Source organism: Melanerpes formicivorus, unplaced genomic scaffold (genome assembly GCF_026170545.1).
Source record: "Melanerpes formicivorus ecotype bairdi unplaced genomic scaffold, bMelFor1.0.p_v2 SCAF_183, whole genome shotgun sequence".
Classification (NCBI taxonomy): Eukaryota; Metazoa; Chordata; class Aves; order Piciformes; family Picidae; genus Melanerpes; species Melanerpes formicivorus.
The window spans coordinates 437,198-506,784 of NW_027142535.1; the positions used below are offsets into that span (position 1 = coordinate 437,198).

Consider the following 69,587-nt stretch of genomic DNA (forward strand, 5'->3'; position numbering starts at 1 on the left):
TACCTGCCTGCTCTCCCCTGAGGCCCTGCACTCAGGGTTTTGGGGGCCTGCAGTCTGCCACCCACCCCCAGAGGTCCCCATGGGGGGGCACTGGGGCAGCTGCTCCTCCATAGATGTCTCTGCCAGTGCTGCACAAGCAGGGAGGAGCAGCTCCAGCAGCTCTGCAGAGCCAGGGCAGGAGAGTGGCCCCCCAGAGCCAAGTCAAGTGTCCCTGGAGCCCTGTGCTCTCCTGAGCAGGTCACAGCAGCTGCCTGGGGAAGGGTGGAGCAGCTCTGCATCCAACCATTGCTGCCTGGAGAGCTGGTGGCCAGGGCCCCTCTGCAGCCAGCAGCCTTAGCCCCAGAGCTTTGGCACTGGTTGTGCCAGAGGTGAGGCCAGGGTGTGAGGGCTGGGTTTGCTTTGCACAGCCAAGACCTGCAAGAGGAAAGCCGCAGCAGGAGAGGCCTGGAGCTGGCTTCTGCCGAGCGAGCTCTGCACAGCATGGGGGCCCAGGTACGTGAGCACTGCTGGGCTGCCAGCTGGGAGCCTGAGCTGCTCTGGCACCCAGCCTCCAGGTGGCTTCTCTTCCCAGAGAGTGAGCTTCTCCCTCTGCTCTGCCTTCCCCAGGAGCTCTCTCCCTTCAGGGAGCTGGAGAGAGCAAGAAGGTCTCCCCTGAGCCTCCTCTTCTGCAGGCTAAGCAACCCCAGCTCCCTCAGCCTCTCCTCACAGGGCTGTGCTCCAGACCCCTCCCCAGCTTTGTTGCCCTTCTCTGGACACCTTCCAGCAGCTCAACCTCTTTCCTAACCTGAGGAGCCCAGAACTGGACACAGGACTCAAGGTGTGGCCTGAGCAGTGCTGAGCACAGGGCAGAATGACCTCCCTGCTCCTGCTGGCCACACTGCTCCTGATGCAGGCCAGGATGCCATTGGCCTTCTTGGCCCTCTGGGCACACTGCAGGCTCATGTTCAGCCTACCATCGACCACTGCCCCCAGGTCCCTCTCTGCCTGGCTGCTCTCAGCCACTCTGCCCCCAGCCTGTAGCTCTGCCTGGGGTTGCTGTGGCCAAAGTGCAGCCCCTGGCACTTGGATGTGTTCAGTCTCCTGCCCTTGTTGCGTCTCAAACAGGCTCACAAAGAAATGGCTCTGCTTCAGAATTTGATTAGCTGGTTAGTTCTTTTATTAGCAAAGTTTGCTGCATTCAAAGCTTTCCATCCTCCCAAGGCTTCAGCCCAGGTAAGGAAATGAAAACTGATGGTGGGAGATTAGCAACCCACCGAGGGCAGGGATTGCTGGGCACAGCTCTGTCTGCAGCCCTCCAGCACGCTCCTGCCTGCAATCTGGTCATCTAGCCTCCTGCACACACCCAAGTGACACCCAGAGAGAGCCTCCTGGCTGCCTTGGGCTGAGCACTTGTGTTGCATGGAAATAAAATGGGACCTCCAAAGATGCCTGCTTGAGGTTTCATGTCTCAGCCTTTTTTTGCTTGGTTGGTTGGTTTTGGGGTTTTTGTTTCTGTTTGGTTCCAGTGGAGCCAGAGACTTGCATTTCCCTTTGGTCTTCTGGCTGTGTTTGCTGTGGTTTTCAGTCCCTTCTGTACCTTTACCCAGCCACCACTTATGCTTTTTCCTATCTAAATTAAACATTCCTCTGCTTTTCCAGCCCCCTTCCAGTGGAGGCTGGCAGCAGTGAGAGCATGCTAGCAATTTTTCTGCCCTCCTTAGAACAATGAAGTAGTTAGAAGTGTTTGATTGCTACCTTGAGCAAAGTGGCCTCAGACCCCAAATGTGCCACGCACCGAATGGACTCCTCAGCAAGTTCAGGGCCCCAGCAAGGACCATTGGTGAGTTAGGCTCCTCTGATACTTCTTCACCTGCTCTTCTGTCAGGTAGTCTCAGCTATGAGACATGGTGGTGTTGGGTTGACAGCTGGGCTTCATGATCCAAGGTTCTCCAACCTTAATGATGATCTGCACAGGTGACAACATCGATAGCTGAGGGGCCAGCAACTGATGTTGCTTCCCTGGCCCTGAGCACAGCCTTCCACACTGTCCTGCACCACATCCTGGGCTCCAGGCTGGTGACACATGGGTGTGATGGGTGACCACCAGATGGATAAGGAACTGGCTTGATGGCTGCACCCAGAGAGTGGCTGTCAATGGCTCCATGTCCCAGGGGAGGCCAGGGACAAGCAGAGTCCCTCAGGGATCAGTCCTGGGACCTGTCTTGTTCAACATCTTTGTGGGTGCCATGGACAGTGGCATTGAGTGCACCCTCAGCAAGTTTGCTGATGACACCAAGCTGTGTGGTGCAGCAGACAGCTGGAGGGAAGGGAGGCCATCCAGAGGGACCTGGACAGGCTGGAGAGGTGGGCACAAGCCAACCTCATGAAGTTCAATAAGAGCAAGTGCAGGGTCCTGCATCTGGGTCGAGGCAATCCCAGGCACAAATCCAGGCTGGGCAGTGACTGGCTGGAAAGCAGCCCTGAGGAGAGAGACTTGGGGGTGCTGGTGGACAAAAAGCTCAACAGGAGCTCTCAATGTGCACTTGCAGCCTGCAAAGCCAATCAGATCCTGGGATGCATCAGGAGAAGTGTGGCTAGCAGGTCGAGGGAGGTGATCCTCCCCCTCTGCTCAGCCCTGGTGAGACCCCACCTGGAGTACTGTGTCCAGTTCTGGAGCCCCTATTACAAGAGGGATGTGGAGGGGCTGGAAGGTGTCCAGAGCAGGGCCAGGAGGATGATCAGAGGGCTGGAGCACCTCTCCTGTGAGGACAGACTGAAGGAGTCGGGGCTGTTCAGTCTGCAGAAGAGAAGGCTCCGAGGAGACCTAATTGTGGCCTTCCAGTATCTGAAGGGGGCTACAGGAAGGCTGGGGAGGGACTGCTCAGGATCTCAGGTAGTGATAGGACTAGGGGGAATGGAATGAAGCTGGAGGTGGGGAGATTCAGGCTGGAGGGGAGGAGGAAGTTATCCCCATGAGAGTGGTGAAGCCCTGGGATGGGTTGTGCAGGGAGGTGGTTGAGGCCCCAGCCCTGGAGGTGTTTAAGCCCAGGCTGGATGAGGCTCTGGCCAGGCTGATCTAGTGTGGGGTGTCCCTGCCCATGGCAGGGGGGTTGGAACTGGCTGATCCTTGTGGTCCCTTCCAACCCTGACTGATACTGTGATACTATGATTCTATGATATAACTCCATGGTTCTTATACTCGATGACTCCATGATAATTATGTCTTGGAAAGGGGAGGTGGGGGGGGGGAAGTCTTGTCTTTTATTTCTTTCCTCTAATCCACACATAGTGGAGAAATGGAGGCTGAGGGAAGATCACAGGCTCTTCAGCTCCCTGAAATGAGGTTGGAGTAAGGTGGAGGTTGGTGTCTTTGCCCTAGTAACAAGAGATAGGATGAGAGGAAATGGCCTCAAGCTGCACCAAGGGTGGTTTAGGCTGGACATGAGGAAAAATGTCTTAGAATCATGGAACTGTCAGGGTGGGAAGGGACCTCAAGGCTCAGCCAGCTCCAACCCCCTGCCATGGGCAGGGACACCTCACACCACAGCAGGTTGCTCACAGCCACCTCCAGCCTGGCTGCAAACACCTCCAGAGATGGGCAACCTGTGCCAGGCTCTCACCACCCTCCTGGTAAAGAACTTCTTCCTCACATCCAATCTCAATCTCCCCACTTCCAGTTCTGCTCCATCCCCCCCAGTCCTATCCCTCCCTGACACCCTCAGAAGTCCCTCCCCAGCTTTCCTGCAGGCCCTCTTCATATCCTGCAAGGCCACCAGAAGGTCTCCTCTGAGCTGTCTTGACTAAAAGGCTTCTCAAACGCTGGAACAGGCTGCCCAGGGAGGTGGCTGAGTCATCATCCCTGAAGGTGTTTTTCAGCTGTGCAGGTGGGGTGGTGAGGGACATGGTTGGGTGTTGCACTTGGCAATGTTAGACCAAATGTTGAACTTGATGATCCTAAAGGTCTTTTTGCAGCTTTGGTGATCCTCTGACACTTGCCCATACTGCTCCCAAGAAGCCCCAGACCCCAGACTGGGGTGAGTTCAGCTGAGCTTTAGAAGCATTGGCTGCTGCTCTTCATGACAAGGAGAGAGTAAATCAAGATGACAGTTTTGGGCTTTGTGACCTGTTTTAATTCATGTAAAAAAGGAAAAACCACAAACAAACCAAAAACACCAACAAAGAAATGGCCAAGAAAACAAACAAATACATGCAGGGTGCAGCAAGAAACAGGCAGAGAATCTGAGGCGCTCCTGGGAGGTGGAGATAAAAGCACTGGGGTGGATTTTTGGTGGGGTTAATCTGGGACAGGCTTTGCCTCTGCAAAAGGAAGCTGTTCTCCTTTTCTCCTTTAGAACCAGACCCTTCCAACAAGTGCTTAGCCAGCCCAAAAGGCAGAGTCAGCACTGACATCCAGCAGAAGCAGTGGTTCATCCCAGCTGGCTGCAGGGCCATCTCCAGCTCAAGAAGGGACCAAGAACTTCTGTTGGATGGAAGCTCTTCTCCCCTCAGCACAGTGATCAATTCCTCCTCCTGACACTGTGCCCTGCCAGGTGCTCCCTCACCTTCTTGCTTGACCTTGCTCTGCTGAGCATCTGCAGAGTCACAGAATCAGCCAGGTTGGAAGAGACCTCCAAGATCACCAAGTCCAACTGATCCCCCAACCCTATCCAATCAACCTGGATGAGTGCCTCATCCAGGCCCTTCTTAAACACCTCCAGGGACACTGACCCCACCACCTCCCTGGGCAGCACATCCCAATGGCCAATCTCTCTTGCTGTGAAAAACTTCCCCACCTCCAGCCTAAACCTTCCCTGGCACAGCTTGAGGCTGTGTCCTCTTGTTCTGGTGCTGGGTGCCTGGGAGAAGAGACCAACCCCCTCCTGGCTACAACCTCCCTGCAGGGAGTTGGAGAGAGCAAGAAGGTCTCCCCTGAGCCTCCTCTTCTGCAGGCTAAGCAACCCCAGCTCCCTCAGCCTCTCCTCACAGGGCTGTGCTCCAGACCCCTCCCCAGCTTTGTTGCCCTTCTCTGGACACCTTCCAGCAGCTCAACCTCTTTCCTAACCTGAGGAGCCCAGAACTGGACACAGGACTCAAGGTGTGGCCTGAGCAGTGCTGAGCACAGAGCAGAATCTCCATGTCTTAGGCTGGTGTTTCCCAGCATCATTTGGCATCTGCTGCAACATGACAGTCCAGCTAGAGCACAAGCCCACTCATCAGAGGCACCAAGCACCAGAGCTTCTGGAGTGAGTCCAGAGGAGGCACAAAGATCATCCCAGGGCTGGAGCACCTCTGCTATGAGGACAGGCCGAAGGAGCTGGGAGTGTTCAGCCTGGAGAGGACAAGACTCCAGTGGGACCAAGCTGCAGAGGGACTTTTCAGAAGGGTGTCCAGAGACAGGACAAGGAATGGTTTGAAGCTGAGGCAGAGCAGGGTTAGAGTGGAGCTGAGGAAGAAGTTGTTCCGTAAGAGGTTGGTGAGACTCTGGCACAGGCTGCCCAGGGAGGCTGTGGCTGCCTCCTGCCTGGAGGTGTCCAAGGCCAGCCTGGATGAGGCCTTGAGCAGCTGAGTCTAGCTGAGAGGTGTCCTTGTCTATGGTGGGGAGGTTGGAGCAGCTGATCTCTGAGGTCCCTTCCAGCCTGAGCCTTTGTGTGATTCTATGGTCTATGATTCTGTGGCCTGCCTGAGATGCCACATGGTTTAGCAACAGGCTTGGTAGAGCTAGACAATGATTAGACCTGATCATTTGGAAGGTCTTTTCCAGCCAAAATTATTCTCTTCTGTGAGTCTCCTGGCCCTCTGCTGGAGATGTGCCTCCATGTGCTGGTGGAGAGGCAGTGGTCATGAAGAGGAGGTAGCTCTGCAGAGCTGGTGAGTATGGTCTGTGCTCACTGGGAGCACTGCTGTTCAGTGAGGCAGCCTGCCCCACCTGTTTATACAAGCCCCTGCACTTCTGGCTTGACTTACCAGAGGTCCAGCTCGGGGGAAATGTTTAGCTCTACCTCTGATCCTTGCTGAGCATGAAGCCACTCAAGAGGATTATCAGCATTTCACCAAAACAACTCCTGCAGAGAACTGGAAATCTCTATGAGAGGGACTGAAACCTGTTGCAGTTTTCTGTCCAAAGTGGCTCCTTTGGAGCTTTGGGATGAGTTTTTCTCACTAATTTATCCCCCAGTACCTTTTGCTCAGAGGCACTTTGCAGAGCTGAGCTAGGATGTGCTCTGGAGCCAGGTCAGATGACCTGCTAACAACACCTAGCTCTCCACTCCCATGCAAGCTCTGCTGTCTCCTCCTCTGACCCCTTCATAGAATGGCTTGGCTTGGAAGGAACCTCCAAAGGTCATCTAGTCAGCCCCCCCCTTGCAGTCAGCAGGGGCATCCTTAACTAGATCAGGTCACCCAGAGCCCTGCCCAGCCTCACCTTGGATATCTCCAGGGATGGAGCCTCAACCACCTCCCTGGGCAGCCTGTGCCAATGTTCCACCTCCCTCCTGGTGCAGAATTTGTTCCTACAATAAACTTCCTCTCTTCTGGACTGTCTGGAGGAGGCACTGTCCCACTAAGGAGCTAATCTTCACCTCTCTAGGGGGAAGAATTACCACAAGCATGTCCTGGTGTCAGTATGGAGCTACACATCTAAGACTCCCTGGGATTTCCTGCTCCAAATGTTGACTCTAATTAATTCTAAATGAGAAATTGTTCTGGCTTCATTAGAGATGACATCTGTGGGAGCACCAGTGGCACACAGAGGTTTGCAGCTATTACAGCAGAAGGATCTGGCACAGGAATAACAATGGATTATGGATATTCCCTGGGGAGATCAGGAGGAATAAATACACTTTGGGTTACAGCAAATGGCAGAGGGAGAGAAATCAGATTAAATATATCACAGCAGATCAAAACTGTGGGACAGCCAGCAAAGAGCAAAGGGGGCCCTGAGCAGAAGCAGTCACCAGGGAGGAAAATGCCATGGCTGTGGGGTCTGCATGCTTTGGCCTCAGCCAAAAGGACACAACTGGGTTCAATTAATATATACAGCAGAAGGAGAGAGGAGAGTGATGGATTCCAATGTTTGCTTTTCGACCTGCTCCACACCAAACCTTGGGTGTTAAAATCAATCCACTGGGTTTTGAATGGTGGACAGGGGACCCTGAAGTCACAGGGCAGTGTTCACTTGGTTTCCACCGAAACATTGGGGTTTTAATGGTGGACAGGGGACCCTGAAGTCACAGGGCAGTGCTCACCTCTCCAGACTCTGAGAAAATAGGAGGTGACATTGCTGGCCTGGAATGGCAGGAGGCAATGGGGTAGCTTTTCCATCTAGGCTATTATGGGAGGGGAATTTTAACCTATTAGAAGAGTTAGAAGGGAAAATAAAAGGCACAGGGGAGAATCCTGGTCCTGGATGTAAAATAGGAGCCAAGTGTTGTGCTCTGAGAGCCTAAAGAGGAACGGTGGGCACACTGAAACCGATGCTCTAACCAGGTGGGGTACAGCCCCAGAGCAGGGGAACCAGGACAGAAAGCACAGCCCTGTCTCCAGGCTGCTTTGCTGGCAGATCCTTGGGGGTTGCTTTTGCTTCTGAAGTTGAAGGTGTTTAATAAAAGCTGATGCAAGGCAAGCCCAGAGAGCCTGCTAGACATAGTCGTACTTGGAGGGGTAGGAGCGTCTGCCGTCCTCACTGCGAGGAGCCTCCTCGTAGCCTGCGCCCTTCCTGCTCTTGGCCTCAGCTTCATACCCAGAGCCTCCCTTGTAGGGCCCTGTCCTGTAGGAGATGTTCCGTCCCGACGCGTGGTAGGACACCGCTTTGTACCTGCAAGACACAGCAAGGGTGGCCTCAGCCACTGCAGGGGCACTGCCACACCTGAGGGCAGCTCGGAACATGAGGAGGAACATCTGTGAGGAGGAACTCTAGGCATGAGGGGGAGCTCTAGACCTGAGGGGGAGCTCGAAACATGAGGAGGAACATCCATGAGGAGGAACATCTATGAGGAGGAACATCTATGAGGAGGAACATCTATGAGGAGGAACATCTATGAGGAAGAACTCTAAACATGAGGAAGAACTTCTTCAATTAAAGCCCAGGAGCAGGCTGCCCAGGAGCAGGCTGCCCAGGAAGGCTGTGGAGTCTCCTTCTCTGGAGACATTCCAAACCCAGCTGGGTGATCCTGCCTTGGCAAGGGGGTTGGACTTGGTGATGTTCAGAGGTGCCCTCCAACACCTACCCTTCTGCAGTGCTGTGACCACCCAGGGTTGCTCCTGTCTTATTTGCTGTAGGATTTTAGGCAGCTTCATACTGTGTCATCACTTGAAACCAGGCAGTGAGCTCAGAGCCAAGCACCCATGCACAAGGCTGCAAGCTCATGGACAAGGCTGCAAGCTCATGGACAGGCTGCAAGCTCATGCACAAGGCTGCAAGCTCATGCACAAGGCTGCAAGCTCATGCACAAGGCTGCAAGCTCATGGACTGGCTGCAAGCTCATGCACAAGGCTGCAAGCTCATGCACAAGGCTGCAAGCTCATGGACAAGGCTGCAAGCTCATGGACAAGGCTGCAAGCTCATGGACAGGCTGCAAGCTCATGGACAAGGCTGCAAGCTCATGCACAAGGCTGCAAGCTCATCCACAAGGCTGCAAGCTCATGGACAAGGCTGCAAGCTCATCCACAAGGCTGCAAGCTCATCCACAAGGCTGCAAGCTCATCCACAAGGCTGCAAGCTCATGGACAGGCTGCAAGCTCATGCACAAGGCTGCAAGCTCATGGACAAGGCTGCAAGCTCATGGACAAGGCTGCAAGCTCATGGACAAGGCTGCAAGCTCATGCACAAGGCTGCAAGCTCATGCACAAGGCTGCAAGCTCATGGACAGGCTGCAAGCTCATGCACAAGGCTGCAAGCTCATGCACAAGGCTGCAAGCTCATGCACAAGGCTGCAAGCTCATGGACAGGCTGCAAGCTCATGCACAAGGCTGCAAGCTCATGGACAGGCTGCAAGCTCATGCACAAGGCTGCAAGCTCATGGACAGGCTGCAAGCTCATGGACAAAGCTCATGGGGCCCAAAAGGAGCAGCAAGTTGTGGAGTCAGGGAAGGAAATGGTCACGTCTGACAGGTATCTCGTCATGATTCCTCCTGCACTGGGGGTGTCACAGCATCACAGAATTGTCAGGGTTGGAAGGATCCTCAAGGATCATCCAGTTGCATTGCTCCTGCTATGGGCAGGGACACCTCACTCCAGGTTGCTCACAGCCACATCCAGCCTGGCCTTCAAAACCTCCAGGGATGAGGCTTCCACCACCTCCCTGGGCAACCTGTGCCAGGCTCTCACCACCCTCATGGGGAACAACTTCTTCCTCACATCCAATCTCAATCTCCCCTCCTCTATCGTGGATCCATTCCCCCCAGTCCTATCACTCCCTGACACCCTCAAAAGTCCCTCCCCAGCTTTCTTGGAGCCCCCTTCAGATACTGGAAGGACACAAGAAGGTCTCCTGGGAGCCTTCTCTTCTCCAGACTGCACACAGAGTATGCTGTCCTGTGGTGTGCTGGCTGTGTGCTCCCCCAACACCCGAGGTTTCCTGCCAATACCTTCCCCTGTCCCCCACCGGCAGACTCACCGAGACTCTTCTGGCAGCAGCCCTCTGCAAGCCAGGCACATCATGATGCCTCCTACGAGAGCCAGGCCTCCTGCCACCCAGCCAACGAAAAGAGCTGAGCCAAAGGTGTACCTGCAAAGCACAGGGAGGTGCCTGGTTACTGCTCTGCCACTGCTCCACTGCTTCTGACATGCACTGAACGTTGCCAGTCCCCCTCTGGCCCTGCAGAAGTCCCTTTGAGCACCTTCACACATGCAGGCTCATGCTCAATGGGCTCTCTACCTCCTTGAGCTGTGTGAGCAGAGGTTTCCAGCCCTTTTGCTCAAACAAATTCTTGCCAGGGCAGAGAAGGAAGAGACTCAAGAAACCTTGAAACTCTTGAGAGTTTGCCTTTCCTTCACCTGCAGCAGGCTGAGGGCCTGAGGGAGAGCTGCACCATGGAAAACCCTGAGCCAGATAGTGTCATAGTATCATAGAATCAGTCAGGGTTGGAAGGGGCCACAAGGATCATCTAGTTCCAGCCCCCCTGCCATGGGCAGGGACACCCCACACTAGATCAGGCTGGCCAGATGACCACCTACCTGTTCTGGACATTCTGCATTCCTTGGTACATGTTGGCTGTGGACATCCAGAAGTTTGTGACCAGCATGTTGGCAAACACAGACACTCCAGTGATGGCACACAGGCCTGAGAGCAGACAGAAGAGCAGACTGAGACCCACACGGCACAGGCAGCCACCTTTGGCAAGCACCTCACAGCTCTGTGGAGGTGAGTGAGGCTGCCTTGTGTCCTGCTTGCATGCCCTCAGCAGAAGTGGTGACCCACAGTGTGTCACACATTGCTGCCAGGGTTTCTACACGTTGACAATCCAGCAACAGGGACACAAAGTCACACCACAGAATCCCAGCTCACACCAGCAGGAGCCACAGGTGACCACTGCCCAACCTAACCCTCCCCTGGCACAGTTTCAGGCCATTTCCTCTTGTCCTACCACCAGAGACAAGGGAGAAGAGTCCACCCCCACCTCACTGCAGCCTCCTCTCAGGGAGCTGCAGAGAGCAATGAGGTCTCCCTCAGCCTCCTCCAGACTAAACCCCCCCAGCTCCCTCAGCTGCTCCTCCCCAGCCCTGCTCTCCAGACCCATCCCTAGATTTGTTGCCCTTCTCTGGACCTGCTCCAGCCCTTCAAAGTCTTTGTGTTCTGTCCCACACAAACTTCTGGGTTTCTTCTACTAAGCAGAGGTAGCAATCAGCGTGCCCCAGGAGGCCAGGCTGGAGGACCAGTGCCAATAACTCGATGCCAGCACTAATGCTTGGGGCTGCAGAAGTGCACTGAGACCTGCCCAGTCCTCGGTCCCAGGTAACTGCCATCCCTTGCATTGTGAAAGGCCCAAGTTCAGCCTCTTACCAGCAACAATGAACATGATGCCAGAGGTCAGAGTCATGTTGGCCTTTGCTGAGTTCTCCATGCTGCCAATGTGGATACACTTCAGAGCAAAAATGCACACCAGGAGGCCAAGGATGCCCAGGACGATCCCCACGATCATGAGGGCCCTCACAGCCTGGAACATGGCTGCAAAGCAAAGCGAGAGGAGCCAAGCTGAGTGACTGCAATGAGGTTTGTAAGAGCCTGCCAGGTCTGTAAAGGTGGTCTCTGCCTGGAAATCGAAATACTAAGGAAGAAAACCTTGGGAAATGGGCACCAGGTCTACTCTCAGCATTGTCTGGGGCACCTCTGGAGTCATGTTTGCTTGTCTCAACTTGCCAAGGAGTTTGGTGGCTTGGACACCATTTCCTGCAAAGGTTCACTGGTACCACTCATGAGTTCCTGTTGGTCCACAGCTGGGAGGAGCACTCATGGTTTCATAGCTAAGCTGGTTGAGAAAGGGTTTGGGTTTTTCCCCTCCCCAAGCAGCAGTGAACGCAGATGGCTCCTCCCAGCTACCTCTGACATTGCCAAATCCTTCATAACTCAAAATGAAGTTCTTGATATTCCTGCCTTACAGTCAGATGTCTGGCACAGGAGGAGCAGGAACAGGCTGCCCAGGGAGGCAGTGGATGCCTCCCCCCTGGAGGGGTTCAAGGCCAGGCTGAACAACCTGGGCCGGTGGGAGTTGCTCCTGCCCCTGGCAGGGGGCTTGGAACTGGATGATCTTCAAGGGCCCTTCCAAGCCAACCCAGTCTGTGACCCTGAGTCTCTGAGTGCTCCTTTGGAAGCAAGCTGTGGTATTGGTCATGCCCATGGGAACTGAGCACTGCTGTTAATCAGCAGAAGGCACCAAAGCCTTTCAGATTTCTCTTGGCTGGAGGAGAGGAGTAGAGGGAAAAGCAAAGGGAAGCTTTCACCTCTTAAAATGGAGGAGGGAAGGGAAATCCCCTTTGAATACCAAGGTGATTTCCTAACGAGGTGGCACCTATCCCATCTTGCCTGCAGCTTGGTGCTGGCCCCCGACTCTGCATGGGGCCCTGGTGGAGACAGGAAGGCGACAGTGCTGGCAGGTTACTCTGAGGGGTGGCTGAGAGCATTTCAAGGGCTGTTGCAAGTTCTCTGGGATGCCTTGCAGCCTCTTCTTGCCCTCCCCTGCGCTCCTGCTGCCCTGGTTTTGGCTTTGATTCTCTCTACAAAGGACTCTCCCTCTTCAGGGAAGATACTGTGGGTTCATGGCCGGCTGAGAAGGGCCTACAGCCCTTAACTTAACACTTAACTGTCTGTCACCCCTTCTGCTGGGCTGCTCCAGATGACCATGGTGCCCAAGGGTCCTATATGGTCTGACTGGAATAGGAGGCACTGGCACAGAAGAGCAAGGAGCAGACAGGTTGCTCAGGGAGGCTGCAGATTCCCCTTCCCTAGAGGTGTTCAAGTCCAGGGTGGATGAGGCCTTGAGCAACCTGGGCTGGGGGGAGGTGTCCCTGCCCATGGCAGGGGGTTAGAACTTGATGATCTTTAAGGTCCCTTCCAACCCAAACCATTCTGTGAGTCTGTGGATCCATGACCCTGCTGGCCTTGCATAGGTTGGGAGAAAGGTTTATGAATGCTCCCCCAGGAGGATAAAGGTGGGTGCTGGGGTGCCTGTGTGGGGCCCCTTGCTTGTGGGGTCCCACAAACCCAAGCAGAACCACACTGGCACCACAGCTCACAAGGAAACCAGAGGTTCCACAGGCTGGGAATACCCCACCTTCTTCCATCTGCCAGTCCCACCGGGGCTGCTGCTCTTATGACTCAATTTGCCCTTATCAGCTGATAGCAAGTGCTAACGAGCCTGGGCTTTTCAATCTGCCATTCATCAGCCCCCAGGTGTCAGCTCATTAGCAGTTATCCATCAGAGAACAGGCCGCTGGCTGGTGCCTTATCAGCCCTCAGGGGCTGTTCGTGCAGCACCTGATGCAGAGCTGAGAGCTACAGCAGCAGAAAATCACAATAGCTCACTTGTCTGCACAGCCACCTCAGGTGCTTTGCAACTGCTTTTGTTCCAGGGCAGGCAGGAGAGGCTGATCCTCCAGGGGAGCTTAGGATGCTGTGGATCCACATGGAAGGTCCTCAGCCCCAGAACACTGTTTTTTGGGATCATGCAATGGCTCAGGTTGGAAGGGACCTCAGAGATCCTCTACTCCAACCTCCTCAGCATGGACAGGGATGCCTCTCAGCTAGACTTAGCTGCTCAAGGTCTCATCCAGCCTGCCCTTCAACACACAGGATGGCATTCAACAAGTCCAAGTGCTGGGTGCTGCACTTTGGCCACAGCAACCCCAGGCAGAGCTGCAGGCTGGGGTCAGAGTGGCTGAGAGCAGCCAGGCAGAAAAGGACCTGGGGGTACTGGTTGACAGCAGCTGAACATGAGCCAGCAGTGTGCCCAGAGGGCCAAGAAGGCCAATGGCATCCTGGCCTGCATCAGGAGCAGTGTGGCCAGCAGGAGCAGGGAGGTCATTCTGCCCTGTGCTCAGCACTGCTCAGGCCACACCTTGAGTCCTGTGTCCAGTTCTGGGCCCCTCAGGCTAGGAAAGAGGTTGAGCTGCTGGGAGGTGTCCAGAGAAGGGCAACAAAGCTGGGGAGGGGTCTGGGGCACAGCCCTGTGAGGAGAGGCTGAGGGAGCTGGGGTTGCTTAGCCTGCAGAAGAGGAGGCTCAGGGGAGACCTCATTGCTCTCTACAACTCCCTGAAGGGAGGTTGTAGCCAGGAGGGGCTTGGTCTCTTCTCCCAGGCAAGCAGCACCAGAACAAGAGGACACAGTCTCAAGCTGTGCCAGGGGAGGTTCAGGCTGGAGGTGAGGAGCAAGTTCTTCCCAGAGAGAGTTGTTAGCCATTGGGATGTGCTGCCCAGGGAGGTGGTGGAGTCCCCATCCCTGGAGGTGTTCAAGAGGGGATTGGATGTGGCACTTGGTGCCATGGTTTAGTAGCCATGAGCTGTTGGGTGCCAGGTTGGACTTGATGATCTTTGAGGTCTTTTCCAACCTTATTGATTCTATGATTCTACCCCCAGGGAGGAGGCCCCCAGCCTCCCTGGGCAGCCTGTTCCAGAGGCTCACCACCCCCAAGCTGAAGAACTTCTTCCTAAGGATGACCTTATGGTTTCTAGGTGCTGTCACCATGGTGGCCTCAGCTCTTCAAGAAGTGACCTTAAACTAAGACCTCACAGAGGTGAGCTCCCAGCAGAGACATTCCCAGTGCCTTGGGTGTACAACAGGCAGGCCAAGCCAAGCCAAGCCCAGCAGCTCCTGGAATGTTACAGTTCTGCTGGAGAATCAGAGTGTAAGTGTGGTGGATCTCTGCTGGGAAAGGGAGAGAGGAGCACTGCTGGATGCAAGGGAAAAGGTTGATAGGACAAGGAGCAATGCACACAAAGTACAGCACAGGAGGTTCCAGCTCAACATGAGGAGGGACTTCTGCACTGTGGGGGTCACAGAGCCCTGGAGCAGGCTGCCCAGAGAGGTTGTGGAGTCTCCTTCTCTGGAGCCTTTCCAGCCCCATCTGGATGTGTTCTGTGTGACCTGTGCTGGGTTCTCTGCTCCTGCTCTGGCAGGGGGCTTGGACTGATGATCTTCGAGGGTCCCTTCCAACCCCTGACCTCCTGTGAGCCTGTGACAAAAATGCCAAACTGCCCTCAGCAGCAATTCCTCTCTCCATGAGGCTGACTTAGGCACCATCTCCACAGAACAACAGCAAGGAAAAGAAAGAGCTTGTGGGACTGCTGTGTCATGAAGGCCTCTTCACTTGGCTCATGGGAGTGGAAAAGAGCACTGCAGGCTCAAGTGAATTCTGGCATCCATCAGAAGCCCTCTGAACAGAGCTGCTTGCCAAAGGTGAATGGCCTCCCTTGGGAGGAAGGAGTGGAAGGGCTTGGACAAACAAAACAAGAGCCTAAGGAAAACACAAATTCCCTCAGTAGCAGCAGGCAGCAAGCAGCCCTGTCCCTAGGATCAGGGAATCCTGGAATCAGCCAGGGTGGAAGAGACCTCAGAGATCAGCAAGTCCAACCTATCACCCAGCCCTATCCAACCAACCAGACCCTGGCACCAAGTGCCTCATCCAGGCTTTTCCTGCAGATCTCCAAGGAGAGCAACTCCACCACCTCCCTGGGCAGCACATCCCAATGGCCAATCTCTCTCTGGGAAGAACTTCTTCCTAACATCAGCCTGAACCTCCCCTGGCACAGCTTGAGACTGTGTCCTCTTGTTCTGGTGCTGGGTGCCTGGGAGAAGAGACCAACCCCCTCCTGGCTACAACCTCCCTTCAGGTAGTTGTAGAGAGCAAGAAGGTCTCCCCTGAGCCTCCTCTTCTCCAGGCTAAGCAACCCCAGCTCCCTCAGCCTCTCCTCACAGGGCTGTGCTCCAGACCCCTCCCCAGCTTTGTTGCCCTTCTCTGGACACCTTCCAGCAGCTCAACCTCTTTCCTAGCCTGAGGAGCCCAGAACTGGACACAGGACTCAAGGTGTGGCCTAACCAGTGCAGCTCACAGGGGCAGGATGACCTCCCTGCTCCTGCTGGCCACCCTGTTCCTGATGCAGGCCAGGATGCCATTGGCCTTCCTGGCCCTCTGGGCACACTGCTGGCTCATGTTCAGCCTACTTTCAACTACTACCCCCAGGTCCCTCTCTGCCTGGCTGCTCTCAGCCACTCTGCCCCCAGCCTGTAGCTCTGCCTGGGGTTGCTGTGGCCAAAGTGCAGAACCCTGTGCTTAGCCTTATTAAATCTCATCCCATTGGCCTCTGCCCACCCATCCAACCTGTCAAGGTCCCTCTGCAGAGTTCTCCAACCCTCCAGCAGATCAACTCTTGCCCCCAGCTCGGTGTCGTCTGCAAACTCACTGATGATGGACTCAATGCCCTCATCCAGATCATCAATAAAGATATTGAACTGAATGGGGCCCAGCACTGATCCCTGGGGCACACCACTGGTGCCTGGCTGCCAGCTGGCTGTGGCACCATTCACCACCACTCTCTGGGCTCAGCCTCCAGCCAGTTCCTAACCCAGCTCAGAGTGCTGCTGTCCAAGCCAGGAGCTGACAGCTTGGCCAGGAGTTTGCTGTGGGGGATGGTGTCAAAGGCCTTGCTGAAGTCCAGGCAGACCACATCCACAGCCTGCCCCACATCCACCAGGCAGTCACCTGGGCATGGAAGGAGGTCAGGTTGGTCAGGCAGGACCTGCCCTTCCTGAATCCATGCTGGCTGGGCCTGATCCCTTGGCCATCCTGTAGGTGCTGTGTGATTGCACTCAGGATGACTGTTCTGTCACCTTGCCTGGCACTGAGGTCAGGCTGACAGGCCTGGAATTCCCTGGCTCATCCAACCGGCCCTGCTTGTGGATGGGCACCACACTGGCAGCTTCCAGACCTCTGGGACCTCTCCAGTGAGCCAGGACTGGTGATAAATGATGGAGAGCGGCTTGGTAGCATATCTGCCAGCTCTCAGCGCCCTAGGGTGGATCCCACATGGTCCCTAGCCACAGAACATGCTGCTGTTTTGCATACACACTTTGCATGAGCTAGAAGAACTTTCTGTCCTGGCTGCACACCTCTGGCTGCCCACTGGGCACACCTGATGTCCATGCAAAGGCATGGGCTTATGGTGGTCACCAATATAAACAGCAGTCACCTGAAACCACAGTTTGCATCTCTGTCTTTTTCAGGTGGAAGTGAAACTGGGGAGTTGTCTTTTTGCTCAGTGTTGCTGTGAGTAGAAGCATGGAATGGTTTGGGTTGGAAAAGACCTTTTAGATCATTGAGTCATAGAAACATGGAAGGGTTTAGGTTAGGAAAGACCTTTTAGATTGAGTTATAGAATCATGGAGTGGTTTGGTTCGGAAAGGACCTTTTAGATCCCTGAGTCGTAGAAACGTGGAATGGTTTGAGTTGGAAAGGACCCTGAAGATCATGGAGCTATAGAATAGTTTTGGTTGGCAACACCCTTTAAGATCAAGTCCAACCATTCTCTGCCAAGGCTGCTGCTAAACCATGTCCCTCAGCACCACATCTCTGCCTCTTTCAAACACCTCCAGGGGTGGAGTGAAGTAAAATGACTTCAAGTCACCTAAACTACCCTCACTTGCATTTCTGTTTGTAATACTTTATGGTGTTGTGAGGAATGGAGTACAGAAAGCTGGGGGGGAATGAGCTTTTCAGTTATTCCAGTAAATGCAGAGGGATTCCTTCTTTATGTTTGAAGGGACACATGAAGGGAACAAAACCCATGGAACATCTCAAAAGTACACATGTCCTTATTGCTCTTTTACCCCAAAAAATGATGTCAAAAGTAAAAGCTTACTTATGACAAAAGGGCATCAGAATGATGGTTGCCATCACCTGCTTGCTCTCTTAAACCACAGCCACCTGCACGCAGCACGAGAAGGATCTGTGTACAGTGATCAACATCTGTAAACACACTTTAATACAGAACCAGAGATCACAGAGTTGTTTGGGTTGGAAAAGATCTCTAAGATCATCTCTAAGATCACCCAGTCCAACCATCAACCCAACACCTCCATGGCCACTAAACCCTGCCCCCAAGTGCCATGGCCACACCTTGCCTGAACACCTCCAGGGATGGGGACTTCCCTGGGCAGCCTCTGCCAATCCCTGACCATTCCTGAAGCAAAGAAATTGTTCCTCATCTCCAACCTAACCCTCTGCTGGCACAATTTCAGGCCATTGCCTCTCCTCCTGTCACATGAGACTAGGGAGAAGAGACCAACCCTCACCCCAGTCCAACCTCCTCTCAGGCAGTTGTAGGAAGCAATGAGGCCTCTCTTCAGCCTCCTCTTCTCCAGACTGAACACCCCCAGTTCCCTCAGCTGCTCCTCACCAGCTCCTCACCAGCCCTGTCATCCAGACCCTTCCACCAGCTTTGTTGCCCTTCTCTGGACACCCCCCAGCACTTCAATGCCCTTCTTGGAGTGATGGCCCCAAACTGCAGCCAGTATTAGAGGTGCAGCCTCAGCAGCTCTGAGCACAGAGGACCAAGCTTTTTGGTTCTTTACAAACAAGAATCCGAGAGGAGTGGCACCTCCAAACACCAGCTTTGCTCTTCCAAACGACAGTCAGCTGAAGCTGGGTGTGCAGCAAGTCCTTTGTTCCATCACAGCCCTCAGGATGGTCACAAAAGCCAAGAGTGCAGCTAACTGCAGCTTTGCTCTGCAGCACAGCACTCCCTCCTGTCTCACAGCAGGGGAGCATCCCTGAGGATGCAGGGAGGAGTGCCCACGCAAGGCTCTCAGGGTCATTTGTCATGCTAGCTGGCAGGGCACAGGCACAACAGGGCACAGGCAGGCACGGTGGGCCAGGCTGGGGAACACTGGCACACCCTGGCATGCAGTGGGGAGAGAGAAGCAGCTCTTCTGTACAAGCAAACAACAAAGGAGACTCCCTCTGCAACCTACTTCTGCTGAATCTCTGCAGGGAACACCAAGTGACTTCCTACTCACGCTGCGCACAGGCAGATTTCTTCCATTCCACTTTCCTCTTTGAAGAAAACACCAACAACCACCAAACCAAACCAAACCAAACCAAACCAAACCAAACCAAACACAACCAACCAACCCCCCCACCCCCCCAAACCCAGTTAATTTCCTTTTTTGTTTCCTGTGGAACCCATCATTCTGACCATGCCAGGTGCCATGCAGCTCTTTTCCTTGTGCTTCCATTCAGCCTATCTGTGGCTTCAGCCACCCTCCCTCTCCTCCCATCCCTGGAGCTGTGCTGATTGATGGCAGCAGCGGTGCTGAACCTGTGGTGCTTGCCCAGAGATCAGCTGCACACGCTCCACCTTGTCACCTCCGCTCAGCAAAGACATCTTCCTGGCAACAAACAACGTCTTTGACCACTCAGCCCCCGAGGAGCCCCCTGGGGAGCCCAAGTGCTTGCAGCTATCTGCTCCTGCTTGGGGACGAGAACTGAGCAGAGCTGCAGGAGAGCTCCTGGCTTGGTTTTGCCCCTACCTGGCAGCCCGAGAATGGTGAAATAGGGCCGGCACTCGGTGAAGCCGGAGCTCTGCCGCACGCAGCTCCTCCACAGCCCCTGGTACTGGAAGACAGCCGTGACCGGGTTGTCGTACAGGTCCTGCGTGCTCCACATATCCATGGCAGTGGCCACCACGCAGCCCGCGACGCCCAGCGACGACACCAGGAACCCCATCACCTGGCAGATGGTTGTGGACATGGTGTCTACCCCGGAGAGCGGAGGGGAGGCAGCCCTGAGGAAGCCAGAGGCTCAATGGGAGCGCCGGAGTCGTCCCGCGCCTGGGCCGCCAGCAGCGCGGCAGCTCTTATCAGATGCCTGCCGCCGAGCGCTGTGTTTGCTCTAAGTGTTTTTGCAAGATAGTCCAGTTTCACTCTCTCCAGTTTCACTGGGGTAGGCTTTGTGCTGGCAGGGCTGGAGGTACGAGCTTTTGTCCTTTGGAAGTGCTTGTCCTTCCCCAGCCAAGCAGCTCCGCTCCTGCCGGCGCTGGGCAAACCGCTTGGAGGAGGTTCCAAGCCCCCGCCAAAAGCTTTGCCTGTCCCTGGGGCTTCTCACAGATAGCATCAGGTTGGAAGGGTTCCTCAAAAGTCATCTTGTCCAACCCCCCTGCAGGCAACAGGGACACCTCCAACTAGAGCAGGCTGCCCAGGGCCACATCAAGTCTGATCTAGAATGTTCTCCTGTGTGCTTGGCACAGGGCACAAGTGCTGAGAGGGGCAGAGGAAAGGACCGTGTTCCCAGGAGAGCTCAGCACCCACCGCTGGTGGACTCAGCACCCACCTCTGGTGGACTCAGCACCCACCTCTGATGGACCCAGCACCCACCTCTGGTGGACTCACCGCCTCTCTGGCCCTTTGCTTGTGCAGTAGATCTGCCACCAGGCATCTCTACTTGTGGCCATCCATGCAGGTATCTGCACAGAAGGCATGGTGTCAGAGAGGGAGGCCAGTGGTGAGCTTGGTGCCAAGATGTGGGCTCACAGACTCAACCCAGGGAACAAATAGGGACATGAGAGTGGTGGAACACTGGAAAAGGTTGCCCAGGGAGGTAGTTGAGGCCCCTTCCCTGGAGATAAGCAAGGTTAGGCTCAACAAGGCTCTGAGCAACTTGATCTTGTGGAGGATGCCCCTGCTGAGTGCAGGGCTCGGACTGGATGACCTTTGGAGGTCCCTTCCAACCCAAACCATTCCATCATTCTATGGCCAAGTCTTGCAGCCACTTGGAGCACCACCAAGATTGCCTCAGATGCTGACCATGGCAGAATCCAGGGCACCAGGCAAAGAGCCTCAGACTGATCCAGCAAAACTCCTGCAACCCTTTTCTCCTCCCACCTGAATCCTATTGCCCATCATGTGGCCCCATTGAAACCCATGGAGGGAGGAGGAGAGGGATGGAACAAAGACTGCTTGGCAAGTGCCTTGTTGCAGGTGTTTGTCTGTATTGGCTGGGGGGATGGCTCTGGAGAAAGGAGCAGGGGATGTCCAGGTGAGGAACTGAATCCTCCCTTTGCACAGTGGAGCAGTGCTGGGCTCGAGGAGGCCATGAAAATTTGCCATGCCACTGGGGAGGGCACACAGTGAGTGGCAAGGACCTTCCAGACTCCACACTCCTCTGTTCTCTGCTAATGCCCTGCTCCAACTGATTTACTCCAGCTCCAACCTAGAAACAAACTCCAGCTGCAACCAGTCCTGACACCTCTCTGTGCCACAGGCACTCTCAATATAACCACCTGGCTGTGAAGCCATGTGAAAGCCACCAGGAACAGAGAGAAGCTGATTTCCATGGATGGGTTTATGACCCACTGGCTTCTGCCTGCTTTGACTTTCCAAACCCACCTGGATGCTTATGGGATCATGGGACTGAGATCATTGAGTCCAACCATCAACCCAACACCTCCATGGCCACTCAACCCTGTCCCCAAGGGCCATGGCCACATCTTTCTTGATCACCTGCAGGGATGGGGACTCCACCACCTCCCTAGGCAGCCTGTGCCAATCCCTGACCACCCTTGCAGCAAAGAACTTTTTCCTCATCTCCAACCTAACCCTATGCTGGCACAATTTCAGGCCAATTCCTCTCCTTCTGTCACCTGATATTAGGGAGAAGAAACCAACCCCACCTCACTCCAGCCTCCTTTCAGGAAGCTGCAGAGAGCAATGAGGTCTCCCATCAAACCAACTCCTCTCCAGGCTAACCAACTGCAGGTCCCCCAGCTGCTGCTCTCCAAAACATAGCCGAGACAGCAGCTTTGGTAACCAGGAGCATGCTGCAGTCCTTAGCTTGAAGCCATGCCCAGCACTCCAGATGCTGTCACCTTTGAAGGGTTATTTTGGTTTGGGGGTGTTTCTATTTACACATCCCTAAAAAGAATGCTGCTGGTGCCCAGCCATCCATGAGCTGTTTGTCTCGTTTGTAGACATGGGAACTTCAAAGCTCCCCCAGAGAGCTTCCTCAGTGGTTGGTTGAAGCAAAGTTCTGGAGAAACAGACACCCACTTGTTTCCATCCCCACCCCTCCCCTAGCCCATTTGCTCTGCCTTTCTGCAACCTTCTTACCACCAGCTTAGTTTTAGTGGCTGTTCCCAAGCTACTCAGCACAGTACCACAGTACAGTAGAAGCTGAAAGGGACCTCCAGAGATCATTTAGTCCAACCCCCCTGCCAGAGCAGGGTCACCCAGGGAAGTCTGCACAGGATTGCATCCAGGTGGGTTGTGAATATCTCCAGAGAAGGAGACTCCTCAACCTCCCTGGGCAGCCTGCCCCAGGGCTCTGGCACCCTCACTGGAAAGAAGTTTCTCCTCATGTTGAGCTGAAACCTTTTGTGTTCAAGCTTGAACCTGCTGTTTGTTGTCTTACCACTGTGCACCACCCAAAAGAGCTTGGCCCCCTCCCCTTGACACCCACCCCTCAGCTATTGATAGACATTGATCAGATCCCTCTCAGCCTTCTCTTCTCCAGACTCAACAGCCCCAGGGCTCTCAGTCTCTCCTCATAGGGGAGATGCTCAAGTCCCCTCATCAGCCTTGTGGCTCTCTCTTGAACTCCCCAGCAGGTCTCTGTCTCTCTTGAACTGAGGAGCCCAAAACTGAATGCAGGATTGCAGCTGTGGTCTCACCAGGGCCTGCTGGCCACAGCTTTTGCTGCACCCCAGGATCCCATTGGCTCTCTTGGCCACAAGAGCATGTGGCTGTCCCATGCAGAACTTGCTGCCCACCAGCAAGTTCTTTCTCCATGGAGCTGCTTTCCAGCAGGGCAGCCCATAACCTGTCCTGGAGCCTGCTGTTATTCCTCCCCAGATGCAGTTCCCCTCTGCAAGCACTTCATCACCTCATTTTCCCATCACCCAGCCCCATCACAGAAGATCCCCTGGGAGTTTTATCTGGACTGCAGAGCACAACCCAAAAAGTGGCTGGGTGTAGAGCATGTCTAAGCAGCTTTCCCACAATCTGATGCTCATCTCCAGCCATCCCTGGGAGATACCAACAGCCAGAAGTGGCTGAAGGATGGGGATCCCTCTGAAAGCAGATGTCTGTGGCTCAGTCTCCAGCAAAGTGGTTGAATGCTGGGGCTGCAGGGCTTGCCATGCCACATGGTAATGCTGGGCAGAGTCTAAGGAAGACATCTGGTGGGGATGTGGCTCTCCAACAGTCAAGCTTCCTCAGCAAAGAGTAGAGAACAAAGCTTCCACTGTGAGTATTGGGACAGTTGCATCCAAAGCAGTGTGTGCAACAGGACAGGGAGGGGATTTTTCCCCTCTGCTCTGCTGAGACCCCACCTGCAGCATTGTGCCCAGTTCTGGTGCTTCCAACACATGGAACTGCTGGAGAGGGTCCAGAGGAGGCCACAAAGGTGGTCAGACTCCTGTATGGGGACAGGCTGAGAGGTTTGGGGCTGTGCAGCCTGGAGCCTTCTCCAAGGCTCCAGGGAGACCTTAGAGCAGACTTTCAGTGCCTGAAGGGGCTACAGGAGATGTGGGAAGGGACTTTTGATAAGGACTGGGAGTGACAAGATGAGGGGCAATGGCTTTGGGCTGGAAGAGGGGAGATTGAGACTGGAGATGAGGAAGAAATTCTTTCCAGCGAGGGTGGTGAGACCCTGGCACAGGCTGCCCAGGGAGGCTGGGGATGTTTCCCTCCCTGGAGGTGTTCAAGGCCAGGTTGGATGAGGCCCTGAGCAGCCTGGGCTGGTGGGAGGTGTCCCTGCCCATGGCAGGAGGTTGGAGCTGGATGGTCTTCAAACCCAACCCATTCTATGGCTCCATGAATCTCTGGATCTCCAGCTGCTTACCCAAGCTAGCACAGAGAAGGCTGCTTCGTGACCGCTCCCTTTGGAGCCTTCCCTCCAGCTCATGCTTCCTTTATCTCTCCAGAGGCTGACTCAAACCCACTCACTGGGCCCAGTGCAACTCCTGAATGTTATCACTGCCTCTCCCCTCAAAATCACCTACAGCTCATATTTGCTTTCAAATTTGCAAATATAGCTCACACCCTGCCAGCCAAATCCAGCTTGTTCAGGCTGAAACAAAGCAAACCCACCTCTCTCTTTCTGGCACTCCACTACCCTGATGGCCACAGCCCCCAGGAGTGCCTGGTCCACCAGTTTACAGCATGAGAAGGGCTGGCTTGGCCTTTCTGAAACTCTCTGGGGAGAGGTGACCATGGGAGAGCCCTGGCCCAGCTCAGACTCGCTCTGCTCCACTGGTCTTCAGGTGGTCCAGAGGGGCCTTTGAGGTTCCTCAGCAGAGCTGGGGTGCATGAATGTGTGTCCTTCACAGAATCACAGAAACATTCAGGTTGGAAAAGACCCTCAGCATCACCAAGTCCAACCCAGAACCCTGCTCTACAAGGCTCACCCCTAAACCAGTTCCCCAAGTACCTCATCCAAACCACCTTTAAACACATCCAGGGTTGGTGACTGAATCACCTCCCTGGGCAGCACATTCCCTACATGCCTGTGAGGTGTAGCCCAAACCCACATCTCCATATTGCCATTTTCCTTGCCCTGCTCCTCTCCTGACTGTCAGCTCAGATCCTTTAGGGTTATTTTTCATGTCTCTCATCCTTTCATGGTGTAAAGGCACAAGGCAGAGGCAAGGATGTGATACAAGCATTTAGCTTCCTGACATCCCCTGCTAAGCTCCCTGCCACTTGAGTGTCACAGGGAGCTGGGGTGTCCAAGGCCTACCCAAGGGTCTGACATTAGCTCTTTCCCCATTCTCACACCTCCTGCAGCTCCTGCTGTGAGTGCAAACCCACAGCAGCATGCACTTGGTAGGTGATACCCAGCCTACAGCCCACCTGGGCCACCTGAATTCTTCTATGTACAAAACTTGGTCTCAGAAGACTTCAAGCAGGTTACAGCAATTACCTGCAGACATTTCAGAGCTTGGAGCTGAACTGGCCAGGTTAAAAGCTTTTAAGGCCAAAGCAAAGCTTGGGGGAGACTTTGCCATGGCCATCATCAGTGATAGACCATGATAAAGCAATTAGAAGTCCCCATCCTTCAACATTTCAGGCATGAAACAATTCCAGGGAGAAGAAATGCTGTTTCCTTGGCCAGTGGGCAGCCCTCTCTCCAAAACCCCCAGAGCAAGGGTTTTCCCAGAGCTCTTGCCAAAATGTCTGTTGGATGCATGAAGCAGAAGAAAACTTTGGCAGAATGTGGATAGAGAAGAAAAAATTCCAGAGGCATCAACATTAACACTTCCCAGATGTGAATCCTCCTCAGGGGATATAGAACTCATCCCTGCTAAAAGAAGGCTCCAGGGAGACCTTAGAGCAGCCCTCCAGCACCTGAAGGGGCTACAGGAGAGCTGGGCAGGTTTTGACAAGGGCTGGGAGTGACAGAGAGAGGGATTAGTGGCTTTGAGCTGGAAGAAAGGAGATTGAGACTGGAGATGAGGAAGAAATTCTTTCCAGTGAGGGTGGTGGGACTCTGGCACAGGTTGCTCCAGGGAGGCTGTGGATGATCCCTCCCTGGAGGTGTTCAAGGCCAGGTTGGATGAGGCCCTGAGCAAGCTGGGCTGGTGGGAGGTGTCCCTGCCCATGGCAGGGGGTTGGAGGGGGCTGCAGAAGGCTGGGGAAGGGGGCTCCAGGAAGGCTGGGGAGGGACTGCTCAGGATCTCAGGTAGTGATAGGACTGGGGGGAATGGAATGAAGCTGGAGGAGGGGAGGATGGCTGGCTGAGGCTCTGGCCAGCCTGACCTAGTGTGAGGTGTCCCTGCCCATGGCAGGGGGGTTGGAACTAGATGATCCTTGTGGTCCCTTCCAACCCTGACTGATACTATGGGGCCTCAACCACCTCCCTGGCAGTCCTCATTCTCCAGTGACACATTCCACCAGAGGCTGCCTGTTCCTAGCTGAGTAGCCAGGGTGAGAGCCACCAACTCCCTCTGCTATTTCTCCTTTTCCTCTTATTATCTTGACTTTTTTTTTCTTCTCCTTTTTCCTCCTTCCATTTGAAATTAAAATTCCCAGCTAAGCTGAAGACAGATGATAGGCAGGACCAGTTTCATCTTTGCTGTGGGAGTGAGAGCTTGAGGGAAAGAGCACACAAATCCGGGGAACCCAATGCTTCAGTGAAGCTCTCAGGTCACCTCACTGCTTTGCCAGAGCCCTATTAGTTTTTATGCACTCCAGCACTATTGTTCCTAAAATGAATTGTCATTGTCAGGATAATAACTAGAGCTTTATAATGGGAATGCTGACAAACCTTAACCATGGTGTAGAAAGCCAGGGTGGTGGTGGGTGGTTCATGAAGAGCAAGGTGCAGCATGGATAAAATAGACCCTGGGCTGATCTGCTTAAATCATAGAATCAATAAGGTTGGAAAAGACCTCAAAGATCATCAAGTCCAACCTGGCACCCAACACCTCCTGACTACAAAACCATGGCACCAAGTGCCACATCCAATCCCCTCTTGAACACCTCCAGGGATGGGGACTCCACCACCTCCCTGGGCAGCACATTCCAATGGCTAACAACTCTCTCTGGGGAGAACTTTCTCCTCACCTCCAGCCTGAACCTCCCCTGGCACAGCTTGAGACTGTGTCCTCTTGTTCTGGTGCTGGGTGCCTGGCAGAAGAGACCAACCCCCTCCTGGCTACAACCTCCCTTCAGGGAGTTGTAGAGAGCAAGAAGGTCTCCCCTGAGCCTCCTCTTCTCCAGGCTAAGCAACCCCAGCTCCCTCAGCCTCTCCTCCCAGGGCTGTGCTCCAGACCCCTCCCCAGCTTTGTTGCCCTTCTCTGGACACCTTCAAGTCTCTCAATGTCCTTCTTGAATTGAGGAGCCCAGAACTGGACACAGGACTCGAGGTGTGGCCTGAGCAGTGCTGAGCACAGGGGCAGAATGACAAATCGGGGATTTGGTTTTGAGCATCTTTTCCCCACCCCCAGCCCCACAACCTCTCTTTGGGATGGAGCTGCCCTTTGCTAGTGGCTGGTGAGAAGAAGAAAAAAACTGCCTAGGAGCAGCTGAATTCAGGAGATGAATTCAGGAGATGAATCCAGTCTCTAAAGCACAGCAGCGGGGCAGCTCCTCTAGAGACTGGAAGTGTCAGACAATGTGGAACAGGAGGAGGAAAGCTGGGAGTTGGGGAAGCCAGGCAGTGACTTCAGAAGAGCAAGCCTTGGTCAGTAAGGACAAAATAAAGGGGAGGAAAAAAAGAAGAGAAGGAGGGGAAAAATCACCCCATTTTGTAAGGCAGGGTTGATAGCACCCAGCACAAAAAGAATCTGGTCAGGACAGAAGCACAGAAGATCCACTGGGGAAGGCAGCAACACTGCTGGGGAGGAGCAGAGCAGTAAATGTGGGGCCTTCAGGGTCCCACTCAGCTTTATTTTGAAAGGTTCTGCTTCACTCTTTTGGCTTTTTGGTTTTAATTTGGTTTTGTAGGTGACTGCAATAAGCCAAGCAAACAGTCACGGTGACTCCATCCGAGGCGACCGGTTCAGAGATCCTCACCTTGTGGGGTAGGATGCTCATTCCTCTCCACAGCTGGTGGGGACACACAGAGCTGGCTTGGTGTAGCTGAAGAGTCAGAGAACCCTAGAATGGCTTAGGTTGGAATGGAATGGAATGGAATAGGATAGGATAGGATAGGATAGGATAGGATAGGATAGGATAGGATAGGACAGGACAGGACAGGATGGAATGGAATGAACTAGCTTGGAAGAGACCTTCGAGATCATCGAGTCCAACCTATCATCCAACACCACCTAATCAACTAACCTATGGCACCAAGCACCCCATCCAGTCTCCTCCTAAACACCTCCAGGGATGGTGACTCCACCACCTCCCTGGGCAGCACATCCCAAAGGCCAATCTCTCTTTCTGTGAAGAACTTCTTCCCAACATCAGCCTAAGTGACCTCAGAGATTGTCTACTCCAACCCTCCGGCCGTGGGCAGGGACATCTCCCACTAGACTCCACTGCTCAAGGCCTCATCCAACATAGCCTTGAACACATCCAGGTAGGAAGCATCCACAACCTCCTTGGGAAACCTGTTCCAGTGCCCCACCACCCTTGCACTGAGGAACTGTGTCCCAAGGTCTACGTGAACCATCAAGGCCTGCTTTAATGGGACAAGGTTTAATGCCCATGGTGGTGCTGGGTTGATGGTTGAACTCCATGATCTGAGAGTTCTTTTCCAACCAAAATGATTCTATGAAAGCCATGGCCCCAAGAAGAGGAAGATGCTCACCAGCAACCCCCAGCACAGGGATGCTGCAGGACACCAGCTGGGAATGAGGATCTGGAGAAGAGCGACGTGGCAACACACCTTGGGGCACAAAGCACCTCTCCTGCTGGTGTCTGGGGCCTCAGCTGTGTTGGGTTGGACTGGCTTGGTTTGCACAGAGATAGGAAGAAGCCATTTTTGTGCACAGTGTTGGTTTGTGTGGTCTGGAAGGGCCATTCTGCAGAAGTTCTGCAGTGATTTGCCGGTGTCATTGGCTTCTCCCTGCCACTCTTGCTGTGTCAAAGCAGAGACTGGGAGGATGTAGCAGTCTAAGTGCCTTTTTTTCTCACTGTGTTAAGGCAAGAAGGGAACTCAGATAATCCTGTTGTAACCTAATTGTTTGCACCCCTAGATACTCTGGGCAGGACAGGAATGATACTTGTGGTGGAAGAGAAAAAAACCCAACTGGAACCAAAGGAGAATTAGGGAGAAATCCAGCCTGGTGGTGTTAGCCTGCCCACAAATAGAGTGAGCTGAACTGTGACATATCCTCTTAGAAAAGGATCTTCTCCAACGCCAAGACTCTTAGTGGTTTCTGGTAGGAGGCCACACACAGGCCTGCAGCTGCCTAGGAGCATACACCTGAGCTACCTGTGGCATGGGGGACAGCCACTGCCCTGGGGGAATTGCCTGGACAACCCCTCAGGAACCTGATGCCATAATCAGCTGTCATGAGCTGCCCTGAACCTCAGCTTGGCCACGGGAGGAGGTTCAGCTTGAGATACTTCCCCAGGGGAGGTGTCCTCCAAAGGGGCTGAGCATCTGTATTCCCTGCTCTACACCAAGGTCACCCATCGCTGCCACCACTGCTGCCCGTGGCTCTGCCCTCCCACCTGGCTGCCCCCTCAGCCGCCAGCCCTACCTGGCAGCCCCAGGATGGTGAAGTAGCCGCGGCACTCGGTGAAGCCGGAGCTCTCCCGCACGCAGGTGCGCCACAGGCCCTGGTAGTTGAAGACGGCGGTCACAGGGTTGTTGTACAGGTCTTGGGTGCTCCACTGGTCCATGCAGGTCGAGGCAATGATGCCTCCTATCCCCAGGGCAGACACCACGAAGCCCATGGACTGGCAAATGGTCACAGACATGGCGCCAAGCGCTCGCGGGCAGCTCCTCGGCACCTGTGAGGCACTCGGCGAGTCCGGTCTGGGGCAGGCAGCCAGGGCAGAAGGGACTTTTAGCTGGAGCCAGAGCCTACGTCAGAGGTGGGAGTCAGGAGAGGCCTGGTGTGCAGCACACAAAGCTCCCCTTTCCCTTTATCTGTTGGGCTGAGATAATTTGCCCTGCTCAGTACCAAGAGCCGTTGGTGACGTGGTGTGAATGCCTCGCGCTCTGTTTACCTTCTCCCTCCAGGCAGAGGTGCAGCCGTGCTGGGGCGGCTGGGGACGGGTGGCTCCCTCTGAGACAGCCAAGGGAGAGCTTCTGCAGGAGCAACCAAGCACAGAGAAGCTTCAATAACACAACACTAAGGTTGGAGAAGCCCTCTAAGGTCATCGAGACCAGCCGTCAACCCAACACCGCCACGGCCACCGAACCGCAGGAGCATGGGTTCCTAGAATCACAGGATGGGTTGGGCTGGAAGGGACCTTGAAGATCATCCAGCCCAGGCTGCTCAAGGCTTCATCCAGCCTGGTCTTGAGCACCCCCAGGGAGGGAACATCCACAACCTCCCTGGGCAGCCTGTGCCAGTGTCTCCCCACCCTCACTGTAGAGAATTTCTGCCTCATCTCCAGCCTCAATCTCCTCTCTCCCAGCTCAAAGCCATTATCCCTCATCCTGTCACTGCAAGCCCTTGTCAGAAGTCCCTCCCCAGCTCTCCTGTAGCCCCTTCAGGTACTGGAGGGACTCTGAAAGGTCTCTCAATCTGTGTCCTGAATGAAACAGATAAAAATTATAGAGAGCCTAATCCTTTCCTGGCAAAGATGGTGCTCTGGGGCCAAGAGGAGAGGCAGTTGCTGGCATGCCTCTCTCTGGGGATGTTTGCTCAAGCAAAACATTTAAGCAAAGGATAATGCATTACACATGCCAGCATGTAGCAAAGGACAGTGCAGCCATGTTCAGATGGACCTTGCTGCTTGCTGAGGCCAGGCTGGGAGCCCAGGGGAAACAGCAGTTGCTGAAGAGTGAATGAGGTGAAGCTGCAGCTTGCTGTGGTTTGCTGTGGGAGGACTAATTCTGGCAGGCAGATTAAGGGGGAAAATAGCCAGAAGTGAAGGCACATCCCCAAAGGTACAGCTGCTGGAGGACAGGAGGGCTCTGCAGAGAGACTTGGACAAGCTGGGCCAAGGCCAGTGGGATGAAGTTTAACAAGGCCAAGTGCCAGGTCCTGAATTTGGGCCACAACGACCCCATGAATGCTCCAGGCTTGGGGCAGAGTGGCAGGAAACTGCCCAGCAGATAAAGACCTGGGGGTGCTGGTTGACAGCAGCTGAAGATGAGCCAGCAGTGCCCAGGTGGCCAAGAAGGCCACCAGCATCCTGGCCTGGATCAGCAATGGTGTGGCAGCAGGAGCAGGGCAGGGATTGTCCCCCTGGACTCGGCAGTAGTGAGGCCACACCTTGAGTGCTGGGTTCAGTCTTGGGCCCCTCACCCCAAGGACATTGAGGGGCTGGAATGGGTCCAGAGAAAGGCAACAAATCTGGGGAAGAGGTCTGGTGAGGAGCAGCTGAGGGAATTCAGATTGTTTAGTCTGGAGAAGAGGAGGCTGAGGGGAGACCTCATTGCTTTCTACAGCTCCCTGAAAGGAGGTTGGAGTCTCTTTGCCACAGCCACAAGGGACAGGATGAGAAGAAATGGCCTCAGGTTGCACCAGACCAGATTTAGGTTGGATGCCTCAGAGCAGACATCCAACAGGAAAGGCTCATTCCATGTGTCCCCAGTACTCCTCTGCTTTAAACACGAGCACAAGGCTCCTCCATTTTCCTTGCTCACCCCAAAAGAGCAGCATAGGTGCTCCATGCAGGCTTTCCCACCCCACTCTCCCTCCCTTCCAGCCTCTCTTTTGGACATGGTGGCCGCCAGTGCTGGTGGCACACCTCACCTGCTGCCTGTCCTGGCTGTGACTGCTTTGAGTTTCGGTCAACAAGGCTTAATCACGGAAAGCTCTCCCAGTATCACCCAGCTAAATATAGAGCCCAAGACCAGAGTGCAAACACACTGCCTGTGTTTGCCATAGCCAGCAACACCTGCAGACATGAGGGACTCATGGCAGCCAGGGATTGTTTCCACTCAGTTAACTAAGTGGATAAATGTGCCTTGTGTTTGATGGCCTAGCTTGGAAGGGGCTCCAGAGATCATCTACTCCAACCTCCCTGCCATGGGCAGGGACACCTCTCAACTAGCCCAGGTTGCTCAAAGCCTTGTCCAACCTGGCCTTGAACACCCTCAGGGAGGAGTCAGCCACAGCCTCCCTGGGCAGCCTATTCCAGGGCCTCACCACCCTCTAACTGAAGAACTTCTTCCCAAGCTCCAGTCTAGTCCTGCTCTGCCTCAGCTTCCAACCACTGCTACCTGTCCTATTGATCCACCAGCAGGTCCTGAGTCCTCCTCCACGTGGTGTGCCCTGAAGCCTGGGTGGGAAGTGCTATACCTAGACAAAGGGACAGATCTTGGCCAAATCACCCCGCTGTTTATCTCAGCGACTGTGCAAATTGGCAGCACCCAGAACCATAGGATCACAGGAGTGAGGGGTTGGAAGGCACCTCAAAAGATCATCTAGTCCCAGAGTAGGGTAGAAGTATGTGTGCAGTACCTAGCATTCACTGACAGAAATCTCAGAACTGTCCCCAGAAGGACAGTTTCATCTCCTGACAGCATCTCACAGGGAAAATAATCAAGGACTGAACTCCTTCAACCACCTAAACTCACCAACTTGACGTGAGAGTGCCACTTAATTCCCATCTTCACAGCTCCCCAGCACCTTTAACAGCTGGTTCTCATGTTGAAGTGCAATCCACTACTCTCACCCAGGTCATCTGGAAGGGTCAACCACCATCCTGGGCTCTTGCCTTTGCTGTTTCTCCTCCTCTGCCCACCTTTCACAGTGCCTCTCATCTGAGCAATTCCTCCTCCATTTCCCAGCACTGAAATCCACCTCAGCCTGCCCTGCTTAGCTTGTCTGCAGCAGCTTATTCCTAACCTCTGGCTTTCCCCATAGGAAGGGCTGCTCCACCCTCCAGTGTAGAGAACAAAATCTGGGGTGAAATGCAGGTCCTTTGGATCAGCAGGATTTGACCAGATTGAAAGAACCAGAAAGAAAACAAAAACCTCAGCACAAGGAGGAGGTGGAACTGTTGGTGCAGGTCCAGAGGAGGCCACAAAGATGATCAGAGGGCTGGAGAAGCTCTGCTATGGGGACAGGCTGGGAGAGTTGGGGCTGTTCAGCCTGGAGAAGAGAATTACAATTATTAGAATTAGAACTAGAATTAAAAAGGTTGGAAGAGATCTTTGAGATCATCGAGTCCAACCTATCACCCAACACCATCTAAGCAACTCAACCATGGCACCAAGTGCCTCATCCAGGCTCTTCCTAAACACCTCCAGGGATGGTGACTCCACCACCCCCCTGGGCAGCACATTCCAAAGGCCAATCTCTCTTGCTGGGAAGAACTTCTTCCTAATATCCAGCCAAAACCACCCCTGGCACAGCTTGAGACTGTGTCCTCTTGTTCTGGTGCTGGCTGCCTGGCAGAAGAGACCAACCCCCTCCTGGCTACAACCTCCCTTCAAGTAGTTGTAGAGAGCAAGAAGGTCTCCCCTGAGCCTCCTCTTCTCCAGGCTAAGCAACCCCAGCTCCCTCAGCCTCTCCTCACAGGGCTGTGCTCCAGACCCCTCCCCAGCTTTGTTGCCCTTCTCTGGACACCTTCCTGACATCTTTCCTGACCTGGCTCCAGGGAGACCTTAGAGCATCCTTCCAGTACCCAAAGGGGCTCCAGGAGAACTGGGGAGGGACTTGTGACAAGGGCTGGGAGTGACAGGATGAGGAAGGATGGCTTTGAGCTGGAAGAGGGCAGATTGAGGCTGGAGATGAGGAAGAAGTGCTTGACAGTGAGGGTGGTGAGACACTGGCACAGGTTGCCCAGGGAGGTGGTTGAATCCCCATCCCGGCAGGTGCTTGAAAGAGGCAGAGATAGAGTGCTGAGGGACCTGGTTTAGCCCCAGCCTTGGCAGAGTTAATGAATGGTTGGGCTCAATGCTCTGAAAGGTCTTTTCCAAGTCCAAGCATTCTGTGGCTCCATGAACCGAGGATTTCTCCCTGCCGAGGAGGACGCCTTCGCCGCCTCATTATTTTATTCATAAGGCAGCCCTCATCTGAAAGGCATCTGGGTGACCTATCTAAAGCTAAGTGAATCCCTCACCCCGGAGGAGCCCCACTCCTCCTGATCCCCCCGGGGAGCCCGGGGCTGGGTGGCAGAGGAGCTGGCGGGGGAGCCGCAGCGCGGCCGGACAATGCCTTGCCGGAGCGCTCCGGCTCTCGGCTGATGGCTCTGCATCAGTCACTCATTCACCAGCGCGAGGTCTAAATTGCAGAACCAATTAACGGCACTAATAGCCCTCGCCTGAATTAATCTTTGAGACAAAAGAGGGGAGAAGTGGAAGAGCTATTAGCAAATCAAACTCTACCATCCCTGCTTTATTGCGGGAATCTAAGTGTCTGTATTGGGCTATTATGAGCTGACTGCAATTACAGCCCTCATTTAAAATGATTAAGTGGTTATAATTATTTTTCAATTAAAACTTAGATCTTCCATTTATACAACATTGCAGGCTTCAATTAAAGTCCCTTCTCCTCTCCTTTTTTTGCTCTTTCTTTCTTTCTTTTTTTTTTTCTTATTTTTTAAGGGAAAACAAAAAGCAGCACGGTGCCGAAAGCACCTTGCAAGCCTTCTGCCCAGGGAGAGCCACGGGGCGGGCAACAAAGAGAAGGGGTCTGGAGCACAGCCCTGGGAGGAGAGGCTGAGGGAGCTGGGGCTGCTTAGCCTGGAGAAGAGGAGGCTCAGGGGAGACCTTCTTGCTCTCTGCAACTCCCTGCAGGGAGGCTGTAGCCAGGTGGGGGTTGGTCTCTTCTGCCAGGCACCCAGCACCAGAACAAGAGGACACAGTCTCAAGGGGCTGGAGAGTGTCCAGAGAAGGGCAACAAATCTGGGGAAGGGTCTGGAGGACAGGGCTGGGGAGGAGCACCTGAGGGAGCCTGTGAGGACAGGCTGAGGGAGCTGGGGTTGTTTAGTCTGGAGGAGGCTGAGGGCAGACCTCATTGCTCTCTACAGCTCCCTGAAAGGAAGCTGAAGAAGCCAGGTGTGGGTTGGTCTCTTCTCTCTAGAGTTAGGTGATAGGACAAGAGGAAATGGCCTGAAATTGTGCCAGGGGAGGGTTAGGTTGGAGATTAGGAAAGAATTCCTTTCTGCAAGGGTGGTCAGGGACTGGCACAGGCTGCCCAGGGAGGTGGTGGAGTCCCCATCCCTGGAGGTGCTCTGGAAAGGTGTGGCCATGGCACCTGGGGACATGGTCTCCTGGGGCTGCTGGCACTGGGTTGATGTTGGACTTGCTCTTAGGGCTTTTTCAACCTGAATGATCCTGTGATTCATTTAAAGCAAGTTTGGAAAGTGGGGATGTGGGGAGAGAGAAGTCAACACCTTCAGAGGCAAAATTCATGAAGTCACAGGGCCACAGAATCATTTGGGTGGGAAAAGACCTTTGAGATCATCCAGTCCAACCCCTCCCTAACTCTGCCAAGGCTGGTGCTAAACCATGGGCCTCAGCACCACAGCTCTACTTCTTTGCAACACCCGCAGGGATGGGGATTCAGACACCTCCCTGGGCAGCCTCTGCCAGGCTTTGAGAACCCTTCCAGTGAAGAAGTTTCTTCTAACATCTTTTTCCCATTTTCATTTCAAATTGACATTTCTATTTCTAGCTTTGCTTCCAAGAACATAAACAGATTTAGAAGGGAGAAAGAAAATGCAAGTGAGGAAACAAAAGGGAGGTTCAGGTGGAGTGGATTGGTCCAGACAAAATCTGTTTGCCTGTGGTGGTTTTTGTTTTAGCCATATAGCCAAAAATGCCATTTGTGCCCCCAAATTGTGTTTGTGCTTTTCCTTACCTGGGTGAGGTTAGAGACCTCTAATGCTGTTATTTCCTGGTGGCTTTTGCTGCCAAGCTTGGTTTCAGGAGCACTAGTCATCAGGTGAGAGAGACAGCTACCACCAGAGGAGCCAGGTCATACCAAGAAGTCACTCCTCCCATCACTGGGTGGCCTTCCACACCTGGAATGGCATCATAAGCTTTGTCCCAGAAATGCTGGGCACACCAGAGAACATTTTGCAATGAGGCAGGGAGGGCTGGGTGGAGGGGGTGACTCAGAGGAGGAGGATAGGGAAATGTTTGGAGCCCAGGAGGGCACAGGCAGCAGAGCTGCACTGTGTGGCTCCACCTTCCTAACAAGTCAGAGCAGCAGCCACAGCTTCACACAGTCAGGGTCTTCAAAGAGCAACAAGGAGCACGTTCCTGCCACAGGCTCCTCGGCTCCTTGTACATACCCAAGCCTGTTTGTGTTGGAAGGGACCTGAAATATCATCTTAAATATCATCCAACCCTCCTGCCATGGGACACCTTCTGCTAGACCAGGTTGCTCAAGGCACCTCCAGCCAGGCTATGAACACTTCCAGGGCTGGAGCCATGCCCTGCTGGAGCCTGCTGCCTTCCTTTAGTTGTGTACTGGAAGCAACCCATGAAAAACTTTCTGCTTGTGAGAGGTACATGGAAAGAACTGAATTAAGTCACTGGAACAGCTCTGTGAGGAGGCAAGGCTGAGAGAATTGGGGCTGTTTGGCCTGAAGAGCAGCCTCAGCGGGGAGCTCATCAATGCTGATCAGTATTTCAAGGGTGGGCGTCAGGAGGATGGGGCCAGGCTTTGTGCAGTGGTGCCCAGGGACAGGGCAAGGGGTAATGGGCACAAACTTGAACATGAGAGCTTCCATCTAAACATGAGGAGGAACTTCTTGAGTTTAAGGCTGGCAGAGTCCTGAGGCAGACTGACTCCATCTCTGGAGACATTCCAAACCCACCTGGAAGCGTTCCTGTGTGACCTTCTCTATGTGACCCTGCCTTGGCAGGGGGGTTAGGCTGGATGGTGTTCAGAGGTGCCTTCCAGCCCCTACCATGCTGTGATACTGTATGAAATGTAATGTGCAGTGGTAAACTCCATTCACCTGACCAGCCCTGGTCTTGGTCACAGGGCAAGCTCTTAGGTATTTGAGAGCTCATTTGTGGCTTCTCAGCAACTGCCTCAGGAAGCTGATGTTTCACTTCAACTGAAAGAGCACCAGACTGCAGAGAGGCTGCTGGCAGACCAGGGCAGGCATGTTCTAGCTGCCATCTCCAAGGCATGAACAGAGCAAACACTGAACCTTACCACGAGGATGATGCTCTCCTTCACTTTGCACCTGCATGCCGCAGCCACAGCCAATCATACAATCATAGAACTGTCAGGCTTGGAAGGGACCTCAAGGCTCAGCCAGCTCCAACCCCCTGCCATGGACAGGGACACCTCACACTACAGCAGGTTGCTCACAGCCACATCCAGCCTGGCTGCAAACACCTCCAGGGATGAGGCTTCCACCACCTCCCTGGGCAGCCTGTGCCAGGCTCTCACCACCCTCCTGGGGAACAACTTCTTCCTCACATCCAATCTGAATCTCCCCATTTCTAGTTGTTTTCCATTCCCCCCCCCAGTCCTATCACTCCCTGACATCCTCAAAACTCCCTCCCCAGCTTTCTTGGAGCCCCTTTCAGATCCTGGAAAGCCACCAGAAGGTTTCCTGGGAGCCTTCTCTTCTCCAGACTGAACAGCCCCAGCTCCCTCAGTCTGTCCTCACAGCAGAGCAGCTCCAGCCCTCTGCTCCTCCTTGTGGCCCTTCTCTGGACACCTTCCAGCACCTCCAGAGCCTTCCTGGAACAGAGGCTCCAGAACTGGACCCAGAGCTCCAGCTGTGGTCTCCCTAGAGTGGAGCAGAGGGGGAGAATCACCTCCCTCGACCTGCTGGCTCTGCTTCTCTTGCTGCAGCCCAGGATGTGATTGGCTTTCTGGGCTGCAAGTGCAATAGGTCACCTGGGCACAAGTGGGTGGCTTACTGAGGTGCCAGCAGTGCATGTGCCAACCACATCATTCTTCTCCACAGCAAAGCCATCTTAAACCTTTTCCACCAGGAACAAGGAGGGGGATTTGTCACATCCAAAGCCCAAGCAGATGGTAAATTCCCCTTGCAGGTTTTCTGGCCGGGATCTAAAGGCTCAGATGCCTCTGTCACAAAGACCATTTCAAGTCTTTCCTCTTCAAGCCTTTGTTTTCTTCTCATTGCTCTGACACCACCACGCTCCCTCTGGAAATTCTGGAGCTGTGCTTGCAAATAACACAGCCCCAGCATTCTCTGGACCTAAAGCCTTGCACTAAAGAATCAAAGAGCGGCAGGGTTTGGAAGGGCTCTTTCTTCAAGGCAAATCCATGCTCCTTAAACTTTGTCATTGCTTTGGAGGTCATCAATCTTTAACAGTTTCACTGCTTGCCACGACAGGAGGAAGCTTGAGAAAGTCCTGCAGATGAAAAAGAGGACAAGGGAAAAGAAAGCAAACAAACTACACCTAAGAATAGCAAAAGCCAGGGGGGACTCTGCTGGAGAGGGTCCAGAGGAAGGCTATGAGATTGGTTGGGGGACTGGAGCACTGCCTGGTGAGGAGAGGTTGAGAGACCTGGGGCTCTTAGTCTGGATAAGAGAAGACTTAGAGGGGATCTGATCAATGTCTATCAATAGCTGCGGGCTGGGTGTCAGGAGGGAGGGCACAGGCTCTGCTCAGTTGCTCCCTGTGATAGGACAAGTGGCCATGGATGGAAGCTGCAGCACAGGAGGTTCCACCTCAACACGAGGAGGAACTTCTTCCCTGTGAGGCTCCCGGAGCCCTGGAGCAGGCTGCCCAGAGAGGTTGTGGAGTCTCCTTCTCTGGAGCCTTCCCAGCCCTGTCTGTATGTGTTCTGTGTGACCTGTGCTGGGTTCTATGCTCCTGCTCTGGCAGGGGGCTTGGACTTGATGATCTCCTGAGGTCCCTTCCAACCCCTGACCTCCTGTGAGCCTGTGACTCTGGAAACCTGTGACTCTGGAGTGTTAGCCTGCTTTGCTCAAAAGAAAGGAAGAGAGGGGAGAAAGGAAACTTGTAGGAGAGCAGACTGGTGCTGTTCACACTTGTGATTCCACCTGCAGAAGGGAGGTTTAACCAGCACAAATGCAGTAATTTGGCACTTTGCTCTGTTTGGTGGCTGTTTGGTTTGGTGTTTTGGTTTCCTTGGGTTTTGTTTTTTAAACTCCCATCCCCCCCAGAGTCATAGAATGATTTGGATTGGAAGGGCCATTAAAGATCATCCAGTGCCAACCCCTGTGCCATGGGCAGGGACACCTCCTACCAGCCCAGGCAGCTCAAGGTCTCATCCAGCCTGGCCTTGAACACTTGCAGGGAGGAAGCAGTCACAGCCTCCCTGGGCAGCCTGTGCCAGAGTCTCACCACTCTTATTGTCAAGAATTTCTTCCTGATCTCCAGTCTCAATCTGCCCTCTTCCAGCTCAAGGCCATTCCCTCTCATCCTGTCACTCCCAGCCCTTGTCAAAAGTCTCTGCCCAGCTCTCCTGCAGCCCCTTCAGCTACTGGAAGGCTGCTCTAAGGTCTCCTTGGAGCCTTCTCTTCTCCAGGCTGAACAGCCCCAGCTCTCTCAGCCTGTCCCCTTAGGAGAGGCTCTCCAGCCCTCTGGTCATGTCCATGGCCTCCATCCTAGGCTATGCATTAGCCTCCTTCTGACTCTGAAATGTGATTCCTGCAGCCTTGCACTTCCAAGCCTGCACACCAACACCTGCACAGCCACGCTCTGCACACTGGAATTCTGGTTACCTTTCCAACAAAACTTACCCAAAAAAAACTGAGCTGAAGAGGATTTTAAATATAAACCCGAGCCTTTCATTGTGCTCAGCTCTGGGGAGGCCACACCTGGAGTGTTGTGTCCAGTTTGGGGCACCTCAATACCAGAGAGATGTGGAGGGGCTGGAGCCAGGGCAGAGGAGGGCAAGGAAGCTGGGGAGGCCTGGAGAATAAATCTGATGAAGAGTGACTGAAGGAGCTGGGGATGGTTAGTTTGATGAGGAAGAGGCTGAGGGGAGACCTCATTGCTGTCTGCAACTCCCTGGAAGGACCTTGTGCAGAGGTTGGTGCTGGTCTCTTCTCAGATAATTAGTGACAGAACAAGAGGGAATGGCCTCAAGATGTGGCTGGGGAGGTTTAGGCTGGACAGTAGGAAGCAATTTTTCCCATCAAGAGTGGCCAGGGTTGGAAAGTGCTGCCCAGGGAGGTGGTGGAGTCCCCAGGCCTGGCTGTGTTTCAGGGTGGTTTGGATGTGGTGTTTGGGGCTGTGGTTTAGGGGTGAGCCTTGCAGAGTGGGTTCTGGGTTGGTCTGGGTGACCTGAGGGTCCTTTCCGACCTGAGTGTTTCTGTGAAAAGCTGTGCAGGGGGTGCTGGAAGGGTTTATGCCTCACTCCTTGTCCTCAGTGGACTTGGCTGGAGCCTTGCAGGGAGTCACTCTCTTCTCCAGAGGTCCTTTCCAACCCCTGACATTCTGTCTTTCTGTGGCTAATTAATTTCTGCATGAGACACAAGCTGCAGGCTGCCCAGAGAGGTTGTGGAGTGTCCTTCTCTGGAGGCTTTCACACCACACCTGGACACATTCCTGTGCTGCCTGCTCTCGGTGATCCTGCCCTGGCAGGAGGGTTGGACTGGATGGTCTCTGGAGGTCCCTTCCCCCCCCCTGCCATTCTGTGCTTCTCTAATCACAGAAGCACAGAATCACCAAGGCTGGAAGAGACCTCAGAGATCAGCAAGTCCAACCTGGCACCCAACACCTCCTGACTAGACCATGGCACCAAGTGCCACATCCAATCCCCTCTTGAGCACCTCCAGGGATGGGGACTCCACCACCTCCCTGGGCAGCACATCCCAGTGCCCAATCTCTCTATAAGGAATTTCTTCCTCACCTCCAGCCTAAACCTCCCCTGGCACAGCTTGAGACTGTGCCCTCTTGTTCTGGTGCTGGTTGCTTGAGAGAAGAGACCAACCCCCTCCTGGCTACAACCTCCCTTCAGGTGGTTGTAGACCCTGCAGAGGCTGAGCATGTGGCACATCCTCGAGCCTCTCACTTTGTCCTCACCTTGCTCCTGAGAGCATCCTGCCCCTAAGCAGGCTGCCTGGCTCATAGCTGGCTGCTGTGTGCTGGTAATCCCATTGAGCTGAATAAAAGCAAGCTCTTGGATGTGACCTGATCTACAAAGCTTGGCAATTGTTTGGTCTTGTTGGGAGCTGTGCAGTCTCTGGAGTGGCTCTGCTCCTGCAAGAGTGATGGAGACACAGCTCTCCAGCTTGGACCAAATGGGCTGGTTGTGGTGGAGAGCAACACACAGAGGCACCCTGCACAGCCAAACCCAAGGGAAAGTCTCCCAACCAAGGATTTGGATTCAGGCCTCAGGCTGGCCGAGGAAATGCAGCAAATCCTTGTGTGCCCGAGGCAGGGAGAGGCCAGCAGCAGTGGGGAGGGAAGCTGCCCCAGCGTACTGGGGGCAGGCAGCTGGCTGGATCGGGAGGGACATCTGCCTCCTCCGTCGGACCAGCAATCTCTCCGAACAGCAGGCTGAGGCTCAGGCAGAGCAGCAGGGGCCGTGGCCACAGGATGGCAGCAGAAACTCATCGATCCAGAGCTGGCCTCAGTTCTGCTGCCCTGCTGCGGCGGACTACTCTCACCGGCAGTACATCGAATCCTCCCCTGGGCTGGAGGAATTTGCTGCGACTGCTCTGTCCAGAGACCTGACTTGGGCGTTTCAAGGAGAAGGGAGGAAGATGAAGGATGACAGAACCCACACACATGTCCTGTGCCCCACAGCACACGGGCTTCCCCAAGTGGGGGCACAGTCACCACTCAAGGGCACAGTGCAGGGAGCTGGTGGCAGAGCTCTTCTAATTCACCTGAGATAGCTAAACACAGAAGAAGAAGGGAAACAAAACCAAACCCCAAGCACTTAAATACATTCCAAACCTGGAATATTGTGTCCAGTTCTGGGCTCCCCAGCTCAGGAGGGACAGGGATCTGCTGGAGAGAGTCCAAGGGAGGGCTGCAAGGATGCTGAAGGGACTGCAGCACTGCCTGGGGAGGAGAGGCTGAGGGCCCTGGGGGTGTGCAGTCTGGAGAGGAGAAGGCTGAGAGGGATCTGATCAATGTCTATCAATAGCTGAAGGCTGGGGGTCAGGAGGGACAGGGACAGAGACAGGCTCTGCTCAGTTGCACCCTGTGACAGGACAAGGGGCAATGGATGGAAACTGCAGCACAGGAGGCTCCACCTCAACAGGAGGAGGAACTTCTTCCCTGTGAGGCTCCCAGAGCCCTGGTGCAGGCTGCCCAGAGAGGTTGTGGAGTCTCCTGCTCTGGAGCCTTCCCAGCCCCATCTGGATGTGTTCTGTGTGCCCTGTGCTGGATTCTATGCTCCTGCTCTGGCAGGGGGCTTGGACTTGATGATCTCCTGAGGTCCCTTCCAACCCCTGACATCCTCTGGTCCTATGAATAGGTAAATCCATAATAAAGGAAAGAGTGAGCCATAATTAATTAATTAATTTAAAGGCTGTTTGTCAACCCCCTTGCTCCTCACTGCTCCCTCCCCCCAGGGCAGTGCTCAGCCAGCCTTTCCATGCTTACTCTTTCCATGCCTTTCCATGCTTTTCAGTCTTTCCAGCCCATTTCAGCTGTATTGTTGCTCTTCTTCACCTTCCCTCCTCTTTATTGACTTGTTGGGCTGTGCTGTCAATAGTGGCTGGTTGGTCTGAATGCACAGATGGGCACCTCCAAACCTGCTCAGGGCACTGGAGAAGGAAAACAACCTCCCACTCCCCTCTCCTCTCCTCTCCCCATCTGTCTGTCATACTCCAGCTCTTCTCTGGAAGGCAGGGACCTGCTTTTGTCCACAGCACTGTCAGCACCTGGACTGTGTTTCCTCCTTCCCATGTGCTTCACTGTGCAGGAACTGTGCAGGAAGTCATTCTGCCCCGTGCTCAGCACTGCTGAGGCCACAGCTTGAGTCCTGTGTCCAGTTGTGGGCCCCTCAGGTTAGGAAAGATGTAGAGCTGCTGGAAGGTGTCCAGAGAAGGGCAACAAAGCTGGGGAGGGGTCTGGAGCACAGCCCTGTGAGGAGAGGCTGAGGGAGCTGGGGTTGCTTAGCCTGGAGAAGAGGCTCAAGGGAGACCTTCTTGCTCTCTACAACTCCCTGAAGGGAGGCTGTAGCCAGGTGGGGGTTGGTCTCTTCTGCCAGGCACCCAGCACCAGAACAAGAGGACACAGTCTCAAGCTGTGCCAAGGGAGGTTTAGTCTGGATGTCAGGAAGAAGTTCTTCCCAGAAAGAGAGATTGGCCATTGGGATGTGCTGCCCAGGGGGGTGGTGGAGTCACCATCCCTGGAGGTGTTTAGGAAGAGCCTGGATGAGGCACTTGGTGCCATGGTTGAGTTGCTTAGATGGTGTTGGGTGATAGGTTGGACTTGATGATATCAAAGGTCTCTTCCAACCTGGTTAATTCTATTCTATTCTATTCTATTCTATTCTATTCTATTCTATTCTATTCTATTCTATTCTATTCTATTCTATTCTATTCTATTCTATTCTATTCTATTCTATTCTATCCTATCCTATCCTATCCTATCCTATCCTGTCCCATTCCATTCCATTCCATTCCAAACTGCCAGGGCTGAGCAAGGAGTGGAAGGATTTGGCAAACTTCACAGAATCTTAGGGGTGGGAAAGGATCTCTGGAGGTCGAGTCCAAGCCCCCTTGCTAATGCAGGTTTGCCTGCACAGGAACATGTCCAGGTGGGGTTTGGAAGACTTCAGAGAAGGAGACTTCACAGCCTGCTCCTCCAGGGCTCCAGCACCCTCAAAGAAGTGTTTTTCCTCATGTTCAGGAGGAACATCCTGTGCTCTAGTTTGCACCCTTTGCCACTTGTCCCATCACTGGGTGCCACTGAGAAGAGCCCAGGCCCAGCCTCTCGACTGCCAGCCTTTAGCTATGGATCAGCACTGAGCAGATCCCCTCTCAGCCTGCTCTTCTCCAGGCCGATCAGCTCCATGCTTCTCAGCCTCTCCTCATTAGAATTGCCCTCAGCATCCTCCTGGCCCTCCTTTGGACTCTGTAGTTCCCTGTCTGCACACACAACCCTCCCACGATCAGCCCTTACAGCAACATCCAACCCTTTGTCCAATGCCCAGCCCTCAGAGCAGTGCCCAGCCCTCAGAGCAATGCCCTCAGAGCAATGCCCAGCCCTCAGAGCAGTGCCCAGCCCTCAGAGCAATGCCCTCAGAGCAATGCCCAGCCCTCAGAGCAGCACCCAGCTCTCAGAGCAGCACCCAGCTCTCAGAGCAGTGCCCAGTCCTCAGAGCAGCACCCAGCTCTCAGAGCAGCACCCAGCTCTCAGAGCAGTGCCCAGTCCTCAGAGCAGCACCCAGCTCTCAGAGCAGCACCCAGCTCTCAGAGCAGTGCCCAGTCCTCAGAGCAATGCCCTCAGAGCAATGCCCTCAGAGCAGCACCCAGCCCTCAGAGCAGCACCCAGCTCTCAGAGCAGCACCCAGCTCTCAGAGCAGTGCCCAGTCCTCAGAGCAGCACCCAGCTCTCAGAGCAGCACCCAGCTCTCAGAGCAGTGCCCAGTCCTCAGAGCAATGCCCTCAGAGCAATGCCCTCAGAGCAGCACCCAGCTCTCAGAGCAGCACCCAGCTCTCAGAGCAGTGCCCATCCCTCAGAGCAGTGCCCTCAGAGCAGTACCCAGCCCTCAGAGCAGCACCCAGCCCTCAGAGCAGCACCCAGCTCTCAGAGCAGTGCCCAGCCCTCAGAGCAATGCCCTCAGAGCAGCACCCAGCCCTCAGAGCAGCACCCAGCCCTCAGAGCAGTGCCCAGCCCTCAGAGCAGTGCCCAGCCCTCAGAGCAGTGCCCAGCCCTCAGAGCAGTGCCCAGCCCTCAGAGCAGCACCCAGCCCTCAGAGCAGTGCCCAGCCCTCAGAGCAGTGCCCAGCCCTCAGAGCAATGCCCTCAGAGCAGTGCCCAGCCCTCAGAGCAATGCCCAGCCCTCAGAGCAGCACCCAGCTCTCAGAGCAGTGCCCAGCCCTCGGAGCAGTGCCCAGCCCTCAGAGCAATGCCCTCAGAGCAGTACCCAGCCCTCAGAGCAGTGCCCAGCCCTCAGAGCAGTGCCCAGCCCTCAGAGCAATGCCCTCAGAGCAATGCCCTCAGAGCAGCACCCAGCCCTCAGAGCAGTGCCCAGCCCTCAGAGCAGTGCCCAGCCCTCAGAACAATGCCCTCAGAGCAGTACCCAGCCCTCAGAGCAGCACCCAGCCCTCAGAGCAGTGCCCAGCCCTCAGAGCAGTGCCCAGCCCTCAGAGCAATGCCCTCAGAGCAGCACCCAGCCCTCAGAGCAGTGCCCAGCCCTCAGAGCAGTGCCCAGCCCTCAGAACAATGCCCTCAGAGCAGTACCCAGCCCTCAGAGCAGCACCCAGCCCTCAGAGCAATGCCCTCAGAGCAGTGCCCAGCCCTCAAAGCAGCACCCAGCCCTCAGAGCAATGCCCTCAGAGCAGTACCCAGCCCTCAGAGCAGTGCCCAGCCCTCAGAACAATGCCCTCAGAGCAGTACCCAGCCCTCAGAGCAGTGCCCAGCCCTCAGAGCAATGCCCAGCCCTCAGAGCAGTGCCCAGCCCTCAGAGCAGTGCCCTCAGAGCAGTGCCCATCCCTCAGAGCAGTGCCCTCAGAGCAATGCCCATCCCTCAGAGCAGTGCCCAGCCCTCAGAGCAGTACCCAGCCCTCAGAGCAATGCCCAGCCCTCAGAGCAGTGCCCAGCCCTCAGAGCAATGCCCAGCCCTCAGAGCAGTACCCAGCCCTCAGAGCAGTGCCCAGCCCTCAGAGCAATGCCCTCAGAGCAGTGCCCAGCCCTCAGAGCAATGCCCTCAGAGCAGTGCCCATCCCTCAGAGCAATGCCCAGCCCTCAGAGCAATGCCCTCAGAGCAATGCCCATCCCTCAGAGCAATGCCCAGCCCTCAGAGCAATGCCCTCAGAGCAGTGCCCAGCCCTCAGAGCAATGCCCAGCCCTCAGAGCAGTGCCCAGCCCTCAGAGCAGTGCCCATCCCAGGAGCTGGTTGGTTTGGTTGCTGTTCTGTTCTCCCTGCCTTGCAGCAGTGGCCAAGGCAAGCCACATGCTGCTTCTGCAGCCAGATTTGGGCTTCTTGATTACAGCCTTTCACCTGGGACCTCTGGCACTTTGCCTGGGTGCACAAGGAGTCAGTGCTCTGTACCCAGCCTTGCTCCCCTCTAAAACATCATCCTTTCAACCCAACCACCTCCTCTCCCTCTCTGGGCAGCCAAGGCTCCAAGTCACACCCCCAGGGCTTTGCAGCAGTGTCCAGACCACAGGATGGGAGAGGAGGGCAGTGCAGGGCTGTGATTCCCATTGCCCCCATTCCTGCTCAGGCTTTTGTGCCCTGAACTGATGCTGCTCCCAACAGAACTTTGCTGCTGCTGCTGCAGTGCCTGCAGGTACAGAAGCTGTATTAAATACTTGGAGCATCCTTCCTCCCTTGCTGAAGGGGTGCCCCTTTGAGCTGCCTTCCCCACCTCCTTCTCCTCTCCAAGTCCTCAGCTTGTGCAAAGCTTTTCATTCATAATTTGCTGCAGCTTTTTTGCATAGAGTCATGGAGCCATTATGGTTGGAAAAGGCCTTCAGGATCAAGTCCAACAGTCAACCCAACACCAGCAGGCCCACCAAACCATGTCCCACAGTGCCATGGCCACACATGTCTTGAACACCTCCAGGGGTGGGGACTCCACCACCTCCCTCTGCCAATCCCTGACCACTCTGGCAGCAGATGGTTTTTGTAATCTCCAGCCTAAACCTCCCCTGGTGCAACTTGAAGCCATTTCCTCTTGTCCTAGCACCTGATACGGGGAAGATGAGACCAGCTCCTCCAGCCTCCTGTCAGGGAGTGGTAGAAGGCAATGAGGTCTCCCCTCAGCCTCCTCTTCTCCAGGCTAAACAAGCCCTCAGCTGCTTCTCCCCAGCCCTGTTCTCCAGACCCTTCCCCAGCTTTGTTGCCCCTCTCTGCACCTGCTCCAGTCCCTCAACATCCTTCCTGGAGTAAGGAGTCCAAAACTGAGCACAGTAAAGCACGGTACTGAACACAGTAAAGAGACCAAGGAAGCTCTCAGAGCAGACCACCAGGGAAGTCTGAAGCAGAGCAGAGTTTTCTCCAGAGCAGCTGGACAGCACCATGCCCCAGAGACTCTGTGCCTGTATGACACAGCTACCCCAGAGCCCAGGCTCTGCCACCACAAATGCGGCTGGAAGGTGCAAGAGCTGCTGGTTGGTCAGGTAGAGTGGGCAAACAAATGTCCACTCCTCCCTGTTGCCCACCCTAAGCTATCTTAGCCAGTGGCACTGAGTAGCCATAGAGCTGGGGGAGTGATGTGCAAAGCAACTGGGATGAAACAGAGGCCCTGATGGTCAAGAGAGGGGATTCTGCCCCTTGGCTCTGCTCTGCTCAGACCTCACCTCCAATCCTGCCTCCAGCTCTGGTCTCCCCAGCAGGAGGAGGACACAGAGCTGCTGGAGAGAGCCCAGAGGAGGCCATGAAGACCACCCAAAGGCTGGAATACCCCTGCTATGAGGAGAGGCTGAGCCAGCTGGGGGCATTCAGCCTGGAAAAGAGAAGGCTCTGGGGGACCTCAGAGCTGCCTTCCAATAGCTGAAGGGATCCTGCAGGAAGGCTGCAGAGGGACTCTTCCTGAGGGTGTCCAGAGGCAGGACAAGGGGGAAAGGTTTGGAGCTGAGGCAGAGCAGGGTTACAGTGGAGCTGAGGAAGAAGTTGTTCATTGTGAGGGTGGTGAGACTCTGGAACAGGCTGCCCAGGGAGGCTGTGGCTGCCTCCTTGCTGGGAATGCTGAAGGCCAGGCTGGATGATGCCTTGAGCAGCTGAGTCTAGCTGAGAGGTGTCCCTGGGCATGGTGGGGAGGTTGGAGCAGCTGATCTCTGAGGTCCCTTCCAACCTGAGCCATTCTGTGATTCTGACACCCTTGGACAGAAGAAATACCTCAATATTTGACAACTGGGGGCACAAATGAACTCAGGGCAGTCACTGCCCTCTACCACTAACGCTGCCAGTCATGAGTCCACACCAGCCCCTGGCCAGTGACATAAAAGGCAGGCAGCAGAGCCTTGCTTGGAATCACTCCTGATGTGATCAGTGTTTCTCAGCTGTCACAGAGGCTTCTGCACCACTGTGAACTCCCCACTGAGGAAATCCATTCCCACCCAGACACAGCAGAAGTCAGTTTCCATTGAGCAGGAGTTCATCTCTGTCTCCTTTACCAACATTGGCAGCAGCAGCAAGACCTGGGACTGAAAGGACGAGGAAGATTCTGCTAACTGTACCTCTAATACTACTACTAAAAGGTGCTGTTGTGATCCCTTTGATCTGGCCCTCAGAAATCTCACCTAAGATGTCCTAAGTTGCTGCCTCATGGAAGAACAGAAATGATTTCCTCCAGGCTTTGTGGGGGGAGAAGTATTCACCCCCTTGGTACAGTTTTAGCAAGCCTGGGACTTAGTGGTGGTGTTTTGGAGAAGACCAGGATACCCTGCCAATATTTTTCTTGCCAGTGTTGGGTACTTTGAGCTTCTTTCACTTGCAGGAGACAAAACCAAGCAACATAATATCACTCCACAGTTACCAAGGTAACTGGAGAGAAAGATCCTACCAGCTGGGGTTGCACACTTGGTGATCTCACTTCATCAGCTCATTTCTTTACATCAGCTTGCTTCCCCAGCTCCATTTCTCCCTTGGCTTGAAAGCTCACAAGAGCTGTGAATCCTCCCTCAGGCTCCTGTCAGAGAGGTGGCACTGCCCAGCAGCTCTTTGCCTGGGAGCTGGGTGCCACCCTGGTTTCCTTCTGGAAGACATTTGGTCACCTCCAAAGGGGAATGATGTGGGGAGAGGGAAGTGTGCCTATAGATACAGAATACAAAATCAAGCAGGTTGGAAAAGACCTTTGAGATCATCAAGTCCAACCTATCACCCAGCACCATCTGATCAACTGAGCCATGGCACCCAGCACCCCATCCAGGCTCTTCCTAAACACCTCCAGTGATGGTGACTGCACCACCTCCCTGGGCAGCACATTCCAGTGGCCAGTCTCTCTCTCTCTGTGAAGAACTTCTTCCTAATATCCAGCCTGAACTACCCTGGTGCAGCCTGAGACTGTGTCCTCTTGTTCTGGTGCTGCTTGCCTGGGAGAAGAGACCAACCCCCTCCTGGCTACAACCTCTCTTCAGGTAGTTGTAGAGAGCAAGGTCTCCCCTGAGCCCTCGAGTGCTTCTAACAGTCTGGAATCAAGGCTCTTCCCTGAGGCTTTTGAGAATCATGGAATCATTTGGGTTGGAAAAGACCTTTGAGATCATCCAGTCCAATCACTCTGTAGCTCTACCAAAGCTGGTGCTAAAACATGGCCCTCAGGACCAGAACTTTGCCTCTCTGAAACACTCCCAGGGATGGGGATTCATCCACCTCCCCGGGCAGCCTCTGCCAGGCTTTCAGCAAAGAAGTTTCTCCTAATGTCCAACCTAAATCTCCCCTGGTGAAACTTGAGGCTATTTCCTCTTGTCCTATCATTTGATACTAGGAGGAAGTCATCAGCCCCCACTTGCCCCCAGCCTCCTTTCAGGGAGCTGCAGAGAGCAATGAGGTCTCCCTCAGCCTCCTTTTCTCCAGGCTGAACACCCCCAGGGCCCTCAGCTGCTCCTCCCCAGCCCTGCTCTCCAGACCCTTCCCCAGCTTTGCTGCCCTTCTCTGGACACTCTACAGCCCTTCAGTATCTCTCCTGGAGTAGGAGCAGGAGCCCAAAACTGAACCCAGCACACGAGGTGTTGGGGCTTTGGGTTTGGTTTCAGGTATTGCTGGGATTTTGGGGTTGGTTTGGGGACTTTTGGCTTGGTCTTAGTTTTTTTTGGTTTGGTTTTAGAGACTCTTGGGAGTTTTGGTTTGGCTTTGGGATTTTTAGTTTGATTTTAGGTATTGTTGGGATTTTTGGTTTGGTTTTAGATTTTTTTGGTTTGGTTTTAGGTATTCCTGGCATTTTTAGTTTGGTTTGGGGATTTTTGGCTTGGCTTTAGTTTCTTTGGTTTGGTTTAAGGCATTGTTGGGATTTGGGGTTTGGTTTAAGGCATTGTTGGGATTTTGGGTTTGGTTTTAGATGTTTGGTTTGGGTTTGGGTATTCTGGGGGATTTGTGGCTTGTTTGCTTGTGGATTTTTGGGTGGGTGGTTGGGTTTTGGGGGCATTTTGTTTGGTCGTTGGTTTGGGGTTTTTTTTGTCTTCCAGGCTGTGCATTCCTGCTTCTCTCTCCATCATCTCCCTTTGAGACTGAAAGCAAGGACAGGTCACTTGCCTTTTTGTATGAGCATCTCTCTGAACAGCTCGGAGAGGGAGCGAGAGAAAAGGAATCCAAGCCCACAAAACAAAGGGAGCCAACATTTTTAATTGGAAGGGTTTTGTTTTCCCCAGGATTTTAACTTCAGAGTGAGCCTCACAAATACTCTCTCAGGGTCCACTGCTGAACAGCTTTATTCTGCCCCAGGCAGGCTTTCACGGTGCAGCACAATAGCTTTTGTTTCAGAAGTACAGAGCAATGAGGACCTTGAATGCCAGAGGTCTGTATTATATCCATAACTGCAGATTGGGATGGTGGAAGGGAGGTTGGGGGGAAGGTGAGAATGAAAAATTTCCCCATTGTGTGGATGGAGTCCTTCCAGCAAGCACTGGCACAATGAGAAGCACATTCTTAAGAGCTGAAGCAGGCTCTGGATAAAGGCTCCCTCATTTTGTACATAATGGTCCCTGTGCTTTAACCTTGCACAGCTGCTATGACACCTGCTTTTCAAAGCCATTGTGGGAGAACAAGCAGAGCTTTGTCTGCTGTATACATTCTGTGCCACACATGTTAACATTTCTCTTTTTGTATTTACTTTTGTTTCCCCACCTTCTCTCTCCCTCTTTTTTTTCCCTCTTCCCCTTTTCTTTTCCCTTTTCATTTTTTTCCCTTCCTTTTCTTTTTTTTTTTTTTCTTTTCCTTTTCTTTTCTAGCAGAACAGTTATGAATGAGTGGCTGAAAACTAATTTCAGCCTTGATTCCAGCAACCAGCCTGAATGGCTCAAAATATTGTGATGCTGCATAAAGGGCAGGTACTGGGGAGTACTATTTTCTGTTTCCCTTCCTCTCTTTTTTTCCATCAGGCTTTCACTTTTTGTGTCTCTGTTTCTTCCTCCCAGCTTCCCATCCCTCTGGCTCAAGTCTGAAAGGACAGGCAGAAGCCATCAGCTCATTTTCCCTCCAGCAGAAATAGATGGAGGACTCCATCATGGCACTGGCTGACTCACCAGGATGTGTCTGGGATGGATAGTTGGAAGTCCAGGTCACTGGTGCTTCTGATGAGGAGGGAAAAGGTCTGGGGCACTGCTGTCCTCAGCTGGCCTTTTCTTGGTAGGGATCCACCTGAAGACAAGAGCAAAGAATCACAGAATCATTGAATTGTCAGGGTTGGAAGGGCCCTCAAGGCTCAGCCAGCTCCAACCCCCTGCCATGGGCAGGGACACCTCACACCACAGCAGGTTGCTCACAGCCACCTCCAGCCTGGCTGCAAACACCTCCAGGGCTGAGGCTTCCACCACCTCCCTGGGCAGCCTGTGCCAGGCTCTCACCACCCTCATGGGCAACAACTTCTTCCTCACATCCAATCTGAATCTTCTCATTCTGTGATTCTCTACAGGGAGGTGGTTCTGCGTAATTGTCTTCAAGGAGCAAAACCAGGACCAAGAGTAGGCACCAGACAGAGTATGCTGCTCTGACTGGAAGAGGTGCCAGCTTTGGCAGGGATTGAAAGCTGTGGCACTGCTCCTAACTGCATCCTTTTCTGAACACACACACACCCCCCACACCCCCCCTCAGAACATCAGAGAGCAGCTGATGGCCAGAGGTGAGAGCAAGTCACCTGGCTCACCTCAGGCTGGTTCCTGCAAGCACGTTGCATTGCCCCTGAGCAGTGCACGTCAGTAGGTCCAGAGTGCAGCAAACCCCTTCACAACCACCACCATTAACACTGTCTGGGCTTTGAGCTTGCATTTGGGTTTGTGGTTTGGGAGGGAGGTTTCCTTTGGTTTATGGCTACAAAACCAGCTCTGCTCACAGGCAGATTTGGAGGGCTGCAGGGAAGCATCTCCTCCTTAGCTAACCTCCCTCCCCAGAGCACAAATGTGGCTCCTGCAGAAGGGCTGAGGACAATTCCCAGGGGCCAGACCCTTCATTAGATTCAGCTCCTTTCTGACACTGGTGTTACCATGGCATGAGAAGATATATTAGGTGGGGCAGGCTGTTGATGGAGTCTGCCTGGACTTCAGCAAGACCTTTGACACCATCCCCCACAGCAAACTCCTGGGCAAGCTGTCAGCCCCTGGCTTGGGGAGCAGCACTCTGAGCTGGGTCAGGAACTGGCTGGAGACTGAGCCCAGAGAGTGGTGGTGAATGGTGCCACATCCAGCTGGCAGCCAGGCACCAGTGGTGCCCCAGGGAGCAGTGCTGGGCCACATCCTGTTCAATATCTTCATCAATATCTGATGATCTGGATGAGGGGATTGAGTCCACCATCAGTAAATGTGCAGATGACAACAAGCTGGGGGCAGGAGTTGATCTGTTAGAGAGTAGGAGAGCTCTGCAGAGGGACCTTGCCAGGCTGGGCAGATGGGCAGAGGCCAACAGGATGGCATTCAACAAGTCCAAGTGCCAGGAGCTGCACTTTGGCCACAGCAACCCCAGGCAGAGCTACAGGCTGGGGTCAGAGTGGCTGAGAGCAGCCAGGCAGAGAGGGACCTGGGGGTAGTGGTTGACAGCTGCCTAAACATGAGCCAGCAGTGTGCCCAGGGGGCCAAGAAGGCCAATGGCATCCTGGCCTGCATCAGGAGCAGGGTGGCCAGCAGGAGCAGGGAGGTCATTCTGCCCTGTGCTCAGCACTGCTCAGGCCACAGCTTGAGTCCTGTGTCCAGTTCTGGGCTCCTCATTTTAGGAAGGACATTGAGAGACTTGAAGGTGTCCAGAGAAGGGCAACAAGGCTGGGGAGAGGCCTTGAGCACAGCCCTGTGAGGAGAGGCTGAGGGAGCTGGGGTTGCTTAGCCTGGAGAAGAGGAGGCTCAGGGGAGATCTTCTTGCTGTCTGCAACTCCCTGAAGGGAGGTTGTAGCCAGGAGGGGGTTGGTCTCTTCTCCCAGCCAACCAGTGCCAGAACAAGAGGACACAGTCTCAAGCTGTGCCAGGGGAAGTAATAGGCCCTTGGGATGTGCTGCTCAGGGATGTGGTGGAGTCAGCATCCCTGGAGGTGTTCAAGAGGGGATTGGATGTGGCACTTGGTGCCATGGTTTAGCTGTCAGGAGGTGTTAGGTGTTAGGTAATAGGTTGGACTTGATGGTCTCTGAGGTCTCTTCCAACCTGGCTGATACTATGAATCTATGATTCTGATGCCATCCTCCTGAACTAAGCAGCCTGGCTCTCAGTGAGGGATGTGTTGGATTGCTGTGCTGCACAGGTCATGGAATGTCAGCTTGGAAGGGTCCCCAAGGGTCACCTGCTCCAACCTCTCTAGGTGAAGGTGCAGTTGCAATGAGCTGGCCCAGCACCCTGGCAAGCTGAGTCTTCAAACTGCCCAGTGGAGGAGACTCCACTGCTTCCCTTGGGAGGTGATTCCAGTGTCTGACTGTGCTCATGGGGAAACATTTCCTTCTGGAGTCCAACGGGAGTCTCCCCAGCAGTAACCTGTCCTCATCACCCACCTTTTGTCTTTTCCATGGGACTCCTTCTACAAAGGTGATCTCCATCCTCCTGGTAGCCACCCTTCATGCCCTGGTCCATGGCAATAGGGCCTCTCCTCAGCTTTCTCTCCCCCATGCTGCACAAGCCCAGCTCTCTCAGCCTTTCCTCATGTGGCAGGGCTGCCAGGGCTCTCATCACTCTCCTGGCCCTTCTCAGAATTCCTTCCCTGGTACACTGGAAGGGGGATGTGAATTCCAGAGGTTCACAGTGTCTGTAGCAGTAGGAATGTTTCTTCAGTTTTAAAAGGAATACAAACAATACAATACCAATAGCAAAGAGCAAAGAAGAAGCCAGTGTAGGCACCACTGGCTCATTCAATTCTGAATCATCTTTCATGTCAGACCCCCCCCAAGATCACTTCACCCCTTCATATCTAGGCTGTTAATAGAGCAGAAGACAACCCAGGCACCCAGCCACCCAGAGCATAATCCTGCCAGTTGAAAGCACATAAAGACACTTCAGAGCAGCAAGGGTCAATAGACACTCCCCTATTGATAGAACATCCCTTCCCTCCTCCTCCAGCTCCAGCTGGCAAAGCAAACACAGGAGGGTTATTGGAAATCTAACCCCAGCAGCACAGCTACAGAAGATGCTGCAGGAGAGGGAGAGAGAGAGGGAAGGGAGAGGGAGAGGGAAGGGAGAGGCGAGGGGAAGGGGAAGGGAAGGGAAGGGAAGGGAAGGGAAGGGAAGGGAAGGGAAGGGAAGGGAAGGGAAGGGAAGGGAAGGGAAGGGGAAGGGAAGGGAAGGGAAGGGAAGGGGAAAAGAGAAGAGCAGAGAGATGAGAGAAAAGACAGGAAAATAAAGGAAAATAAGAGAAAGAAAAAGAAAAGAGAAAGGAAAAGAAAAGAAGAAAAGGAAAAAAGAAAAGGAAAGAGAAAAGAAAAAAGAAAAGAAAAGAAAAGAAAAGAAAAGAAAAGAAAAGAAAAGAAAAAGGAAAGGAAAGAAAGAAAGGAAAGGAAAGGGAAAGGAAAGGAAAGGAAAGGAAAGGAAAGGAAAGGAAAGGAAAAAGGAAAGGAAAGAAAGGAAAAGGAAAAGGAAAGGAAAGGAAAGGAAAGGAAAGGAAAAGGGAGGAAAGGAAAGGAAAGGAAAAAGGAAAGGAAAGAGGAAAGGAAAGGAAAGGAAAGGAAAGGAAAAGGAAAGGAAAGGAAGGAAAGGAAAGGAAAGGAAAGGAAAGGAAAGAAGGGAAAGGAAAGGAAAGGAAAGGAAAGGAAAGGAAAGGAAAGGAAAGGAAAGGAAAGGAAGGAAAGGAAAGAAGAGAGAATGTATTATATTTTTATTACCCAGGTGGTGTTGCTTCTGTTGATTCCTGCTCCCTGCTCCTTGGTGAGGAAGTGCTTGTGCAGAACTGTTTGGGCAGAGGGGTTAAATGCACCTCAAGTCCTCCAAGACAGAAGCTGCTGGGAGGTCTGGCAGGTGACAGACAGAAGACCCAGTTGGAAAAGGGAAGAGGTAGATGCTGAAGGAGCCCTTACCCCACATTCTCCTTGCAGACCATTGGACATTGTTGCATCTCATGCCTTTTGTGGGTTTATTTTGCATCCCCAAGATACTTGGTGGACACAGCAGCAGAGCTGAGGAGCACAGGTCAGAGAGGTGCTGTCTAAGGACTTTGGAAGGAGACCACAATCCAGCTTGCTGCAGATACAACAGACAAAGCGCTGGCCAGCCAGGGTGCCACATGTTCTGCAAGCTGCAGGGGCCATGAGAAAGACCTGGGGCAATTTCTAGGAGTGTCTCAGGAGAAGGGCAGCCTACTGGGCAGAGGAAGGCTGGGCATCCCCTTCCCCAGCCATGGAATCAGAGAATGGGCTGGGCGGGAGGGACCTCCAGAGGTCATCCACTCCAGCCCCTCTGCAGCCAGCAGGGACATCCCCAACCAGCTCAGGCTTCCCAGGGCCTTGTTGAGCCTCACCTTCAATATCTCCAGGGATGGGGGCCTCAACCACCTCCCTGGGCAGCCTGTCCCACTCTTTCACTACCCTCACAGTAAAAAACTTGTTCCTCACAGCCAATCTCAGCTGCTCTTCTCCAGCTCAAAGCCATTGCCCCTGGTCCTGTCCCTGCAGACCTTTGCAAAGTCTCTCTCCAGCCTTTCTGTAACCCCCTTCAGATACTTGAAGCTGCTCTGAGGTCTCCCTGGAGCCTTCTCTTCTCCAAGCTGAACACCTCCAGCTCCCTCAGCCTGTCCAAGTGTCCTGGTTTGAGGCCAGGCAGATCCTCCCTTGCCCCTGAGAGGGGCAAAAGAATCACACTGACACAAAGGGACTGCAGAAGTGCTGGAGAGTTTCAATGGAAAAGCAGTTGGTGTTTTACAGAAGCTACGAAGCACAGAGCCAAAGGAATCCCAAAGCCTACAGAGTCCCTTCCAGCACACCCAAAGGCCTCCCAACACTTCCCTTCTCCCCACCTGAGGGTGTACCCAACCCCCCCAGGCTCTTTCTCCCCCCCTGCCACTGCTAGGCTAGTCTCAGGCTGGCCAGGTCTGCTTCCCCCCTTCTCTTCCTAGCATTAAGCCTAGACCAGCCTAAGAGGCCTTGAGATACTCCCCCCAACATTACCCCATGGGGAGCATCTCCCATGGGAGCAGAGAGGGAGAAAGAGGAAGAGAAAGACTTTGCAGATGGACTTATGGGGGCAGGATTCATGGGTAGAAATAGGCTGCTTCCTGTGTCCACCTACTGGGCTGGACCCTCTGACACCAGAGGTGTAAACTCATGTGGCAGGAACAGGAGGCAGCCAGCCTGAACTGCCACATACCACCCCTAGTTCTTCTCCCTCATAAACTGCCACACCAAGTAGCAGAGGTGCTCCAACTCCCTGACCATTCTCGTGGCCCTCCTCTAGACTCTCTCCATCAAGTCCATGTCCTTCCTCTCTTGAGGGCTCCAGACCTGGATGCATCTTCTGCAGTGTTCTGGCCACCCAGCCACCCACACCCACTGACACACCTGAGATGTGATCACCAGGTCCTTACTCTGTGCTGCAAGGAGCTGTCTCCACCAGAGTCACCATTTCTCTAGCCCCAGCTTAGGTGTCCCTAGGCTTTCCCCACTGCCACACAAATCTATGCACAGCCTGCAAGGACTCTTTTGCCTATCAGCTGTCCCACTTCACCCAAGAGAGGTCTAATGCACCCATACTGAGTTCATGAAACCCATGCTCAGACTCACATCAAGCACAGAAACGTGAAGCATCACCAAACCTGGGCTCTCTTCTGGCTCTGGGACTGTGGTTTGAAAGGAAAATACAGAATTAGCCAGGTTGGAAAAAACCTTTGAGACCATCAAGTCCAACCTATCACCCAACAGCATCTAAGCAACTCATCCATGGCACCAAGGGCCTCAGCCAGGCTCTTCCTGAACACCTCCAGGGATGGTGACTCCACCACCTCCTGGGCAGCACATCCCAATGGCCAATATCTCTTTCTGGGAAGAATTTCTTCCGAACATCAGCCTAAACTTCCCCTGGTGCAGCTTGAGACTGTGTCCTCTCCTTCTGTCACAGGTTGCCTGGGAGAAGAGACCAGTCCAGAATCCTAAAACTTCCAAGCTTTCCACAGAGTACTTGCAGCAGCTACATCTCCCTTCTACCTGCCACAGACTCAGAGTTATTTTGGTTGGAAAAGATCTCTAAGACCATGAAGTCCAACCATGGCCCTGGCCATCAAACCCTGTCCCAAACTGCCATGGCCGCAGTTTCTTGAACACCTCCAGGGATGAGGACTCCCCCACCTCCCTGGGCAGCCTGTGCCAATCCCTGACCACTCCTGCAGCAAAGAAAGCTTTCCTAATCTTCAACCTAACCCTCCCCTGGCACAATTTCAGGCCACCATCCCAGGTTCCTACGAGGTTTTTTCTGAAGGGTCTTTCCCTTGGTTTCTAGGAACTGGCATTTTGGGGAGCTTCTGGTACCAGTCACTCCCAGAAAGCTGTGCAGAGCACCTTGAAAGGAACAAGCAAAAATAAGTGAATTAATCCAGAACCAGCAAGAGAATAAAAGGCACCTCTGCTGTCCTCATGGGGTACAAGGATGTGTTACAAGAGGGCTCTGGAGGTGCTGGGAGGTGTCCAGAGAAGGGCCACGAGGAGGAGCAGAGGGCTGGAGCACCTCTCCTATGAGGACAGACTGAGGGAGTTGGGGCTGTTCAGTGTGGAGAAGAGAAGGCTCCGAGGTGACCTAATTGTGGCCTTCCAGGATCTGAAGGGGGCTCCAAGGAAGCTGGGGAGGGACTTCTGAGGGTGTCAGGGAGTGATAGAACTGGGGGGAATGGAGCAAAACTAGAAGTGGGGAGATTCAGATTGGATGTGAGGAAGAAGCTCTTCCCCATGAGGGTGGTGAGAGCCTGGCACAGGCTGCCCAGGGAGGTGGTGGAAGCCTCCTGCCTGGAGGTGTTTGCAGCCAGGCTGGAGGTGGCTGTGAGCAACCTGCTGTGGTGTGAGGTGTCCCTGCCCATGGCAGGGGGATGGAAATGGCTGAGCCTTGAGGTCCCCTCCAGCCCTGACAATTCCATGACTCTATGATGTACTTACACTTGTGAGGGAGGCAAGCAGAAGATGCAAGAAGAGAGGCCTTCAGAGGGCAGACATGGGGTGAAGCAGAGGAGACTTGGCTCTGTCCAGTAGTTGTAGGGTGTTTTTTTCCCATCAGTCAAATAAAAGCTGCTTTGCAAAGGGGTGGGGGAGGAGAAGAAGAAGAAGAAAAAGAGTGACCCTGGTTGCTTAATGATCATCTCTTCAATTTACAGCAGCAGAATGCTGGGTGCCATCAAATGCAACCCCCCCAAGTTAAAGCTTTGATAATCAATGACTGCAGAGTGTTTTAAATAAAGAAATAGACAAATAAATAAATAAATAAATATCTCTATTAACCCCCCCAAAAAACCCACCCTAGCTACGTTTTCAGGGGGGCTAAAGACTTATTGCTCACATTTCCTCAGCTTTCTTAAAGGGGGGGAGGGGGGGCAAGTTGTAGAAAAATGGTCGAATTTATCATTTATAGCCAAATATTAATGTAGCAGCAGGAGGCTTGATGTGGCCATCTATCTCCCAGCATTCAGACTTCAAAGGCAGCATAAACAGGAAATTAATGGTTTGTCTAGTGTAAAGGAAAAATAAATGCAAATGGAGGCCTCATTAATACCAAGTGGGTGACTGCTTGGTTTATGGGCTTGGGATTGATTTTGTCAAAGGCCAATAGATTTATTAAATAAATAAATAAATAAATAAAAAGAAGGAGAAGAAGAAGAAGGGGAAAAAAAAACCTTTTAAATGTAGCATCCCTATGGCTATTAGTTGAAAGAAATAAAATTCGCTGCAATTGCCACCACCTCTCCTCCCTCCCTCCTCCTCCTCCTCCTTCTCCTCTTTTTCCCCCTCCCTCCCTCCCTTCTCCTCCTCCTTCTCCTCTTTTTCCCCCTCCCTCCCTCCTCCTCCTCTTTTTCCCCCTCCCTCCCTCCTCCTCCTTCTCTTCTTTTTCTCCCTCCCTCCCTCCCTCCTTCCCTCCTCCTATTCCTTCTCTTCTTTTTCCCCCTCCCTCCCTCCTCCTCCTCTTTTTCCCCCTGCCTCCTCTTCCTCCTTTTCTTCTTTCCCCCCCCCCCCCCCCCTTCTCCTCTTTTTCCCCCTCCCTCCTCCTCCTCCTCCTTCTCCTCTTTCCCCCCTCGCACCCCTCCCTCCCTCCTGCACTTCCCTCCCTGGATGTTGTTTTACCTAAATAAAGTTCTTGCATTTAGGCCTCACTTTCCCACCTGAAATATGTCCCTGGTAGGAGCTGCTATAAACGTCAGCATTTTCCAGCCCGTTGCTTTATGGGCAGAGTGAATTTTAATGGCATCGTAATCTCCCTGCAATCAATTGTGGGACAAGGTTGGGGACTGAGGGGGGGTGGGGGGAAGGGGTGGGAGGGGGAAGGTGGAGAACCTCCGAGAGTGGCCATTAAGCAGAGCTCCGCACCACTGCCGGTGCTCAGCAGCTTTTGTGCAGGGTGCCTGGGGGGTTTTGTGGGGGGATTTTTAGTTTCTTTATCTCCTCAATACCTCTTCACAAATTGTTTCTCCTTGCCTCGTTCTCCATAGGTTGCACTCAATGATCTTGGAGGTCTTTTCCAACCAACACACTCCCGTGATTTCTTATGGCTCAAATGAGTGGAGAGGATCCTAACTGTGGTTTCCAAGACGTGTTTTCCGGCTGGGACAGCTCTTGTCCATCCTCTACCACCTCTCCAAGCTGCTAGATGAAGATGGGGCGCTTTCCAGATCGCAGAATGGTAGTGGTTGGAAGGGACCTCTGGAGATCACCAAGTCCAAAAGCCCTGCCAAGGCAGGGTCACCTAAGGAAGGTCCCACAGGAACAGGTCCAGGTGGGTTTCAAATGTCTCCAGAGATGGAGACCCCACCACCTCTCTGGGCAGCCTGCTCCAGGGCTGCCAGCCTTAAATTCACGAAGTTCCTCCTCATGTTTAGATGGAGCTTCTGATGTTGAATTTTGTGCCCCTTATCCCTTGTCCTGTCATTTGGCACCACTGAACAAAGCCTGCTCCCCTCCTCCTGACAGCTACCGTTGGAGTATCGATCAGCGCTGATGAGACCCGCACCCAGGCTGCTCTTCTCCAGACCCAACAGCCCCAATTCTCTCAGCCTTTCCTCGTCACAGAGCTGTTCCTGTGCCCTCAGCATCTTTGTAGCCCTGCCACAGAGACAGTGAAGGCAGCTGGTGGCTGCATGGGAAAGAAAAAAAGAAAAAATAAGGGAAAAAAGGAAAGTGAAAGGAAAAAGGATAATGAAAGGAAAAAAGAAAGAAAAAAGGAAAGAAGAAAGAAAGGGAAAATAAAGGAAACAAGAAAGAAAAGACAAAGAAAGAAAAAAGGAAAAAAAGACAGGAGAAGAGGCAGAAGAGAAAAGAAAGCAGGAGAGGCAGAAAAGGAAGAAAGGAGGAGAGGCAGAAGAGAAAAGGAAGGAGGAGAGGCAGAAAAGGGAGAAAGGAGGAGAAGCAGAAGAGAAAAGGAAGAAAGGAGGAGAGGCAGAAGAGAAAATGAAGAAAGGAGGAGAGGCAGAAAAGGAAGAAAGGAGAAGAGGCAGAAGAGAAAAGGAAGGAGGAGAGGCAGAAAAGGAAGAAAGGAGAAGAGGCAGAAGAGAAAAGGAAGAAAGGAGGAGAGGCAGAAGAGAAAAGGAAGGAGGAGAGGCAGAAAAGGAAGAAAGGAGGAGAGGCAGAAGAGAAAAGGAAGCAAGAAGAGGCAAAAGAAAAAAAGAAAGAAAGAAGAAGAGGCAGAAGAAGAAAAAAAGAAGAAGAAAAAATATTTCAATTAATTGATCCCCCCCAAAACCAAGTCACCAGGAATGAGCGAGTTTGAGCCTGCGAGTTTGCACTGAGACCGGCAACGTTTCCAGCGTGGTGGAGCCCCGCGGGAGCCGCAGTCTCGGCGGCAAAGGCCCTGGTGGTGCTGCGCAGCCCAGCCGGCCGCTCCCTGCTGGCGGCGTGAGCTCCTGTTGGAAGTGACCCCATCTGCTGTCACTGTCGGTGCATAAATCTCCAGGCTGGCAGCGATTAGCAGAAGACAAACGGTCAAAAGGGGGGGGGGGGGGGGGAAACCAACACCCAAACAACAAACCACCCAGCCCACCACCTAACACTCTCCTTGACCTAGAAATCATCAATTCAGGAAGGCATCTGAAACACCTTGGAAGCTGTCAGCAGGGCTGGGAGGGGAACAAGTCTCTCGACTCATTTAAATATTTTTAGATGCAAAACGTTTGTCCTACGTGGACAGGTCAGGGAAAGCAGCACAGAAAACTCAGCACAAACCCTGGCTTTGCTCACAGGGCTGCTTTTGTGTCCTCAAACCACAAACAGCCTTCAGGGGAGGGGGGGTTAAAAAAAGCTGATTGGATTTCTCATTTGCATCCCACAGCCGAATGGAAATGCTGCTCCCAGGGCAGAGGTGGGCTTTGCTTTTTGAAACTGAAGATGCCCATTTCAGCCACTGCAGAGAGATTCCCTAAGGCAAGCTGGAGCTGACCCCTTCCATGGAAAGCTTGGAGTCACAGAATTGGGTTTGTTGGAAAAGCCCTCTGAGAGCATCCAGCCCAACCATCAGCCCAACACCACCATGGCCACCAAACCATGTCCCCAAAGTGCCATGGCCACACATTTCATAGTAGTATCATAGTATCAGTCAGGGTTGGAAGGGACCACAAGGATCATCTAGTTCCAACCCCCCTGCCATGGACAGGGACACCCCACACTAGATCAGGCTGGCCAGAGCCTCATCTTTCTTGAACACCTTCAGGGATGGTGACTCCACCACCTCCCTGGGCAGCCTGTGCCAAGCCCTGGCCACTCATTCTGTAAAGATATTTTTCTTCCAATCCAACCTAAACCTCACCTGGCACAGCTTCAGGCCATTTTATCAGGCATTGAGCAGAAGGAAGCTGCCCATACAGTTGTCCTTAATGAATGCTTTTGTTTGGCTTCAGAAAGAGCCAGCAAAGGCATCTGGCTGCTGCTGCCTCTCCTTCCTCTAAGTGCGTCAGGGCCGCTGTGCTGCCCACGCTGACAGCAGGCAAGCAGAGGATTCAGCTGCTTTGCCCTTTCTCATTTCTTCTGTCTAATAGGGCTCAGCAAAAGGAATGATGAACTGCTGCAGTAAGTGCACTGCTGTTACATCTGCAGCATCCAGAGGGTTTTGGCATGCTTGCAAAGGGGACAGAGACCTCAGCTACTCTTGTCCCGAGAAGGGCAACAAGGCTGGGGAGAGGTCTGGAGCACAGCCCTGTGAGGGGAGGCTGAGGGAGCTGGGGTTGCTTAGCCTGGAGAAGAGGAGGCTCAGGGGAGACCTTCTTGCTCTCTCCAACTCCCTGAAGGGAGGTTGTAGCCAGGTGGGGGTTGTTCTCTTCTCCCAGGCACCCAGCACCAGAACAAGAGGACACAGTCTCAAGCTGCACCAGGGGAGGTTCAGGCTGATGTTAGGAAGAAGTTCTATACAGAGAGACTGATTTGCCATTGGGATGTGCTGCCCAGGGAGGTGGTGGAGTCCCCATCCCTGGAGGTGTTCAGAAAAGGCTTGGATGTGGCACTTGGAGCCATGGTTTAGTTGTCAGGAGGTGTTAGGTAATAGGTTGGACTTGATGATCTCTGAGGTCTTTTCCAACCTGCAGCCATCCAGTTGGATAACCCCTTTGAGCCTTGTCTAGGCTGCTGCTGCTGCTGCCAGTGTCCTCACTAGACACAAGGGCGCAAATCCAAAACCCCAGGGCAGAGCTAGTCTGTGGGGAAGGAGCTCAGCTTAGGGAAGCATTCAGTGCACAGGGAAGGCCAGCATGGAAGAAAAACAGGATTATGGGCGAGGTTTCTTTACCACCCTCCTGAATCCAGAAAGAAAAGGAAAAGAAAGGATGCAACATGCTTCGAGAAAATGCTCTCAGGGCAGCCCTGCTTGCACCTTGCTTTTCTTCCTTTTACTTCTGCTCCACCTGGACCAGTTCTGGGTGGTATTTTTTAGAGATGATATGAAAAAAGAAAATAATCCAACCTGTTTTTATTATTTTTGTGAAAGGCTCTCTCTCAGTTGGTTAAAATGCAGCTTTCCTGCTCTGAGTAACTCCCAGCTAGCAGAATTTCTTTCTGGTCCTTTTGAGATGATTCTTGGAGCAGAGCTACTCTCAAGCCCGGGGTTGCAGACAGCTGGGTGGGAGTTGGTTTGCTCTCCTGCTGGGAGGTGGTTTTGAGTTGATAATATGCTCCATGGGGCAAGGTGAGGAGAAAAAAGTGCAGGGGTTTTCCTGAAGAGTGATGCTGGTAGCTTGTGGGTCTTCTTATCTCATAGAATCACAGAATGGCTCAGGTTGGAAAGGACCTCAGAGGTCATCTGCTCCAACCTCTCTGCCATGGACAGGGACACCTCTCAGCTAGACTCAGGTGCTCAAGGCCTCATCCAACCTGGCCTTCAACACTTCCAGGGAGGAGACATCCACAGCCTCCCTGGGCAGCATATTCCAGAGTCTCACCACCCTCATAATGAACAACTTCTTCCTCAGCTCCACTCTAAGCCTGCTCTGCCTCAGCTTCAAACCATTCCCCCTTGTCCTTTCTCCAGACACCCTCAAGAAAAGTCCTTCTGCAGCCTTCCTGTAGGATCTCTTCAGGAAGGCATCTCAGGAAGGCAGCTGCAAGGTCCCCCAGGAGTCTTCTCTTCTCCAGGCTGAACACCCCCAGCTTGACACCCTTCCCCCTTGTCACATTACAAGACACCCTTATGAAAATGTCCCTCTCCAGCCTTCCTGTAAAAGTGAGCTCGGTGCTTTGCAGCAAGGCCAGGCCTGCCAGTCCCATCTCGGGCTGGAACCCCCCTCAAAAATGAAGAATAAATTGGAATCACCTCCCAACAGAAGCACTGGATTCCTCCCCTCCTTTGGGCAGGCTTAAGACTCAGCTTGCCAGGGTGCTGGCCCAGCTCATTGCAGCTGCACCACCACCTAGAAAGGTTGGAGCAGATGATACTTGGGCTCCCTTCCAGCGTGGCAGTGAGGAGAAAAGCAAAGGCAGGAATCTGAAGGCAGTTTGTGTGCCCCACTCTCCAGCAGATCCACCTCTCTCTTGTGTGGTGCCCCATATCTGGGCACAGCACTGCAGGTGAAGTCTCCCCAGAGCAGAGGGGCAGGATCCCCTCTCTCCATCTCTGGCCACACTACTTTAGATGCAGCCCAGGCTGCTGTTTGCCTTTCTGGGCTGCCAGTGCCCATTGCTGACTCCTGTGCAGCTTCTCTTCCCTTAGCACCTCCAAGCCCTTCTCTGCAGGGCTGCTCTCAGTCTCATCATCCCCCAGCCTGGACTGGTTCAAGAATGGCCCTGACACAGGTGCAGGACCTTGCAGGTGGCCTTGTTGAACCTTATGACTCTGCTTCCCCTTCCTTCCTGCTGAGCAAAATCCTGTTCCTTATCCAGCAGTCCCAGACCCATCTCTCAGCCTCACAGGAGGATGGGTATTCAATTACCAATGTTTTAACCTCACATTAGGTAAATCATTTTGCAGTTTGGCTGTCCTGTGCTACTGCAGCTCGGACAATTCCCTAAAACCCTCCATCATATAAACCAAAGATTTTCTCCCCCTTCCATGTCCTCTGGCAGGCAGTGTGAGGGCTTCCCTTGCTCACACACACAGAGGTTCCCTCTGTCCCTGGTGAAATAGGTGCAGCCCTCAATGAAATGACAAAGTGTGTGGCTTTGCAGTCTTATCTTGCTCTTAGGGTCTGGTTTATCTTCAGCTGTACCTGGCCAGGCAGGTGTGTGAGTAGTATCACAGTATCAGTCAGGGTTGGAAGGGACCACAAGGATCATCCAGTTCCAACCCCCCTGCCATGGGCAGGGACACCCCACACTAGATCAGCCTGCCCAGAGCCTCATCCAGCCTGGGCTTAAACACCTCCAGGGACAGGGCCTCGACCACCTCCCTGGATAACCCATTCCAGGGCTTCACCACTTTCATGGGGAAGAACTTCCTCCTCACCTCCAGCCTCAATCTCCCTCTTTCTTCAGTTAAATGTGACTGTGACCTAATGGCAGCAGAGAGTAAGACTGAGGAACCTCTTTCCAAAGCTCTTAAACCCTACAGATAACACCAGTGGCACGAACACCTCATTGATTATCGAGAGCTGTTGAGATTTAAACTGGAAATTAGGAAGATATTCTTTCCAGTGAGGCTCTAAGAGCCTGGAGAAGAGAAGGCTTCAGGGAGAGCTTAGAGCAACCTTCCAGTATCTGAAGGGGACTACAGGAGAGCTGGGAAGGGACTTTGGACAAGGGCTGGGGAGTGACAGGAAGAGGGGCAATGGCTTTGAGCTGGGAGAGTGGACACTGAGACTAGAGATGAGGATGAAATTCTTTCCAGTGAGGGTGGTGAGACACTGGAACAAGTTGCTCCAGGGAGGTTGTGGATGTTCCCTGCCTGGAGGTGTCGAAGGCCAGGTTGGATGAGGCCTTGAGCAAGCTGGGCTGGTGGGAGGTGTCCCTGCCCATGGCAGGGGGCTTGGAACTGGATGATCTTCCTCCCCAATCTATGAGGTGTCTGCAGGGTCCCTGCACACCCAGCTGTGCAGGAGAGCAGGCAGGTCCTCATCCTGCATGTAGCAACATGAGGCTGAGATAATGAACGGAGGCCGAGAAGAAGAGAGAAATCATCAGGGCTGTTAATTTGACACCGAGCCTTTTGATCTCCTCTTCAGATCAGAAGGAAAGGGTAAGTGTGCTTCCTTTTAATCTTCACTCCCGCACTTTAAAGGCCTCAATGATGTTCCCACCAACCAGATCATTTTCATTTGCAACTCTAATTAATCTGTGAATAAATATGCTTCGGAGAGGTGGATTGGCTTAAATGAAGGCTGTCTTTTCACCTTTAATCTATCATGCTGCATTTCCCTCTCTTGAGAAAATAGCTCCTGTGCTTGCACTCTCTCCTCTTCTCCCCAAGTTCATGCAAGGCTCTTTCTCTTCCCTCTCTCTCTCTCCTTTTTTTTTATTATTATGATAAAATAATGGCTTCAGCAGGTGAATAAAAGGTTAGGCAAGTTTGACAAAAATGAGAAGCTATTCACCCTTGCTACCTTTAATCTACTGCATTCTGCTCCTAATGAGTGTAAATTACCCAAGCTATTTCCCAGAGTCTTTCTGTGTCATAATACCAGCCAGCAGAGCATTCTCAGGAGGGAGCTTTGCTATTATTACTATTAGCATTATCTTTAATCTTTTGTGGCGTGAAGAATGAGGGCAACAAGGATCCACACAAAGCAGCAGGAGCCAGCCAGGGGAGAATCTGCAGGGCCCACTGGGCTGTGTGAAGGAATGGGTCCTCCCCTCAGAAGGAGCCAGCAGCCAAGTGGCATCCTGTTGAATGGAGCCCAGAGGAGGTCACAAAGATGCTCCAAGGGCTGGAGCAGCTCTGCTGTGAGCACAGGCTGAAGGAGCTGGGGGTGTTCAGCCTGCAGAGGAGAAGGCTCCAGGGGGACCTTCAAGCTGAAGACCTTAGACCTTCCTGTAGCTGAAGGGATCCTACAGGAAGGCTGCAGAGGGACTTTTCATGAGGGTCAGGCCAAGGGGGAATGGTTTGAAGCTGAGGCAGAGCAGGGTTAGACTGGAGCTGAGGAAGAGGTTCTTCAGTAGGAGGGTGGTGAGACTCTGGCACAGGCTGTTCAGGGAGGTTGTGGCTGCCTCCTTCCTGGGGGTGTTGAAGGCCAGGCTGGATGAGGCCTTGAGCAGCCAAGTCCAGTTGATACGTGTTGGAAGTTGGACTTGATGATCTTGGAAGGTCCCTTCCAACCTGAGCCATTCTGTGATTCACACAGGATGGAAGTCCACAAAACCAAACCAAACAAAAAGTAGTCCAGCTTTGCAAAGCTTGGCTAAAGCCACATCACTGTGCCCCTGTTTCTATGGGGTTTTTATACCAGTCATTCGTGGCTTCAGCCAGGCTTGGGAAAGGAATCTGGCCCCACACACTCGCTCATGGTCTTGTAGTGTTGGTTTGCAGAATCAAGGTCTAGGCATAGAGACAGCAGAGGATCCCAGGTTCACAGGATGTTAGGGACCCTCGAAGATCATTGAGTCCAACCCCCTGCCAGAGCAGGACCAGAGAATCCAGCACAGGTCACACAGGAACACATCCAGATGGGGCTGGGAAGGCTCCAGAGAAGGAGACTCCACAATCTCTCTGGGCAGCCTGCTCCAGGGCTCTGTGACCCTCACAGGGAAGAAGTTCCTTCTCATGCTGAGGTGGAACCTCCTGTGCTGGAGTTTATATCCATTACCCCTTGTCCTGTCACAGGGTGAGCAGAGCCTGTCCCTGTCCACTCCCTCTTGACCCTCAGCCCTCAGCTATTTATAAACATTTATTAAATCCCCTCTCAGTCTTCTCTTCTCCAGACTAAAGAGCCCCAGGGCTCTCAGCCTCTCCTCCTCTCCCTTTCTCATCCTGGTAGCTCTAGAAAGATCTGCCCACGTAGCAGACTGCAGCACACAGGCAGTGCCTTCTACCTCCAGAGCACAAAACCCCATCTCTGATGGGAGCAGAAAAACCTGTTCACAGATGGTCCTGTGCTGGGAAGTTGTGAGAGCTGGGAGGTGGTGGAGCCAGTCTACACACAGGGCTGTCAGACAGCCACGACCTGCATCCACACCATGAGGGGCAGCGTTAGAGGAGCACCCTGGAGGACAAACTCTTCTATGATTCTTGGAAGAGGAAAGCTGAAGTAAAACATCCCTCACAGCCTCTGGCAAACAACAATCTGACAATCTAGGAGGAAATCTTGCAATGTAAATCCCACCTGGCCAATCCACCAAGGTGAAGAAGTCTAACTATTGAGAAGAAGCCAAACCAGGATTACATGCAAAGAGGCACTTCAGAAGTGAGCCTCACATCTTCACTGATGATCTGGAAGAGGCATTTAAGACATTTAATCCGGAGGTATTCGGGTCAAATCAGAAGCAGCTAGGAGTGACAGTCACAAAAGGAATTACATCATGCAGGAGTTGTCAGGAGAAGTGCAAGGCATCTCCTGCTGGGGTTAAATACCCTGCCACATTCACATCCAGTGTGAAGAAGAGCCTGGGAAGCTGTACTGTGGGCAGGGACTTTGCCTTCAGGTGACCTGCTCTCATAGTAGGAAACAAACAAAAAGACAAGAAACAGACAATCCACAAGCAAAGAAAGCAAGAAACAGAAAATCCAGGTGGTCAGGCTGGCTTAAGGAATCACAGCATGTTAGGGGCTGGAAGTGACCTCAAAAGCTCATCCAGTCCAACCCCTGCCAGAGCAGATCACACAGGAGCACATCCAGGTAAGTTTTCTATATCTCCAGAGGGGGAGACTCCACAACCCCCCTGGGCAGCCTGTTCCAGGCCTCTGTCACCCTCACAGTGAAGAAGTGCTTCCTCCTCTTTCCATGGAACTTCCTATGCCTCAACTACTGCCATTGCCCATTGTGCTGCATTGGGCATCCCCCAGCAGAGCCTGGCTCCAGGCTCTGGGCACTCACCCTGCACAGCTTTATTCACATGAATGAGGTCGCCCTCAGGCTCCTCCTCTCCAAGCTACAGAGCCCTCAGCTCCCTCACTCACTCCTCATAACTGCCACCAATCACCTGGGAAAGCACCAGGAGAGCCCTTGCTATTTCATGGTGCATTACTATTTGATGGTGTATTAGTACTGAAAGTCTCCAGGGAAGGAGACTTCACGACCTCTCTGGGCAGCCTGCTCCAGTCCTCCATCACCCTCACTGTAAAGAACTTTCTCCTCCTTTAAAATTGTTGAGTCCATCATCTAGCTCTACCAAATCTGCTGCTAAACCACACAGGATCACAGAATCAGCCAGGTTGGAAGAGACCTCCAAGGTCATCAAGTCCAACTGATCTCCCAACCCTAACTAATCAACTAGACCATGGCACTAAGTGCCTCACCCAGTCTGATTTCAAGCACTTCCAGTGACGGTGACTCCACCACCTCCCTGGGCAGCCCATTCCAAAGGCCAATCTCTCTGTCTGTGAAGAACTTCTTTCTAAGATCGAGCCTAAACTTCCCCCTGCACAGCTTGAGACTGTGTCCTCTTGTTCCATTGCTGCTTGCCTGGGAGAAGAGACCAAGCCCCACCTGGCCATAACCACCCTTAGCACCAGCCCTCAGGGGCTGCAGCCAGGGGCTGCACCAGGCCTAACTTGCACAGCTAATGTGATAAATGGGGGGGTATCAGGATCTGCTTGCTCAGCGCTGTCCTGATGCTGACCTGTGTAGGAGCTCGTGTGAGCCGCTGCCACGTCAGCAGTGAGATGCAAAAGCCAAGAACTGAGTGGCAGAGAAGCTGCTCTCCACAGCTTAGGAGGATGCTGATGGTTGTAAGAGATCTCCAGCCATGCTGTTTGCTGTGGTGGGTGCTGGGTTTTGCACAACAAGAAATGGATACTCAGGGATGTTACTGCTGGGACACTGTCTCTGGAGGTGTTCCAGAGGGGATTGGAAGTGGCACTTGAAGCCATGGTTTAGTTAGTCAGGAGGTGCTGGGTGACAGGTTGGACTTGATGATCTCTGAGGTCTCTTCCAACCTTATTGATTCTATGGTTCTATATCTCTGCCTCTTTTAAACACCTCCAGGCCCAGGGCTTCAGTAAGACAGCAACAAACCCCTCCCGGAGCAGAGAGAGAATCTTGGCTTTGTGGCAAGCAGTTCCTGAGCCTGGCTCCTGTTGCTGAAAGCCCTCAGTCGTTTCTCTCATCTCAGGTTGGTTCTGGTCCCTGTAGCTTCTGTTCTATTAGACGGTTTCCATCTCTTTCAAATTGGCCACTTGTGACTATTGTTCCCCGGCCCAAGAATGCCTCGTATTCAGAGGTCCCTTTGTTTCACTCTTATTATGCACACCATGGATGTTCAAGGTCGCTGGCTGGGCTATTATTCAAGCAGACAATTTTCCCTCTTTTTTTATTCCTTTTTTTTCCCCCCCTTTTCCTTTTCTCCCCTTTATTCCCCCCCTCCCCAAAGAGGCTCAGTTCAAGGTCTCACATTCTCTCTGCTCTCCCCTAAGTTTTACCATTTCTTTTGCTTATGAAAACATTTTCCCTTGCCTCACATCCTCCAGTAGCTTCCATTCAATTCAATCCCTGCTAATATATATCCACAAGAAGCCCAGGGCAGACCCCAAGTCAGCTGCTTCTGCTGTTTTAAAAGAGCCAGAGAAAGCTCTTTATTTTCTTAGACTCTCCAGCAATTTCTTGAGTTGCAGACTGATACACAGAGTGTTCTTAGAGGTGGCCAGGAGATTTCCATATCATTTGCAGCACTAGTGACTAAATATCAGGGCTGCTGTGCAGGGACTT

General features: G+C 53.3%; 1 protein-coding gene across 2 annotated transcripts; it reads right to left on the reverse strand.

Annotated features, from left to right (window-relative positions):
• Nucleotides 1-4,086: 4,086 nt before the first annotated feature.
• Nucleotides 4,087-28,923, reverse strand: CLDN18 (claudin 18). 2 transcript variants are annotated; one of them, XM_068169411.1, is made up of 5 exons: nt 28,613-28,923; nt 10,980-11,144; nt 10,154-10,259; nt 9,594-9,704; nt 4,087-7,792 (listed from the first exon to the last, which is right to left on the reverse strand). In XM_068169411.1, the coding sequence occupies exons 1-5, from the start codon at nt 28,830-28,832 to the stop codon at nt 7,615-7,617; spliced, it is 780 nt and encodes a 259-aa protein (XP_068025512.1). In that variant the 5' UTR covers nt 28,833-28,923; the 3' UTR covers nt 4,087-7,614. The 2 variants fall into 2 exon arrangements, with proteins under 2 accessions (XP_068025512.1, XP_068025511.1); XM_068169410.1 differs by lacking the exon at nt 28,613-28,923 and adding an exon at nt 18,996-19,388.
• Nucleotides 28,924-69,587: the final 40,664 nt, after the last annotated feature.

What these genes read in the sequence shown, in the direction of transcription:
- CLDN18 (XM_068169411.1), bottom strand. Translation starts at nt 28,832, where the DNA reads ATGTCTGTGACCATTTGCCAGTCCATGGGCTTCGTGGTGTCTGCCCTG. An exon ending in ATGCAGAATGTCCAGAACAG is followed by an intron (nt 9,705 to 10,153) that starts GTAGGTGGTCAT and finishes TGTGCTTTGCAG; the next exon opens with GTACACCTTTGGCTCAGCTC. An exon ending in CTGCTGCCAGAAGAGTCTCG is followed by an intron (nt 7,793 to 9,593) that starts GTGAGTCTGCCG and finishes TGTGTCTTGCAG; the next exon opens with GTACAAAGCGGTGTCCTACC.